Source organism: Salvia splendens, chromosome 6 (genome assembly GCF_004379255.2).
Source record: "Salvia splendens isolate huo1 chromosome 6, SspV2, whole genome shotgun sequence".
Classification (NCBI taxonomy): Eukaryota; Viridiplantae; Streptophyta; class Magnoliopsida; order Lamiales; family Lamiaceae; genus Salvia; species Salvia splendens.
Genome location: NC_056037.1, coordinates 3,944,923 through 4,013,181, shown reverse-complemented (window position 1 = coordinate 4,013,181; position 68,259 = coordinate 3,944,923). Strand labels below are relative to the sequence as shown.

Here is a 68,259-nt window from a genome sequence, read left to right as displayed (position 1 = left end):
TACTGGAAGAATGCCCTATTACGGGGATGATGACTATGCACTGGATTAAGAAGGTATTTTAAGCTGAAGCAGCTGTGCGTGCCACTTCAATACTTTCATATTTGCTTTCTTGATGGATTTTCACCTAACAACACTAATTATTCCTGCCTATACAGTTCCCTTTCTTCTGCAGCGATCGAGAATATATCATTGGTAGGAAAATATGGGAACAAGGAAACACATATTATTGTGTGACAAAGGTATGGTATTTGACTCTACATGACATGTATTTCCGCTACCATTTGCATCTTATGGAGTTGAAAACCCCCTATTAGGAACTTGCATTTTGCGTTTCGATTGTGTTATACAATATGGTTTTACTCCAAAACTTTATGGGCAATGGATATTACTCTGCAAATGCTGTCGGTGCAGGGAGTACCATATGCAGCTTTGCCAAGGCGTGACAAACCTAAGCGTGTCGATCTCTATTTTTCGAGCTGGGTTATCAAGCCTGGTGAGCATTCGTTACCATATGGCATTAAGATCTACTCTCTATCTCTCATTGTAACGAAATGCAAAAACATGCAGTTCAATCGCGTAAAGATGGGCATACATCAGCATGCGAGGTCACACTCATTCACTATGAAGACATGGGGATCCCAAAAGACGTTGCTAAGCTAGGCATTCGTCATGGGATGTGGGGAACTGTGAAGAAGCTACATGCTGGCTTTAGAGCATACCAGAATGCTAGAAAGCAAGAGTCATCATCACTAACCAGGTGTGCTATCATGGCTAGAACAAGCACGAAAATCTCTTGCAAGGAAGGAAATGATCCTAAGGAGCAAGAACCCGACGAACGACAGCAAAGTGAGTTGGCAGGTGTGGACATGCAGAGAGGTGGCCGTGGAATCGATTGGAAGTGGGTAGCGATAGGTGGAACATTGGCCGTTGTTTGTGGACTAAAAACAGGTATGATTGGTAAAGCGTTGGTGATTGGAGGAGCAGGGCACAGGATTGCCACGAGAGGAGGCAGTGGAAGGCGATAGTCGGATGAAAAGAGGCTTTAGAATCAGAGTAATGCAGCTATAAGAGGTGTACCCTTTGTCATTGCATATTTGATTATTACTCTAGTTTTGGATGTTCCACGCCTTGTCCAGATCCTAGTCATGGCTTTTCCTCGATGTACTGGCTACAACATCATAATTATGTGTTCTTTTTCTTTATCCTCGTTTGCAACTTTAAAATCGAAATAAATATGTAATATTTTTTTGTCTTTAATTAAATCAGTGGTAATTAAATAAGTGCATTATGGAACATTTCGGAGAAACTATTCATTTATTATTTAAAATTTACAAAATGCATTAAAATCGAAACCAGGTGGGATGTGAGTAGCGCCCGCAACACTATCGGGTGCTGCTCAATGGTGTTTCACCGCAAGACTGTGTTGTATCGGATGTGTGTGCGTACGCTCCATGGACCATTTTACGCAACATTGCATATGCTCGTATGTCACTCGCATTAAAAGAGGGCAGCCTTCCTCATTAAAGTTATCAAATAAATAAAAAGAGGGAGGGCATCCTTCCTCATTAAGTTATCAAATAAATAAAAAGAGGGCCTACATAACATTTTAGACATATTTCGATGGACTGGTCCAAGATGTGTTATTAGCTACACGTCGGTTAGTTTGTTAGTCACATGCACTACAACAAATTCCAAGTTTCAACAATTCTGTAATAGTAGTAGACACTAGTAGTAACTTTTATCTCTCTTTGTGTTCATGATATGTTTTCTGTAGGCTTAGGCCATCTGCAATGGAGGCCAACGGGGAGGCGCACCAAATAAATAGAAATTTAAAGGTTGTGTTATGTATGGTGGACTCGAATCCGAGATATTTGGCTTCAGACATTATCACTCTATCATTAGGCTAACTCATACGCACATTTTATTTATTGGCGGTGTGAATTGACTGGCCACTGGTTTTGGTGCCATTGCGTATGGTCTTACAAATGCCGTATATGTCTATACATGTATAAATATATTTATTAAACCTGTTACAGTAACGTCGGTCTATACATGTAGTACAAGAAAACAAATCTAAATTTAGAAGTACAGAAATCGAAATAATGTAAGAATATATCTAATCTGTATTTGGAAAGAAGAAAGGCGTAATTTTATTAGATTGCATTTTCCAGAGCCATACATTTGTTTATAGGTTAATAATGTATATTATATATAAAAAATCGCCTCATTAATTAATTAATAAAAAGAAAAATAGATAAGTGCTCCATACTGTTAAAGCCTTTATGATGAAAGCAACTTAAAATTTGGGTTTATTAGGACAATATGAATGGATGGATGATGTCTCGTGGGGTGTCTCTATGCTTGAACACATTTGATAGAGACTTGACTTTCATATATTTTTAATTGGTCATTTGAATTTGAGGTTCTATTTTCCTACAAAAATGTCACCATTCATAATTAGCTTCTTGACATTGTTATTATTATGATTAAAGATACACTATCATCAATACTAACTGCTTTAAACTTATCAACCTCAATAATAATTTTAATCTAAAAGTGTGAATTAAATTCTTAAAAATAAATATGTAACCTATATAGGGTACAATAAACCTTTGATATAGTCTATATATAAAGCATGAATAAATGGGAACCTACATGAAATGTGATAGTATATCACTAAAATGTAAGTTGATAAGTGCCTATAGGCTGGTTAAACTAGAGGTACTTAATCTATCAATATATAAAGGGAGAGTTTTTTGGGTCCATGTGGCACAGCTTTGACGGGAAAATTTTTTATTGGTTGAAATGTATTCATTAAATAAATAATTAATTGAAATAGAAATTTTGATAAATTGAATACTGTTTTTTATCTTGAAAAATATATTACAAAAATTTGCAGTATCTTTGAATTCGGTAAAATCTTTCAAAAAAATAAGTATTTAGTGACAAATTAAAAAAATATTGGAAGAGTAAAAGATTAACATGCTGAGACCATATAAAACTGAAGTATCATTTTTCTTCTCAAAGGTGGATCCCGCGCACGCCTCTATTTTCTTTTTCTTTTTTTATAAACTGTACACAAGTTCGATTAATATCCCTTCTAACTTTCAATTATATGAATAAAACTGAGTGGTCATAATAGACATTTGTTATTACACATTTTTCAAATTAGAATGATTTTCAATTTTGGATATTTGGATTTTATGAAACTAGTATAAATGTACTCCACTTTATAGTATATAATTATAATTGAGCGTTTATTTTTTTGTGTTTTATCAATAGTGATATTACTGATAAAAATATTAAAAATTACTATTATGTATTGTATTTGGACTGTCTCCCATAGTTGATAAATTATTACTACTATTCAATGTACAAACAAATCTTACCTAAAAGACAAGATTTCAATTCTTCCTCAATTGGCATGAATAGTGCGGACCTCATCTCAATTGTAAGGCCCCCAACAATTAATTAGTGGAAGGTAAACACCATAATTCCCCCAATTGAATCAAGAATTGGCCAATTCTTACATAGTAACATGCCCTTATAGATTTGGAACAATACCAAAATATCATTTTAGAATATTGAAATATATCTAATAATAATATAATGCAATCTTTTTGAAGTTTATTTGAATAATTATCTATTGATTAAAAAGACTAATTCAAACCTCTTCTCCAAAAGAATACCTTTTGCTGGAAAACTTTTTCAAAAAAGTGTGCAATTTGATTGATTTATATTACTCTCTCCGTCCATTTTTAGTATCCTATTTGAGTTTGGCACAAGTTTTAAAAAATATAAATAAAATTTGGTGAAAAAAGATTGTAATGTAGAACCTACTTTTGTGTATATTAGTTTAATAATAAAATGAGAGTGAATAAAAGTTAGTAGAAAGTGAGTCCTACATGGGACGGAGGGAGTACAAGATATTAGCATGTGGTTATGGGAAAGCAGTGTTACAACAACTCACAAAAATAAATTTTATTTTTACATATTTGGTTAATAGATTCAAACGCGAATCAATCAATAATTCTTGAGCATTTTGCCATGTATAATTTCATTCTTAAAGTGCTAAAGAAGCTACGAAATATTGCAATGCCGATTTTCAGTCTTTAAGGTGCAGAAGAAGTTAAGAAATATTGTATTGCCGATTTTTCAGTTTTGAGTGTTGTTTTGTTTTAAGTTTTTGTTCCTATTTATGAACATCAATGTTTTATTGATCAAAATTAAACTATTTATTTATTCAAATTATATGATTTTTTCATCTTTGATCCTTAGTAGAACTGTTTCTTTGTTTGTATATATTATTCTTATCTATGCCATAAGCTTTGATCCATAGTCACACATCTCCTCTTTGTGTTTATAGTTTTATGACTACTTATATAATTAACACATATTCTTATGTATGAGCTTCATTATATTCTTTTTATCCTTTGTTTACTTATCTTAGAATTTATTATCATTATTTGAAAATTCTATGTCCCGTGCTATGCACGGGTGATAACACTAGTTATCATTTAATTTAGAGTTATGATCTAAAAAAATCACTTACCATCATCTATAAAAGGAAAGAAAATTTCGAACTCAAAAGTACCAAAGTATACACATACATGGTACATAAAGGTCAAATCAAAGCATTTGGTAGATACTGTTAGAGTGCACAAGTGGGGGGAGAAAATGGAACTCGAATATAAGTGCAAAAGATTTGGACCATTTCTAGAGTTTTGGTGTAGATAATTAGTGGTACCACATGAAGCTTGACTAAAGATAAGATATAAATTCAATTAGATTCTACCTAACCAATCTTAATTCTTGAGAATTAAGATGTAATCTACTATATTCCGACAGCCTAATTGCTAATATGTGCGGTCCCTTTCCTTACATCATGCAAATCGACATGTATAATATTGTAAGTATATGCATTTTCATGGTTATGGATGTAGTGAAAAGTGAGATTATACGTATATGGATAGTATAGGTACGGTGTATTTGTATTTTGAGACCGACGTGGAAGTATCTCAGCCATTATTACATCAAACTCCTCATTTCCTCTCCTATCACGCCTGCTTCAACTTACCACAGCTTTCCCACTTCTCTCTCATCCTCTCTCTCTCTCTCTCTCAATATATATATATATATATATATATATATATATATATATTTATGTGTATGGGTTGCATGTATTTGGATTCCATTTGTGTATTTCCTAAAGCAGAAACGGTTTGAATGCATTATTGTGGCCAACGATAGGTGTGATTTCTGTCTCGATTTCGCTTCAATTCAATGAGTTTTGTTACTTTAATTTCTTAGCTAGTTCGTATTTTTATATTGATTGCTTTTATTCTGACTCTGGAAATTGTTCAGGCATAGCATTTGAATTTTCTAATTTTTGGGTTGTGTTTGAAGCTTCTGTGAATTTATAGACAGTTGATATCTTCTAATCGACAATTTATGGAAGAATTGGTATGATTTTCTCTTCTCGTGTTGCCAATTTTCTGATCCGATCACCGGCAAATTGTTTATGAAAAATTATGAAGTGTGTGTGCATAATCAGGATTAATGATGCTTATAGGTTGAGTTTTTTTTTTTGGAATAGATACAAATAGTTGATGATATTCAATGCAGCAAATTTGAAGGCTTATAGGTTGAGTTTTTTTTGAATGGTGCATATAGTTGGTCATAATTAATGCAGCAAATGTTGAGGCATTCAATTTGAATACCTTATGTCACCAATTGGTTTTAAGATGTAATCGTGCTAGGATCTGATTGGTCTCGCTTCGTGTAACAACTATGAAAACAATCAATTTATTGGCTTCAAAGTGAGCTATATTTACCGACATCTGGTTTTCATGGCAGGAGATATGATTTGAAATGCTATTTCATGTCAAAAGACGAAATCTTTTCAAGAGAGAATCATGAATACAATATCGATTGCTCTTTTGATCTCGTTGTTCTTTGTGTTCCCATTTGTTTTGGAACGTTGATGACTTCAAAACATCGATTTAGGTGTGCAAGAAGGCTTATTAGGCCTACTCTTCATCATACTATGACATGTTTGTTGTGTTTATTTCAGGAATCGCAGCGACTTTTGAGATGGCGAATGTAAATGAGAAGGATGTCGATTCAGGAGGTGAGGAGGATGTTACGAATTTCAGAATCCGCACGAAATTGCTGAGTAGTTGCTCAGGTGCAGGTGTAAATGCAGCATCAAGTGTGAACCTGCTGGCTTTTGCAACAACCGATCATCCCCTGTCTGAATTAGTCTGGTCACCGCACACCGGCCTCAGCCTCAAATGTGCTAATCGCGGGGACGATGCTAGGAAGCCTTTTCTCCTGTGGAATGTTGGACCGAGCACCATGGAGCGAGGAAATGGAGATGATCATGACATGATCATTGATAAGGACTTAGTAGGTCCAAGTCATGGTGAGTCCATTTCTATTGCACCTACGATTTTCGTGTTATTATTATCATATCAACATTTTTTCCCTTTGATGAAGATGTGGTCGAGAGGGAGGCGGATTCATTCCATCCGCGGACTGTCCTGACCGAAGAATCAAGGATAGAACTTGCTGGTATGGTAATATATAATTCTGTTTCTTTCATAAAAATGATGATTATCTGAGTTAATAATGTTTCTGTTTTTATTGTAAAGAAGGCGTGGTTCCTGCTACCCCGGCTAAAGGCTCGTGTATGGGAAGCAGGTGGACAGGGAAGGCGTTGTCGGATGGAGACATCTACAGGAGATCATCGGACGAAGATGATGACAGTGTGGAGAGTTCTATGAGCACTAGGCTGACTCCGAAGGGTGTGAAGAGGAAGATATGCGACGAAGATGCGATTCTCGGGAGCAAGAAGATGAAGCAGATTCATGGAAGCGATGGATCTACACTTGTGATGAAACCGGATAGTTCTTTCATGAAGTGGATATCGAACATGATGACCAACGGTCGTCCTCATCCTAATAACGAGGATTCTGAATCGCCCCTGCCTCTTGCTTGTGCGAACGATGTGTACAGTAAGAATTTCGTGTGCTTCAAACCGCGAGGCTCTGCAGCTGCAAGCATCAGCATGGGGTTTCAAGCCGTGTTCCAGTCTTTGTACTGTCGTGAGACGGATGAGTTGAGCGCAGGAGAGGAGAAGATGGTCGAGCCCATCGAAGTTTCTAGAGAAGGCGCGGTGGATGGTGTAAAATCACCTGAAAATATACATGTTGAGCACCTAGCCAAAGATACGGCTTCGGATGGAGTGGCCCGTGCTGCTGATGCTTTAGGCGAAGAGACGAAGATTCCTGAAAAAGAAGCGTGCCCGAATACGACAGTGGGACCGAGCAAACCTCGTACAAGTTTGTGGATTACTCGTCTTGCCACCAACACTCTTAGGTTGGAGAAAGGCAAGGAGACAGCTGAAGAAACCATCAGATGCTCCTCCTACGGTGTTTCTCCTACTCATCGGACTATCACCACAATGCGGAATACAGCTTCTAGGACGGAGATGTTTGACGCAATCAGGAGCCTACGGCTTAGTCGGGCGGATGTTATGAGGTAACGACCTTTGAGATATTCACATGTGAGATTGTGCCATTTTCTAAAAGTAGACCAACTTAAATACCTAGTGAGAACCTCACTAGGTTTTAATTGGTCTCCCTTTTACGTATAAGGTGCATTTCAATGTATGAGAGCGTATAGAATGACTTGGTGTACGGTTAATGTGAAATGGATGTTAGATGGATGGATTCGGAGGCTCCTTTGCGCGATCTAGACGGTTTCTTTGTGCGATTGCGGCTCGCGGGAGTAGGGGGAGGTAGTTACTATGTGGGTTGCATAACAGGTAGGAGGTGCTTTTGCATATGATGAATGATGGTGGTTGGTTTTTAACTTTGAAGGTGTGATTATTTTGTTGATTGGATAGGTGAAAGTAGTTCAAAGAAAGCCATCTTGGTGGATGTGGGAGGCGTCAAATCGTCCATTGCTACACAATATGTGTCTAACCATGACTTTCTTGAGGTTGTTACTACTCAATACATACATACATAGATATACTACAAGTACGACTTTTGTTGGTTTTGATTAGTGTACGTGGGCTTGGCAGGATGAAATCAAGGCTTGGTGGAACAGGAGCCTAGGTAGTGGCTGTCGGATTCCTTCCTTAGCCGAGCTCAACTCCAAGTTCAACAACCCACACACGATGGATGCTGGACGGAGAACAACGGAACAGTGAAGAAAGCAACTCTCTTTTTTTGTTTGCTTTGAAATGGATTATGGAATGCCTCCCTCCATTTTGTTTGTTTTCTCTCATATAATATGTATCTTTATATTATCAAACATGTTTTTGAACTCACTTACTTGGTGCCACAAATTTAATCAGACCACAATTGTATTGTATTTTTTCAAGGAACAAGCAAGAACTCAAGTAAGATATAGTAATTGTGATGTTCATCTTTATAAAATGGAAACCAATGGAGAAAGCAAAAAAGGAACGGTAATGAAATTTTGAATGAATTAAATTATAATAATAAAATTTATTGAGTTGAAACCAAATAACACAAATTGAACCGTGTGAGAAAATTTTATTTATATTGTAAAAACAGTAGTATTTTTTTTATGTTGCTGGGTGAAAAGAGTATTAGTAGTATTACATTTTATTTGTAGTAAATTATTATTATTATTATTAAACGGGCTGGAATTTATTGTTTGCTGTATTTAGCCCAGTAAAGCAAGGCCCATAAAGGCCAGCCCATTATCCTTCATCGCTCATTAATAAAGCCCTTGAAAGGTTCGAGCCACACTTTCTCTTCTCAGCAGCGAAAAACCCTAGCCGTAAAGCAAGCGTCTCACATTTACCGGAAGCTATGGTAAGCTATCTTTTCTCATCCCTAGTCCGGCGGCGTATGTATGGCCATAACTGACTGTCTCTATCTGTGTTGTCGTAGGCTGACGTTAATCCAGATGTCACCGCGGCGCAGCCTAAGAAGAGGACGTTCAAGAAGTTCAGTTTCAAGGGTGTCGATCTCGATGCGCTCCTTGATATGCCCATTGATGAGCTCGTCAAGCTCTTGAACGCTCGCGCAAGGCGAAGGTATGATATCTGTGTTGGACGTCTTTTTATTTCTGGAATTAGGTTTTATTTTTTTTCTTTGTATTTCTTTTGTTTTTGCGTTTTAAGAAATCAATTTATAACATGTGATGTTGTGGAGAACAGGATTGCACAGATTCAATAATTTAATATGCGTGTTTGATTGCTTGTCATATTTTTCTTAGGTAAATGTTGCTTAGATTTATGAATTTGGATAGAGGATCTAGATCTCGTTTGATTGAACATGTTGAACAGTGTCAACTTTGTCTTGAATTGATTTATACTGCTGCTGTTTTTTGTTATGCATAAGTATAGCGTTTGCATGATATTGTTAACCAGTTGATTTAAACCAATTTGAATGCCAGATTTGATTGTATCCTGTCTATTGAGTGATTGAATATGTGGCGTGTTTATGGTCTCAACTCGTTTCAAAATTTTAATTTGAACTTGTAATCATTCAGGTTCCAGAGGGGTTTGAACAGGAAGCCAATGGCTTTGATCAAGAAGCTGCGAAAGGCTGTAAGTCATCTTTACTTCTGTGGTTGTTTTCTTGACATCAGACTTGGTGTTCTAAAGATTTGTTTCTACCTTTACCGTGTTCCTAGTATTGAACTTTTTCATGAAAGCTCATTTGTATTTCATTCACTCCGGTATTGATGTGGTTTATTATCTCAACTTATGCAGAAACTTGAAGCTCCTGCTGGTGAAAAGCCTGCCCTTGTCAGAACCCACCTCAGGAACATGATCATTGTCCCTGAGATGATCGGGAGCGTCCTTGGGGTATACAATGGCAAGACCTTCAATCCAGTTGAAATCAAGCCTGAGATGATTGGTCATTATCTTGCTGAGTTCTCGATTTCATACAAGCCTGTCAAGCACGGTAGACCTGGTATCGGTGCCACACACTCGTCGAGGTTTATTCCTCTTAAGTGAGCATTCAATCAGTGGAAGGGAGCATTCTTCTGTCAGTGGGTGGAAAGATATGTTTACTATAAAATCCTAGGTTTTGATCTTTCTATGTTTTTCTTGGAGCATTGGATCTTTAAACCATTTTTGCTGTGTTTCTCACAAATTTCCCAACTGCAAGCTCTTATGATTATCAGTGTTATTGTTTTTTGAGGTTATTGTCTATTATATGCATGATTCACTTGAGTTTTCTTATTTGCGGTTTCTTTTGCCTTGTCTATTAATTCGTTTATTTATAATCTAAGTTCCATATAAGTTATCCTTTGAGAAATCCATGTTGCTAATTTGCGTTTAATGAAAAAGTGCGGATTTGCCAAAGTTGGTCGTATTGTGCCAACAAACATACACTGCAATAAAAATGGTTGTTTGGCGAACTTAGTCAAAATTCAAAATGGATTGACATTATCTAAAATGAATACTTGCGATATTGCAAAACTAGTGTTTATGTTTATTATAAAATCATTGAGATTTGAAGCATTATCGAACTTCGGTTTGGTCCACCCAAAGTCTCCGACTTGAGATTAATTTTACCAGTAGAGTGATGTCATTTTAAACAATTGTCAAATTGCAAGAGGAAACGAAATTATGAAAACAAATAACCTAAAACGATGTTATGGTATTATTCAAGACTTCAAATCACCACTGTATTACTGGTACTACATTTGTTTCTTGTTTCTTGTTTCTTGTTTCATCTAATGCAATATTTACAGTTTTATACCTACAATCATTAGTATAGATGTTGAACAGCAGAGAGTTGCACTCTCCAAAACAATTTAACCTTGCAGTGAATAAGAATCTAATACTCGAACAACAAAACTAAATACTATTGCAGCATATAACAATCTAAAATTCAAAAACAGGCAAGTAGTAAGCCCAACAAATTTCCAACTTAAACGAATTGCGTTAGAGGAAAATGTCATCTAAATATATCCATAAAACCTTGGCTTCTCCAAATTTGGATGCATCGTCTGTGGTTGATTTAGTCCACATCAAGATCCGACGAGCCCGCATAAGGATAAAAAGTACTGCGCAAAAAATCCCTGTCAAGATGAACAAGAATTCATCGACCTAACATTAAGCAATTCAATCATCACTACTGACCCATTTAAACATGTATCCATGATCATCGTTCCATGTGTATGGAATGTTCATACCGAAAATTCCAGCTACCAAAGAGTAAAATGGATAAGCATGCTGTTCCAGCGCTCAGAAACAGCTCCAACTGGCATAAGACGTGGAGAATATCAGTATTTTGGCAAGGCAGTAAGTATATGAGTAACTATATTGGATCTGCTAAGAGAGACCTGGATGAGCTGGTTACGATGATTATCAAGCTGCAATGAGGTGCAAAATTGAGGTTTAGATTATTAGCTATTTGTACAAAAAAAAGGCATATCAAGTTGTTTCTTTACCTGGATATTGATATAATCTTCAGTGTTATCGATGTATTCACGCAACTGAATAACATAACAGAGAAAATTATTAGAAAACAATGAATATAATGATATTTGGAAACATGAAATTAACTACAGAAAACCATTATAATGCAACATTTTAAATGATCTATACTCACATTTTAAGAAACATTTTAAACAGATTTATATTCACATTTTAAAAGAAACATCTGTAACAGATTTATATTCACATTTTAAAAGAAACATTTGAAACAAATTTATATTCACATTTAAAAAACTATGTATTCAAAGAGCAAGTAAAATGTTTACATACCGTGGTCAATTTGTTTAACGTGCCATCAATCTGCATGAAGTAGGCCTGTAAAACAAATAGTAAGTCATCCATCATTTTTCTCAAGAGACATGGCCGAGGGGAAGATGGTTCAAAAAATTACCTCATAGGCCTGTAAAATAAATAGTAAGTCGTCTATCATTTTTCTTAAGGGACCCGGTCGAGGGGAAGATTGTTCAACAAATTATCTCAAGAAGCATTTCAAGTTCCTCAACATCATTTTCATCCCCACGCATGGTTGCGATACTTGCCCTACTGGCCTTGGATATCTTGGAACCTATGGTAGGAGATGCAAGGAACCAACTAGCTGCACCCGAGTCACTCACAGGTGATGCACCAGCCAACTTCCTTGATAAGTAGAGGTCGGCCATATCATCGTCGTCATCCAAAAGCTGTTCCAGTTCGTCCCGCACCTTCAGAATGATAAAGGATAAGTCTATGTGTTAACAAATAAAATTTCAGTATGCAAAGAAGTATTTAACACAAATATAAGCAGCAAATAAATACATGTTTGTCCAATACAAATTGATATTTGCAATGAACTTCTCTTGATTTAGCTTTGCAAATATCACTTTCTGACAAAAAAAAACAAAAGCACAAGAGGAGTATATGCCGTTGTTAAAAGCAGTGCAATCAACTGAAGAATATAAAGAAAAACAAATGCCATACTGTAAACAAGTTGAGGTTCTACCTTTTGAACACGAGCAGTCAACCGAGTCATTTGACTCTTTAACTTCCGTACCCGGTCTAGATTACGGTTACTAATCTGTAAACAAGTTGCATATAGAAAATGAAGTTCAAAGTTATCCATAAACAAAAGGAGAAGTCAATTGTGCGAGCAGAAAGCCAGGTAAACTGCACTCTCCAATTCAATTGTGCGAGCAGAAAGGAAACTACAAATAGCTTCCAGTGCAACCTCAAGGGCCAGAAACTCAAATGGCGAATCTGCAGTTTATAGTGAGTCTATCAGCATTTACATTATATTGCATTGTAAAGAAAGCAAGAAGAAGAATGTCAAGAGAGAAAGCTTATCAAAATTTACATAAGATCTCAATGTAACAAAAGAAAAAAAAAAGAATGTCCAGAGAGAATGAGAGTACTGCAAGCAGACTCATTGCCTACATCAAGCAACGAAAACCACACTTCCCACATAAGCAAAACAAGGAATTTAGAGTATACCATCTTCTTCACCAGTCTCATCATGTTGTGCAGGCAACTCCTTGCCATCAGTGATGGCACATCACCATTAACTTCTTGATTATCAGTTAGTGGTTTCAACCTCCGAATTATCGTCCAATGGGTCACGAAGCAAAACCTACAAATAATTATTTTGAAACTGCGTCACATATAAGTGAAAACATCATACTAGTTTCCAATAGTCATTTCACAATTTTAGTTCATTATCATGATACTTAAGCAAAAGCACTTTCTTGTGCTTGCACCAAGATATAAAATTAAGTTAAAACTAATCCAACTGTAATCCTGCTCAAGCAACACACTATGCTGGTTATAGTTGATATATTTGGTCCAAACTAATAAGCAATAATATCATTAATGTCTCACAAACTACAAAGCAGGAATAAACGATTTGAAACAAGAGTAATGCTGCATAAGAAGAAGACATTAAACCGCACCTCTTCAGATGTGATTATTGCCTTGATATGCTGCACCAACAGAAACAAAAGACATTTAATAAAAGAAATTTACATTCAATAACATATCACATAATTAAAGGATATACAATGAACCATAAAAATGATCAAACGTCACATTTTAACAATGATGTTCAGGAGAAAATCGGATCCGTGGGGGAGTATACGACTACAATTACAAAAATGTAGTGTTCCAGAAATGGGAAAAACGTCAACTGAGCTGGCGTTTCATTAAGTAAAAACACCAACCCGGCTGACGTTTTAGCTTTTAATTTGGGAATTTAAAAAATATGTTTTAGCCAATGCGTGTTTTGCTTAATCACACCAATGCGGAGGGCGTGTTTACCAAAGAAGAAATTTGACTGAGCTGGCGTTTCATTAAGTAAAAATAGTCTCATTACCTCGCTTAATCGGATATTGTTAAGAAATTTGACTATTACTAATTAAGTTTAAAAGCATATTCTTTTCGGTAAGTAACTTTTATCGAAAACTTTGCATATTAACGTGAGACGTATAGTTATAGTACCGATGTTAAAATAATAACATAACTTAAATAAGTACAGATCGACCATTAATAAAATAAGCTATTTGTCACATTTCGCGATGAAATATAAACTTTAAAGTTGAAAAAATATACTGTATGTATTATTTTCACAACGGAAACCTTTTAACGGAAGGCTATTAAAGAGGTAGAGGAAATCGCAAAAGATAGCATCATATTCAATCTCTAGCAGAAAAGGATAGCTTTAAATTCAAGCGTGGATTAGAGGAATTTTATTTAATTTCTTTTACTTAATTTAAAATTTAGTATCTAAATTATGACACCTGGCAAGTATTATATATGTATCTCAAAGAACATAGTGAATACAAATATACATAGTATAGAAATGCAATTATTTTGGTTGGAACATAAATATATCAAGATCCGAGGAGGCCTTTGCAGTAGGCGAAAATCATTATAATGCAAAACAGAAGCGAGCTAAACACCCCACTGCTGATGACCACCTACAAAGTACAAACAAACATGAAGCAAATAATTAAACAGTTTAATTCAGTGATATATATATATATATAGTAGTGAACAAGAATCAATTAATCTAGCATAACATACTCACCCATTTAAACATGTATCCATGATTGGTGTTCCATGTGTATGGAATGTTCATACCGAATATTCCAGCTACCAAAGAGCTTATGTCTAAACATAGGTTTCCGGTGTTGAGAATCAGATCCAATTGAATCAGACGATTCCGATCTTTATCTAGCTGCGACCGATCGATATATGAGTTACAAAGCCGAGTTTAATCATATCATATGATGCACAACCACATCATTCTTTGTTTCTTTACCTTGATTCTCACATAAGCATTCGCATTATCAATGTGTTTCCCTAGCTGAATTACACAATACATAAAACTTAGTATTATAAACTAATAGTATAATGTGTAATCAATATTTCAAATTTTAATTATTACAAGGGCAATAAGATGATGATCTACATACCGTAGTCAATTTATTCAATGTGTCATCTATTTGCATGTAATAGGTCTGCAAACAATAGTAATAAAGTCATCTATCAAAGTTCAATTGAACTTGTGGAGAATATTGTGGTTCAAAAATATATATACCTCAAGAAGCATTTCAACTTCATCAACATCATTTTCATCGCCGGGCATGGCTGCACGCGACAAGTAGAGTTCGGCCATGTCCCCATCCTCGTGTAGAAGCTGCCCTAGCTCGTCTCGCAGCTTCAAAACCATAAAGGATAATAAGTCTATGAATAAAATTTCAACAATGCAAGATCATAAGGGGGGTTTGTTCTACCTTTTGAACACGAGCAGTCAGCTGAGCCATTTCACTCTTTGACTTGCGTACACGTTCTAGATTACTACTACAAATCTGGAAATTAACAAGTTGCATAGAGAAAATGAGTTTCAAGAGTTTAATAATGCATTTGATATGAAATGCTAACAAATTACCTTTGAGGAAAGCCTATCCAAAGATGGGTAAACATCAGTCTCGAGTTCAATTGTGCGAGCAGAAAGGAAACTACAGATAGATTCCAATGCCACCTCAAGTACTTGAAACTCGAATGGATAATCTATTGTAAAGAAAACAAAGAATGTTCATGAGTGTTGCATCAAGCAATCAAAACTACATAGGCAAAATAAAATAATGAGTTTAGTACTAGTATATACCATCTTCACCAATATGTGAAGAGCCATCACCATTAGCTTCCCGATGATCAATTTGTGGTTTTAATCGCCTTCGGAGTTCTTCTACGATAGGAACCACATTCTCATCCAACGGATTGCGAAGCAAAACCTACAAATAATTATTTAGAAATTGCATCAAATTTAGTATTAGAAAACTTTAACAAGTTAAACCCCATCACAAATAATTTTAGTGCTTAAATCAAAGATAAGTAATTTTTTTTGCTTGATATGAAAATTTTAGTTGAAACCGTCATTGTGGCTCACGTTAACAAATTTAGTAATTCAAAAGCATAAAACCTCACCTCTTTAGATGTGATTATGGCCTTGATATGCTACACTAATAAACAATAATGTTCAGAGCCCATGTTTGGATAATAATAATAATAATAATAATAACAATAATAATAATAATAGTATAAATAGGAAAGAAAATCTCAAATAAAAATCTCAAATAAATAAATAAAAAAAACAGCTAAGGAGATTCAAGAAAGTATAGTTACTATAATACTCCATAATATATTGATATACATATACATAATTTGATTCAAAACTTCACTGTTCCAAACGACTAATTGATTGGTAAAAGGGAATTCAATTCATAAGTCGGAAACAAAATTAAAAGTAAAAATAAAGATCCAAGCAATAAATGCAAGAAACCCCGAAAATCGATTAATAAATAAACATAAACCAAAAAGAAAAGTGGAAAAAGATTATTTGAAAATAGAAAAATACTATAAACATAAACCTAAAGAAGAGGAGAAAGTTTACTTCCAAATTGAGAATAATGGCTCCGTGCCGGGCGAGGATGGTGGGTGGGTACGACAATAGCGGGTCGAGAATGCGAAGATCACGAGCGTGTATTTGCACGCGATGCATGATTGCGTATTTGTCGACATCAAGAACGATTTCTTGACCCGTTGAATCCAATACGATCCACCTGTGCGACTGCGACCCGCCCCCCTTCTTCTTCATCCCGCCAAAAGCCGGCACAACTAGTAGCGGATCCAACATCTTCGATTTGGTTCAGCTCCGGTTTGAATTGCGTTAAATAATTACAACGACTTTTAATTGGCTTGCATGAGCGTGTTTCTTAGCAACTAATGTTGAGAGTATGTTTTGCAAACTATAAGTGTGATTATAAATCCAAGGATAAATTTGTATTTCGATTTGGATTAATATCCGATCTACTTAGGGAACACCTGATTTAAAAACTAATTCAGTTAAACTATATTAGGAAAAAACTTCAAAAAAACATAGAAATTTATCTTTTTGTTGTTTTTCAGTTTAGGATTTAATTTCAGTTATTTTATTTATGTCTATTTCTATCCCCTGCCTCCCTTAATAGAATAAACTATCTATTTAAGTTTATCTTTTCCTTTCCAATTAGCAATAGGATTTTTGTTGCCTATATATAGGGTCTATTGCTAGTTCGAATATTAGTTTTTGTTATGTTGGATCATTCTTGAGAGCAATTTAAGGCACAAATTAAAAGGGAAGATGTTGGAATCAGTAAGAGCGAAATATCCTGGCCAGTGGCGGATCCAGTGGGGGGCAGGTGGGGGCGGTTGCCCCTACCCGACCGTCTGGAGAGCCTAAATTTTTCATTGAATCAAACCGAAAATAGCATATCCGCCCCCTCCGTAGTGTGTAGAAATATTTTTGTTTTCAATAAATGTCATATAAAATGTAGTAGTCCAATGGTTTGGTTGTTGGATTTTTAACTAAGATATCTAGGGTTCAATCCTCAACAAAAACAAATTTTTTTTCATTTTTCATTTTTTATTTTATCCATTCATATTTCTTTTTATTATCAAAATAATACCTTTAAATACTTTATGTAATCTAAACTTTTACTAAGTTGCATATATTATGTTGTTATATTTATTCTTTAGTTAAAATCATTTTTAATCTTGTGTTAAAGTCTTTTTTATCCTATAGTACTTATAATTTGATCCATGCATCTTAATTATTCTCTATGTAACAAAATAAACATTTTAAATATTTTTGAAATATAAATATTTAGTGCTCTACTTATATCACTTTTGTATATAATATTTACAGTGATTTTAAATGTACATATATTTACAATAATTTTATATTTTAAAATAAATAATACATATTTGCAAGCTAAAGCATGTTTATATTTATATATTTTTTTATTTTAAAATGAATAATACATATTTGCAAGCTGAAGCATGTTTATATTTTATTAATGAAGCTAGTGCTACTTAAATATTAATATAATATTTATTTATTTTATTATTAAAAATAATATTAAATTAAATATTTAATATTTAAATATAAGTTCCGCCCCCGCCATTTTCGGGTCCTGGATCCGCCACTGATCCTGGGGGAAGGAAGAAGGGAGGGTGGGTAGTGGTGAAGTCGACGGGGGCGGTGGAGGAGGTCGGGGAGCAGCCGGTGATGCAGCGAACAGGCCTCCCGAGCCGAGACCTTCGTATGCTGGACACTGCTCTCTCTTACCCCTCCGCCATCATGGGAGATGAGGCCTTGGTTTTCTGTTGTGTTGTGGCAGTTATCTGGTACAAGAGCCAAGGTCTTTTGGATTAAAGAGGCATGCACAACAATCTTGCTACCTTAATCAATATTAGCTTCTTAGTTATGATTGTTGCTTACTCTTTTAATAATTTTAGATGTGACATTATTCAAATATTAGATGAGATGACAAGCTGATATGATCTTAAATATTCTGATAGATGTCATGATTTAAATTATATCATCAATTTAATTGCATTGATCATAATTTTCTTACATGTCTATCATCAATACAACAAATAAGGAAAACAAATTTATGACTGGCCCATCTTAATGTTTATCAAATACTTAAAAGGAAAAACCAGCCCAATTTATGGCCCATCTTAATCTTGCGAACAAATTTAGCGTGTGTTTGGCTATTTACAAATCTTATAAACTCCAACACCTTATACTATTTCAAAAGATTATAAATTGTAAGGTCTCAAGAATGTACAAATCTTTCAAAGTGTTTGCATAATTAACCTTAAATTTTAAAAGTAAGTGAATCAACGTACACTATAAAGTGTATAATATATAATTCTTACGAAAGATAATATTATACAAATTTTAATTAAGCCATTAACAAATAACAATATTGAATATCTAAATAATACTACTACTACTACTTTCCATCGATCCTCACACACAAATATTTTGTAAAATCGACATATGTATTTCGGTACATTATTTTCTCTATGTAGCAAAGAATTACTATACTAACATTTTCGTAAATATATCTAAAGTTAAATGATGAGACAATATATGATATTTTTGGCAAACAAATAAATGAAAAAATGTACTCCACCTATATATGTATGTATATGCAGCATAACACATGCATGTGCTCCCTACCTCCCATCATGCTTAATTAAATTCCAGCTCATATATCAAAGCAAACCCTAATTGACTTACATTTACTACCATGACCATTCAATCATGAATTAAATAGCTTTCAATCATTCCAGATAAATTAAAAAGTAGTAGTAGCAAGATTAATTAATGAATATATATCGAATAAAATATAGATTTGCCAGGAATAGTTCAATAACAATCACATGGTCATGTTCCCTTCTGCACCCTACCTAGTTTAGATACTACAATAATCATGATATAATAATGTTCATAAAATATTGAGTAGCAAGCTACGAAGAATCTTGTAATTGAAAAAACAAATTTCAATTTTTAATTAATAAAAAGACATAAACACAACTGTGACAGCCAAAGCAACAATTTATTAACCGAAATGAGTCATAAACTTTAATCATAACAAACCAGACAACAGATGATGCGTTTGCTTCTTGTCTAATACAAATTTGTCCATAAAACCTTCATATTTATATGTTACAATAGGATACAGACAATACTTCATCAAAAAACTACAAAAGAAAATCACAAAAACCGAAATATAATGATACATAATTTGACCATCATCAAACCAGTGGTTTATCACATAATATTCCATTAGCATCTGCTCTTGCATTTCTCCATTGCTCTTGGTGCTAAATATTGATTAAAAAAAACAAAGAAAAGGAGTACTAATTATTGATCAATTTACTATATGAAATAGGACTATTATTGAAATATTGATGCAAGTGTAACATACCTAAGCCAATCGCCTCGGATCCTTTCATAATTCGGAGACGCTTGCATGAATCAACAAACATCCTGAATGAAATATTTATAGTAATTCATTGTTAAAAATGATCCAAACTATAGATCTATAATAGTACTATCATATTATTGTTAGTATTAAAATAAATAAAGCTTAAAATATATGGAGTACTTACTCCCATGGAACATCACCAACAAGCATCCAATCACCATCCTTATCTTCATAACTAGGCACATATTCTGAGCTGTTCAACAGATCCATCAATTTCCTCTCATTCATGAAGTCTATCATTCCCTCTGTTCCATAATTCCCTATATATACACCAAAATCAAATAATTAAATCAAGCAATCACACAAGAATATATTTTTGTTAATTGATTTGAAGGTGTAGGTGTTACCCATGGTGAAGGAGCTGAACATTTTGGCTAAGGCATCAGAGAGCTCTTGGTAGCTCTTGTACATCTTCAGGTCCACCTTACGCAGGTAGGGCGCGCCGTCCATCGACACCTTCACGAAGGCGGCGCCACCGCTGCATGCCGCCTTCTCCGACTCCTCGCCCTTGCTCTTCTGGTGGCTCATGACGTTCTTCCGAAACGCCCTCACAGGCGGCCATCCCACCACTTGTGCCCTAGAATTAAAATAAAATCAAATTAAATACTCAATTGAGAGGGAAATACGAGGCGATCTCGAGAAACTCACTTGGCAGGAGGCTTGATGTGATCCTTCGGAGGCAGCATAGCTTTCTCTGCAGAAGAATTCTGCATGTTTTCCTTCAGATCCAGATCATCAGATTCGTTTGACTGGAGGTTGAGTTTGAGATCGATCGTCTCGGAAAAGCCTCTCTTCCCCGTGATCTTCGAGGCGGCGCCGGGCAGGCCGAGGCAGAGCTCGGTCGCCTTCAGATTCAGGCCGACTTCCATTCGCCGGTTTATTCTTCTCCTCCGATTTCCCTTTCAATTGGAGTGGCTGTAGAAAAATGTGCGTGTTTGCAGTAATAATGATTATGAGAAGGGAGCAAGAGCAAATGCGTGTGAGCGTGGTTTGTGTGTATATATAGCTGCATTGGGCTCATCATGTCGCTAGGAATCGCGTGCTGACACGTGGCGTTATGATCATCTTGGATCAAGAGCATTTTGCTGAGATAATGATTTAATTAGCCAATAAATAAATGATAATGAATTCCCCTAAATCTCAGCTTTTTGTGATATGGTGAAATGACAAATAAGGTGCTTCAATTATTTAGTATGGTGTTTTTTGTTTTACCAGTGGTGTGACAGTTTATTGCTCTGACAACTTTAATCCCTAAATACATAAACATTAGTCTTATCTGAGATATTGTCAATTATTTAAATACTATAGTGAGAATAATGAGTTCAGTAAAAGTCTTATTATAAATGTAATATTAGTAATGATTAAAAAAATTGTAAATGAAGAAGGAACCCAATCATAAAGCAATTACTAGTTTTTGACATGGGTATCATCATAAATTAGAGACATGCTTTAGCATTTAAAAAGAATTATCATCATATCATATCCATATAGTTCAAATATATATGTGCATGTTGCAATGCTTATGTTGTGCTTACAGCTTAATTAACTAGAGGATATAATTGGAGTTGCAAAACTCAATTTCATGAAACTGGAATGAATGGTTCAATGAATTATCTACACATATATGAATTGACTAATCATAGTGTTGCTTGTGGAAATATTCGTGACTCATCCCAAATGAACTCTTTTTGATAGTGATTACTTTGTGTACAAAACTCAGGCAATAGTCCTTTTCTCTTTTCTGTAAAACTGGCCTCAATCTTAATCGTTATAATTATTGCTTACTTTGACTAAATTACTCCTCTGTCTCTGTGATACTAAACATTTTATTATAGCATAAAACCAACTATTTTATTTTATATTCTTAGTTATGTGAAAGTCTTTTCAGAGAAACATTTGTGTATGATGCAATGCAGGGATGCAGCAACAGAGATTTGCAATAGATGACATACGAAGAGCGAAGAGCGGAAGAAAATATCTTCTCAAAATATGGGGCGGAGCTGTCCTGGCATAGGATTGACAGCAACTTTAAAGACTGGATTTAATTGATTTTGCTAATACTCATAGGCCGGCGGTGGAAGTGATCGACCTTCTGAATCCACCTCGATCCGACTTTAATTACAAAGAGGGAACATCTCCAAACCCTAGTTGTGCCCTAGCACCATAATCATAATCTTTTTATAGAAACATTGCATGTGTTGGACCAAATTTCTCTACCAAATTTGATGGTTCCTATATATCAACATTTTCTTTAATTATAATTTACAATATCTAAAACAATGATGTATCTATTTTCATCTTTTTGGAACTTGGTGCGTCAGTCGAAATCATGCAAGAAAACAAGTGACTGTTTTTCGAATTTTGGAAAAAATACAACTATTTTTAATACCTTTTTGGCAAAACAAAGATAAAATCAAAAGAAAGTGACTACCATTTGAGTTTACTTTTGGAGCTTTATTTTTTTAATGATAACCCTAGGTGATGTACATATATTCAATATGTGGATATGTTTCAAGTGGTCCAAACAACCCCAAACAAAGATACATGAATATAGAAAAGAATAATCAGTTTCACATTTTGGACCACACTGGTCATGTAGTTAATAACTTAAAGTGTTAGGTAATAAAAATTCAAAGCCACACACATTTATTTTATTGGGTATATATGTCATGAGAAACAAATTTGATCAATATCTTGATCTTTTTTGAAATTTGATTCTGAGAATGTGCAAATGGATGGTAGACATACGACTGAAAATAGATATTCATGTTACATGCATGGATATCTTCAATTTTAGGTTTCAAATTGGATTAGTTAAATTAAGTTGAAGGTTTGTATCATGATTAAAAGGTTGTGGTTATAGGACTACCACACATTTAATTCAATAACTAAGAAAAATTATTTATTTTCTTAATATAATGTATCAAATCAACTCTAGTCGAAATAAATATTCCATTATATAATTAATCCTCAAATAATATGGAGGAAACTTTAATTAATTGTGTGACAGGACTACTGAATTTGATGACAGAGAATAAGTTGGGAAATTCATGACACATATCAACATCTACTAAATCTTTTTTAAACAAACACAATCGAAATTAATTTGTCGGTAATTGCTAAATAGTCCAAATTAATTATATGATTGTCAGTGTAAGCATTAAAGTACCCACTGATTAATTATTGATTTACTTCTACATAGTTAACTTCTACCATTTCAGTGATCACTAAGTATAAATTAAATTAAGTTATTAATTCTCATGCCTATCAAAGGCATGAATATGTTCTTTTTATCATACTGCTCGTAGGTCATCACTCTGAGTCATTAATATTTTCAGTAATAATATCAATGTTATATACCTAAAGAAGAGTTAATCCCAAAAATTAAAAATAAAGTTCATTTTATCTATAAATCACATATAAAATTCTTTAGAAATCAATATGGGCACTTGAATCCGTAAGTTATGATTTTCTCTTATTCAACCAATAAATCCTTTTGGTAATAACTTAAACTAAATGTCCATTATGAAGTAGTAGTATTATTTTAATACAACTATGATTAACTGTTGTGGGTCACCCACACTGCAAATTAAATAGAGAAATATTTAAATGAATCTTGGAACAATAATAAATATTCCATATGTTGGTTGAAAATGGGACAATGGATCCCCATGGCAATTGGTGGGCCCCTCTTTGAAATGTCTTAAAAGCGCACCATCTCTTCTTTATTTTGCCATCTAACACACGCTTCAAGTGGTACCATTTTATTAATTGCTCAAATTCTTGTTAATAATGTTGTCTCTTGCAGTCAACAATTATTTCCCCCTTTTTCAATAATAAAAAAAACTATGTTAATTTATCTTGTTACTTATTTCATGGTCAATATTAATCATCTTTTAACCTTTTCGAGTTGGACATGCATGATTATTGAAATCAGTATCTCATAAATAGGGGATACATCCATCTGGACAGATTATGTAAAAGATATCAAATTCAATCAAATCGAATAAACACCTTGTACACCAATTATTTTACTACTAGTTTGGTGACAATATTGTAAAAGGTATACTGTGTATCAAATTTATTACTACTACTAGTTTTAAACTTTTAATTGTACACCTATTATTTTATTTGTTTTAAAAGTCGACAAGATATATGTCCAATTTGATTTAATGGAAAAGGGGGCTGAATCTAGCAATTGGTTGCTTGGGTATTTATATTTATTTGGACACAACTAAGATCTCGTTTCTATTGTATTTCAGTTTTGTCGTTATATTTTCGTTACATGCATACTTTATTAAATTCAATTGTAGCATATTTTTATTTATATACATAGAATATATCACACCCTGTTTTTAATTACTAAATTCCTTATTTATTAGTATTACCTTTGAAGTTAGAGGACAAAAAAACTCATTAATTTATTTTATTTTTATAGTCCTATAATGTAAAATTTAACTATCATATTCGTAGTATATCAATTAAAAATCAGTATAGTTTAGAAAGTCTCCATGAATCTAAGCATTTGTGTTCAACAATATGCTAATTTATGCACAATAATATGCAGAATATTTATGTTCAGCAATATGTATGCATGTAAAAAATGATGTGTTTTGCTTTTTACCCTTCTTAAACTTAAAATCAGTTTAGAGATTTAGAAAAAGCAAAAGATCTCAATCATTGGATAAGCAAGATCATTAGATGAGATTGAGAAATAATAAAATTAAATTAAATCAAACATCAAATTTTGCATCATAAGTATAATATAAGTTAGGGGCTCAAAAAAGATGATGAAAATCCCCTACAATCAGATAGAATCACCTTTACAAGTGTGGACACGGCTTAGTTTGATCTTCTAAAGATTTTGTAGCAATCAAAATTCTCCCCTTCATTTTGTATTATATAAATGTGACAGGATTAACCTTTTGGTTGTTCCCCTATTTTATTGTTAAATGTAGTGTTTTTAATTATTTTATTATTATATTAGTGTGGATCTCGTTAGTGGTGCTAATCATGCCCAAACTTACTAATTATGTCGCACATTTAGGGAATGATATAAGAATTGTCAAATAATTTAACACCAACCACTTTACTTTTCCTTGTGCAGTTTAAAGTTTTCGTATTTTAATCTTTTGATAGTTGAAGTAGCGTGGAAAAAAGATAGTGCTTTGTGCTATTGATATATCACAAACCCCTAGGTCCAGATGATTCGCTAGATCACAGGGTTTAGGAGATTGTGGAACCTTCATAATCCGGTCGTTGGACACACACTTTCCCGCTTTAAAAACCTCAACTCACTACACTATTGGCTAGTATATAGAAGTAAATGATCGATCCCACGAGTACGGATGAGTTAGCATGCATTTGGAGGGTTTTGGGAGGGTTCGGCTGCTGCCACGCAACAAGTGGGTCGAGAATTTTAAACTACTGGACTTAGGAAATGAAAACTAACTACTCTATCTACTGGGTTCAGGAAACGGGTACGTACGGCGCATGCATGACTCAAAATGTAAATCAGCTTAATAGACAAAATCAACGAACTGAAACTATATATATATATATATTTTTTTTTTTAAATTAACTTCATATATTTATATCATATATATGAAGGAGGAAATTACAAATCAACTCCTATAACAAGGAGGAAAGACAAATTACGCCACCCAGGGTTCGAACTCGAGACCTCCAGGATGGACGCGGTATCCAGCACCCTTTACCGCTAGGCCAAGGGGCTTGGATACGAACTGAAACTATATTGACTTTCCTAAAATGACCGAACAAACTAGCACAGAAATTGGAGACCAAATTTCCCTAAATGTCCAGGTTCTGGAAAAGCTGCAGAAAAGTAAAAAGACAAAGCAGAGAGAACATACAGCTTGCAGATTTGATCCTAACTACTAACAAACTTCATCTTCTTCAGGTATCCAACGGGAAAACAGAATAGAACAGAGTAATAAACATCATGAAAACAGAGCAAGTTCCAGATCTGAGATTAAAGAAGGAATTAAAGACTAAACTCGACATATCTAAACTACTGGACCTAGTAAACATCATGAAAACAGAGCAAGTTCCAGATCTGAGATTAAAGAAGGAATTAAAGACTAAACTCGACATATCTAAACTACTGGACCTAGAGATGCGAGAACAAACAGTAAACAACCATAATCATGCAGAATGTAAGAAGCAACTTCAGATCCACTACGATTCACAAAATCCCAACGTCTCCACAATCAAATCCAACAATTCCAACAACAAACCAACAGATCCCAACTCCAAACATTCAACAAACAGCCTTAGATTCAACCAACATCAACACCGATTCAACAATCAATTGCAAAAAGCATCCAAAATCAGTAAAACCACATCAAGCGTTAAAAATCAAAGTAAATCAGAAAGTAGAAACTGCCATAGCTACGAGAATAATATCCAAAACACAAAACAGTCGCCGAGCTTCCGGCAAGGAAGTTCACGGCGAGAATAAACAACGGAAAATAAAAGCAAATTGTATCTTCGCCCTCGTAAGAACGGTGTTACACCACAGAAACTAGCTAAGAACCACCACAGTAGCCGGAAGTCACCCCATAAGTGCCAAGTGCGTGTGAAGTGAAGTGAGCTATGATTGGAGAGTAAAGCTAAGGAGACTAAATGTAAAAGATCGAAAAAATGCTAAAAAGGAAGGCTCCTCTTCTAAAAGGGGTTGTCCCTTTATATAGACAGCAATCAGTGGCGTATCCAGAGTTTTTGATTCGGGGGTACGAATTATATGACAAATAATTATTATAAATAAAATATATTGATTATAAAAATAATTTAAATAGTAAGAATTTTTTTACATGAAGTATGAGTTGTACTAAAAATAATACTCCATCAATCCCACTTTAGGAGTCCCGATTTACCATTTTAGTCCGTCTCACATTAGGAGTTTCGGTTAAAATATTCCATAAATAACAATAGGCCGCATGTTCCACTAACCTTATTTCACTCATACTTTATTATAAGATTAATATATAAAAATGTGACTCACATTCCACTATCTTTTTTTACCAACTTTTGTTTACATTTTTTAAAACGCGTACCAAATTCAAATGAGACTCCTAAAGTGGGACGGGGGAGTATTACCTAAAATGTTAAAAATAAGAATTTCATAGTAAAAAATAAAAGCAATAAAAAAACTAAGAATTTTTTTATTTGAAGTACGAGTTACATTACTTAAAATGATATAAAAATAGAGTATCAATATAATAAATAAAGCAATTAAAATAAATGAAATAACAAACATAATAGGGAAAATCAAAATAATTAAAGTATAGTAAACAATCCTAATATCTATAAAATAAAATAGGAGTGCAAATTTTTACCTAACTAAAAATTAATTACTGGAGTACTACATTACAATAACGAAAATGTTAGTAGGAGTGCAAATAATTAACTAACTAAAAAAACTAATTACTACATATATACTGTAACAAAAATGAAAATGTTAGTACAGACATAAAAAAGTATTCAAACATAAACATAATTAAAATAATGAAAAGGAGAATGCATAACAAAAGTGAAAATGATGAGTATAGAAATAGTAAGGTAGTTTTCATAAATCAAAAAGAAAAAGAAAAAGAAAAGGAGTAGGAGAATATAAGTTAAAACTTGCTCCAGCCAAGAATCGAACTCAGAGCAGCGGAGAAACATTATGAGCGACAGACCACTGGAGCACCAAGCTTTGTTGTAAATTACCAATAAATGTAGTATTAATATCATGAACTTTGGGGGTACAGTTGTACCCCATTGTTTCCACTTGCATACGCCACTGACAGCAATCCCTAGGGCACTCTCTCTTCATAATTTGTCTTTTTTGCTCTTCATCTTTATATTTGCTCCTTGCTCCATTTTTATTCTGCCAGCATTCCTTTTCATCTCCTAGGTCTGGTAAATTGTTGGCGTTTTCACTTCTTTTTCCTCCTTTTCCTCTGCCATTGGTAATTTATATGCGCTTCCTAGGTCCGGCAGATTTTACAAGCACCTGAACTTAGAAACATACATTAGTGCACCGAAAACACATAGTTTTAATCTAAAACCAATGCATGGAACGAGTCTTATCAATAGTAATATAGTAGTTTTATAAAAGATCTCATGTTTAATTTGTAATATTAATGTTTTTATTGAAAATCAGACTGACTCAAAATATTGGCTTAGGAAGGAGCTAGTTGTGGCCAATGTCATCCAATTACACACGTAGGGTTTGTATAAAATGTAGGATTTTGTAATTTGTAGGCTAAATAAGCTCTTGTGGAAATTGAAAGCCGATAATAAATATAACGAGCAAGAAGTGATTTTTCCTCATAGAGAAAAACAACTGTTGGGCTCTTTTTCTAAAAATAAATTAGATTATATAGCCTGAAAATATAATCCAATTATTATTTGGACCAAAACAGAGAACAACTGTTGCTGTGACATTCCTTCCCGTCACAATCAGACACCGTTAAGAATTTAATCAAGCCATTATAATTACCCAAAAATTAATTCTTTTTCTGAAATTAATAATAACAACGACTGTGAGAGTGATAATATGGTATCCATGTTAAACTCTCGGTGTTTTTCATTTAGATTTTTTATTAAGTAATATCTCTTTCACTTATTTAAACCATTGATTTCTATGAATGGACCATCTCACGAGCCATTAATCCCATGTTAGAGGCCCAAAACAATGTGTAGATCTATTTTTATCTTGTTGGTGAAGTTGAAAAATCATTGTCCAATCTCTAATATCATGAAAAATTGAAAAGTGGCGTGGTAAGATTAATTAATCAGTAAAAACTAAAAAAACGACGTTGATTAAATCATAAAATTTATATTTTTCATAAAATTAAAAAGTTGATTAAAAAAGATCATAAATTTATTTTAATCTTGTAAATTGATAGTGGCGAATCAATTGTGATAAAATTAAAATTAAGTGACAAGTCAACCCATCAAAATAGCAAGCCCCATCGTCTTTATACTTCATGCTTTCCTCTAAAGAAAACCACATTTCTTTGCCGTATTCTAACATCATTCTCCTCAACTAACAATTTCTCATTTATGCTAAAATCACATTTTTTGTCTCTCACTATTTCCCAATCACCGCCATAAATTTTTTATCAAACAATCTCAAAGCTAATAAATCGCTTATTTAATTGTTCAATATAAAAATATTAGGTAAATAAAATGATTGGTAAAATGATTATTGACGTGGCATGACTTTCAACTTGCAAAAAGTGTGGCTATGGTCTGCCCTGTTTGGGAGATGCACTGACAGGGAGCAGATTTCAAACTCAATCAAAACGAATCCAAATCAAAAGTTGAAATATCATAATAATCAATTGAATATCCTGATAAAATTACCATAGCACCTCATATATTACCATAGCACCTCCCAAAAAAATAAACTAATTTTATATTTGGACCTTTCCCATCCAAAATTATAATAAGTCTAAATATGTAAAATTTTAACCAAATAATAATAGTATACATCATTTATATTTTATACCATGAATTCAACAATCCACTAACACACTTTTTCATTACATTTTTCACATCTCTCTCTTATTTTTTCACTTTTTCAATTGTACATTAAAATATGTATTCCAAATTTTTCTATTTTTTGAGGATGGGGGAATAGTAGTATGATCTACCGAATCATCTTGGGAGAAAAAAAATATTTTAGATTTATAGTGACCATATTACAAATATAAATTCATTTATCTCAGTGACAAATTATTGTAAGACCATAAAACTAGCATACAAACAAAGAAATAAGGGCAGCAATAATAACATTATTAGACATGTCTAATTTTAAGCTGATAAACCATTACTTGAGACAAACATCAACCAAATCAAATAGCGGACTTTATGATTAATCGTGGCTTAGAGATGATCGAACTCTTTGTGAATGACCATCCAATAAGCATATTTAATTTGTCACTACGATAAATATTGTTCGTTATAAACATTTTTTATACTACTAGAAACATGTCTCTCTTACTAAAAAAAAAGGTCATCAAATGATAGTAATAATTTCTAAGTAAGGAGTTCATTAATTGTTAAGTTAAAATAATTTTTTATTGTCTAATTTATAATATTAACATTTTTTTAATATTTTATATAATTAACGCATGTTTGGTAGGGTGGATAACTCATCTATAAATAAAATTTTATGAACAAAAATGTCATTTTTGTTTATAAAATTACATCTCTAGATGAGTTAGTGATCTACAATTTTTTTGTTTTTTTGATTTTATAATTTAAATAAATAATTTCATAATATCAACGTCTTTTAATGTTTTGTTTAATTAGTGTACTACTACCTCTTTTGTTTTGTTGATTTGAGGAATGAAAACAATGATTGATTACTAATCCTAGCAATCACCTTTAAGCAACATTCTCCTACATATTAGAGGAAAAACTAGAATGAAATAGACCTTACCTTACAAGTAACAGCCAATCGTGTGAAGTTGGAGGGCTCCACACGCTTTAGTGACAGAACACGTGCGCTTTGGGTTGGTGGGTGGAAGTTTTTGGGCCACAATATATTTTTAAAACAATTTTTATTTTATTTCACTATGCTCTAATTAAGTTTTGGTAGATTGGTAATCTTGATTCTGCTAAATATTATAGTAGAAAGTACTGAAATATTTAAAATTTTCACCTATAGCCACATAATTCATACAATGGCTATATATTCCCCCATTACAAAATAATGGTGTATTTTGTAGTACAAGCAATCGTGTAGTTTCAACAAATATACACACATATATATACAGAAATTCCACAATAATAACTACGTATTACAAAAATCATTTGTGTGTTTGATTGACTTGATTGTTATGTTTATGAGTGTTTATCTATAATTAGTGCTGTCAAACAATTCCAGTTGAGCCTAAAAAGAATTAACAATCCCCACCAAGTTTTATTTGTTGATTTTACGTTTTTTTGTATTTAATACTATGTGTTTGCATATGTCCGTGGGTATGTGCTCATTGCTGCTTGGCTCAGGTATGCCAATGTCTCGATTTTAGGCACTATTATGGTGAATTGGCTAAATATTTTTTGTTTTTAAATTCTCTAGTATTTGTCGAATAATGAAATACACGGCACACTTAAATCCTCTAGAACTACGATGACCGTAGTTAAAGTTTTGTTTAATTGATGTCTCCATTCTTAAGGTTTGCATTTCTTGGTATGTATTGTTATCATATCCATCTAGTGGATGAGCATAACAGATAACGTTAGGATACATACTACCCATTGTTTTTGTTTTCTTGTGTTAATTCGTTGCTGTACTTTTATAATAATTACGATAGAGTATTTGATTTGTTATAGAATTGCACAACTCAAGTTGAGGGTATATTTTTGCAAGCAATAATGTTTGTGTGATGAATAGAGGTAGGGTTGGTGAGTGGTGAGTGGACAGAAACAAGGATGTGTGACTAAATTTAGAGCACACAAAATAGCTTAGAACTTTAGAGCATATCCATAACATGTGAAGTGCAGTGCAATGCAATGGACCCATAACTAGTGATATTTCTGCTCTGGATCCAGAGATGCAATTTAACACCCACGGATTTATTGCATGAAACTCCAATATTTTATCTTATTCAGGAAATATAGCTTGCGGGGCCGGAATTCGCCGGCTAAAGCTAGAGAAGGTCGTCGCTGACTCTCCAACGTCATATATATGCCGTTGTTCCGGCTGAGGACGAGTTTATTTTTTCTTTTCATAGCTATCTGAATTACGAAACTGTTATTTTTCTTATGTAGATATGTTCTTATATATCACACCTTATTAACAAGGATAGAAACAACGGAAAGAGAATGATTAAGTTCATGGGCGAAGCAAAATTGTGATTTTGTGTATTGAATGTCCAAATAGTAATATACACTAGAAATCTTATTTAAAATTTTTAGGGAAAGAGAAATTGTAGAAATCAAACTGATATTATCTTTTCCTAGTCTTCAACTAACCTAGCCTAACGACATTTAATTTGTTGTCTTTACATCTTGCGAAAGAGCATAACATTTAGTAGACATAAAATAATTAGTGTTTGTGTTTGTGAATTGAATAATGAAATACACATATAATTGCACAACATATGTGCCATCATGTCTAGGCTTTAAGGATACTCTCTTATCAAAGCAAGGTGGCCATGATCATCTACCAAACTTTGTTCTAATATATTCTCTCCATCCCAGATGACATAATTAGAGAATGACACGAGATTTTAGAAAATATTACTTTGTGTGTTAGGTGGAGAGAGGAAATAATATATTTATATTAATACGAAGGAAAACTTTTTTCAAAAAATGAAATGTGATCATGCTCATGTGGAACAAACTAAGGATACATTTGTATGTTAGTTTGCACTAAGTTTGATTATTGTCTAATCAATTTTTGCTAATTAAAAGACATTTGTCTTTGCAAAAGTGATCCTTAACTAATCTAGTGCTTTGCTAACCTTTTGTGGGGATCTTTTAAATATTTTTCCCCTTTTTTTGGATTATGAATTTTCAATTAATTCGTTCTACCAAACTTTAGGCATATCCACACATCATAATTCATCAAATGTTTAGTGTATTTTTCCCTCTCTCTTTTTTGTGTGGATTTGAAACAAAGTATGAGTTGCTCGACTTTATGATATTTGGTGTTTGTTAGTTGTGCATCCCTTTCTTTGTCAGGCAAATATTAAGATTTTAGCTTCGTTCATGTCACCCCTAATTTAGTTGGCTCCACACATCAAATAAATTTAATTAAAATGTGTAGAACACATCTAACATTAAATAAAATTAGTTAAAAGGATGTAAACGATGAGACATCTAACATTTTAATCAGTTGTGTGTAAAGGTTGTGATTATTATAAAACTTGATCCCATCATCTTCTTTAAACGAATAAATAATGAATAAAATTATTAAGTCACTAAAAATAATTTTGATCAGGGCAAGGAGAAAAAGTAGAAATGTTAAATAATAATTTGTCATACAGAAACCAGACAGAAAATGGTATCTTTTCTAAATAAACAGATTTTTTATTTTTTAAAAATGGATTCATTATTATTCTCAAATTTTCAACTGATTAAAATCGTTTCTGCAGGAATCGCAACCAAATATTTAAATGAACACAATAATTTTATTGGGGTCGTCATTAATATTCCCTGCGGCACTGAGTATTTAAAAGAAAAAATGCTTTATTTTAAGTTGACATAATTCATATAATTAGATTAAAAAATATTGCATTAAATAATACTCCATTGAGAACCCAAAGTAATGATTGATAATTAATCATTATAGCGAATTATTAATTTTATTTATTTATAGTTGTAAAAAGTTCATCAACAATTATTTTTCTTATTCTTTGGCAAAATAAACCTTCATGAATCGATAGTCAGAAAATAAGAAGTGAACATAATACTCCCTCCGTCCCACATAATTTGGGACACTTTGACCGGGCACGGGTTTTAAGAAATATAATGAAAAGTGAGTTGAAAAAGTTAGTGGAATGTGGGTCCCACTTTTATATATTAGTTTTATAATTAAATGGGAGTAGGAATGAGTTAGTGGAATGTGGGGTCCACTACAAAAAATGGTAAAAGTGAAATGAGTCAAATTATGTGGGACGGCCCAAAATGGAAAACTGAGTCAAATTATGTGGGACGGAGGGAGTAACATTTAGTTAGTCAAATCTTTTGGCCCACGTCTTTAATAATATAAAAATGAATGTGCGTGGTTTTATTTATGTGGGCGTGGTTAAAATTAAAATCGTATTATATTAATGTAGTAGAAAAAGAAAGAAATAAACTACCTCTAGTTAAAACGATGGATTTTAACAAATGTAATCTAAGTATGTGGTATAGATTAACTATGAAAATCAAACTATCAACTGGAGATTTAAAAATGAAAATCAAACTATCATCTGGAGATTAAAAAATGGAAATCAAAGTATCAACTGAAGATTGTCATTAAATTTTAAAGTTATCCGATACCGACTTCACGTTCCACACTTCCACATATATTTAATTTATTCAATTAAACAAAATCCGGTCAGAGCCAATTCCAACGAACCAACTAATTTCCAAATAATCATATCTAACAAATCAAATATTATATCTATTTCCACATTACTATTAATCCATTTTTATATAAAAAATGATTAAGCTTTCCATTTATATTTATTTCCACAAATTTTAATTATTTGAACTTTCATATAATAATCAAAATTAGAAGAGTAAATTTAAAATTAGTTGAGCATTATATTTTTCCCGTGCAATCTCATGATAGTTAAATCGTTTCTTATTTTGGCAAGAAAAATTATCCTCTTTCATTCTTAACTCTCTCTCGATTGAACTCCCTCTCTTTTTCTCTCATATATAGTGGCAGTATTTTATTTACTCTTCACTTTAAATTTTATATACTACTAACTAATTTGTTAAATATTTTGCTTAAAAAACGCATCAACTAACTTTTGAGAGAAAAAAAAAATACCATTGTTACTAACAACACGAGTACATTTGATTGCAAAAGGGTATAGCATCCACTAATTTTTTGTTTTTGTTTTAGAAATTAGACAAATTATATTAATTTTTATAGTATTATTTTAATCAATGATATGTCATCCTTTCATTCTTCTCTAATTTTCATCTCAGTTTCTAGTATTCTATGAATCCCAATAATCACGACTCTTCTAAAAATTTGAAATTTCAATTAGTATAATTTGGTTTTTATTTTTCGTTTCTTTTAATTTTTATAAATATAAAATTTTAAATAAATACACTCAATAGAAGAACAATAAAATTGCTGAATTGAAATAAGTTAAAAAATAAAAATCTGGTATTGAATCGTCCAAGTGTTGATATATCTTCCCATCTCTCTTCCCAAAACCCAATTATACAAAAACCCCAAAAACGCATCTTGACCATCTGGGCGGCTGAGCTTGTCCCTCCCTTGTCCCCCTCCTTCCCCTCCCCCTTCCGACAACTCTACCCTCTCTTTCTCCCATATTCACGCACCTTTCCTTTATAACCCTCCTCTCCATCCTTATCCTCTTCACCTATCACCACCATTTCAGTTTTCCCCTTCCAAGACTCGATTTTTATTCCCCAACAAATGGATTCCGATCTCAATTTGAAGGCCACCGAGCTCCGATTGGGACTTCCCGGCACCATCGATGCAATTTCTCCCCCAAAAAACAGCAAGCGCTCTTCCCCTGACTCCGATTCCGCCACCCCACCTCCCAAGTAAGCAGAATTGGACTTGAATTTGTTGTGTTAGGGTTTCAATTTTTGTAGCTGTGGCTGACCTTATGTGAATGTTTTTTGACAATAGGGCACAGATTGTGGGGTGGCCGCCGGTTAGATCTTACCGGAAGAACAATTTGGCGGAGGCGGAAAGTGGGAGTTTTGTGAAAGTGAGCATGGATGGAGCTCCTTACCTCAGGAAGATTGATTTGAAGGTTTACAATGGCTATGTGGAGCTTCTTGAGGGTTTGGAGAAGATGTTTAAGCTCACCATAGGTGAATACAGTGAGAGAGAGGGATACAAAGGGTCTGAATATGCACCTGCCTATGAAGATAAAGATGGTGACTTGATGCTTGTTGGAGATGTTCCATGGGAGATGTTTAAGTCTTCTTGCAAGAGGCTTAGAATCATGAAAGCCTCAGATGCCAGAGGCTTAGGCTGTGCTGTATGAATTATCAAGAGGGAGGGAGGGAGGGAGGGAGGGAGAGAGAGAGAGAGGATGTGCAGACATCATCATCATCATCATCATCATCATCATCATCATCATCATCATCATCCTGCTGCTTGGGTTTTCGAAGATGAAACAAGATTGTGAAACTTCCCCTTGGAACAGAGGTGTTCTTGATAATATTGCAGCATCCAACCTTGGATGTATTTGTTGTTGCAATTAGGGGGGGAAGAGTAAACCGAAAGTACACACATTTTTTATGCTGTTGTGTATATACAGTGTATTTCTTTTCGAGTTTTGGGATGAGGTTCATGTGTTGTGTAATTCAATGGTTGTATTTTGTGTCATTGGTTGACACATTGAAATGAAATGAATCATTGACTATTTGGAGTTCATATGATTTTAATTCTGATGTTGTTCGTACGATCTGTAGATTTTAGTGTCTGGACACCAAGAATCTTTCAGTGATGAGGTAGATGCAAGACGAAAATGAGAGAGAGAGAGTTTATGTGATGGAGATTTAATTTTTGTAGTTCAAATTTAAACTAATTTATTTAGTTATATGGAGTAGTATATAAATAGATTTATGATTCCGTCCATCACAATTCGATGATATTTTAAAGGTGGAGCAAAAGAGGAAGTTTCTTTAAGCATTGTTTTGCACCATTTTTAATTTTTTAGAGCCCTGTGCTAGAAAAGCTACTTCTTTTTTTCCAGGAAAATACAGCTTATAATGTTAGCACTAACCATTGCCCCTCTTTACCTATGCCAAACATTCTTTGTGCCGCTCTTGCATGAAAAAAGGCATGATGACCTGATCATTCTCAAATGAAAGTGTAATTTAGTCCCTTATTTAGTGATTCGTATTATTTTTAAAACATTTTCATTGATTCGTATTCATTTTTAGGACATTTTAATGTGATTCGAATTTATTTTTGAGACATTTCAATGTAGGCGAGTCATTTTTGGGATGTCTCAAATTCCTTTTGGGACAGGTGAGTACATAAAAATATTGAACTACTATAAAAATTTGCATTGAAAATAAGGGTCAAGTTGGAAAATTTCTCATATATTTTCCATTTTTCTGATCAGAACAACGAAGCTCCAATTGCTAGAATAACTAGAATTAATATATACCCCATATCACAAAAAATAACTAAATTTGATAAATTGATAGCAAAACTGGTTTAGATATTACAGATGAGAAGTTTGAAGATTAAATTACATATCTTAACAGTAGGACAATTAACCTACAACTAGAAAGGACAACATTTTTCAAGACAACATTCTTCAGCCAGTGTTGAGTCGATCCTTAATCAAGAATCAAATTCAAAATCACCTCAGATTGTAGTAAGAAGATTAACACAAACATGCTTCATGACTATTTTGTCTATTGCTTTTTCTTCTTAGGCCTCCTCTTTCTTTGTGGTTTTCTAGCATCAGAGTTGGAGCTCAAGGTACCAGTGGTAGAGTCCACGGGGCCTCTCTTCTGTGGGGGAGGTCTCCCGAAGCTGCTGCTAGAGGTGTTGCTAGATGTGGATATTTCAGCTCTTCTGTATGGCTTCTTACCATCAGCTTTGCTGTACGGCTTCTTATCATAGGTAGGTCTACCGTTGATACTAGAAGTGTTGCTAGATGTGGATATCACAGCTCTGTTGTATGGCTTCTTATTGTATCCTGCAAATTTTGGTTCGTTCTTAGTTGAACTTGCAACTGGCTTCCTGGATGGACCAGGAGGTGGCATTAGAGCACGAGCAGAGATCAGCTTCTGCAAGTATACAAAAAAGAAATATCAGCTTTCAGTTTGTAGTACTATAAAAGAAGTGAAACCATTATACCACTTGCTAACCTGATTTCTTTCGTCACTGGATATTCCGGAGGCTGCCTTGCCAGAGGCTTGATCCCTGCATGCCAAATGAAAAGTTTCTCTTGATAGTGTACTAAATGAAGAAATGGAAAGTGAGAAGCTGATAGTACATTATACACTTTATGGAGTAAAGTTTCCTACGAAAAGAAGATTAATTAATATTGCCATCACTGAGCCAATGCAATGGCTTGTACATTAATTCATCGCCATGTCAGCATGAGAACAGCATCTTTAATTGAATATTTTTCGGCTCACTTTCTAATAGGGCTTTGGAAAATCAAAGGACGAAAGCAGAATTTCAAGAGATCTTGGCATATTGAAATGAAATGAAATGAAAAGCAAAACTGAGACGGCCCTTAGTTGGGATGAGTACCTTGCACTCCATTCATCATCTGCTTCACCCTCTTCACTAGAGCTCCCATTTAGAAAGAAATCATCATCACTGGGATCCAAGGCACCATCATCCTCACTCCCTGTTTCTGTGGCATAAATTGATACTGATATAATTCTATTGAAGTAATGTTAAAAATATACAGTAATAAAAAAACATGACATATTGTGCTCTCACATCACACACTAGCTCTCTTCAATACTAGCACCATTAGGGGAAGTAAGCTATATCTAAAATAGAAGCTATTGCTTTATTTATAATAAGAAATGCAGCTCCAGCTAAATCATTAACTTACTAATTGACAAAACAATCAATGAACAATCCAATTGTTTTGTAGAATATGATTTTCCACTTTACTTCTATATCAATGGCCTCTAAATTTCACAATTACTAGAGAAGTATGATACCTGTCCTAGGAGAATACAAATAAGACAATCCGTTCACTCTGTCTGCTAGAAAAACCCAACCACTATCTAGCTTAAGCAAAACTAACACTTAGCAAAAAAAAAGTACCTTCCAACTCCTTTCCACTTGCAGCAGCTGCAATCAGATTATCTTTAATTTGCTTGCGCAAAGTATTTCTTTTTTCCATGATTTCTGCCTCGTGACCTCCAACATATAATGAGACGTATTTCTCGGTTTTTGGAAAGAACTGTATTGATGTTACAAAATAATGAATAAATGTAAGAGTCTTTCTGAAACTAATGCACGGACTTAATTCCGATGAGAAAAGAATATAGGCAGTCTTATAGCAGCAATCAACAACACTATATGTGGTGGAATAGACCCAAAACCACTTTAATGTTCCACTTGTGGCTTGTGACTAAAAGATAGTACGACCATATACAGCTCGAGGATGAGCGATTAGTATCTGATCAGCTGCATAACATGCCTTAACTTACCTTGACATATTCAAGATCTTCCTTCAGTTTAGATAGTTGTTCAGTTATATCTGCTTCCTGAGCCTGCCCAGTTGAAGCACGCTGCTGTTTCTCCAGCCGCCTTATCCTTCTTTCGATCTTTCTTCTCTCTGGCCACAAACAATTGGAATTAGTAAACACTTCCAGCAATTCTTCAGAGTTGTACTACGAACAAGGACATTTGCAGTAAAGAACCTAACGAAATTTCTATACTCACCAAAAAATTTGATCCTTCTATATCGCAAAAATATTTTACGCTCCAGAGCCAGACGATTTTGAATATCCTGTTGTCTCTTGAGCTCCTCCAACTTATTCTCTTGAGCTTCCTTTATCTCAAGAGGCAGATCCTGTGCATCACGATAAAATTGATCATCTGCACCTTTCGTTAAAATAAGCAAATTCATAAGAGTTTATTAGCTCATCAACACTCTGACATCCAATTCAGGGGAAAAAAAGATTCTTGAGTTTCACAAGTTCTAGCATCCGAAAAGACTAATGCTTAACCTAAAAAACCCTAATTTCCACACATTGCAATAGCCAATAACTTACTTTCAGAGTAATACCAAAACAGAAATTGATTTCAATAAGCCGATATCTAGCCCCTAATAAATAAGGAGTGTTGCCAAATCAAACGCAAAATTTCACCACACAGCCAGCAAAAGTTAACATACAGCAGCGAAAATCGTTAAAAAGGGGAAAGTGCAAGGAAATACTTTGCGAAGCATGCGTTCAATGGAGCGGATTTGGTTCTTGAAAGTGACGGATTTTGGCTTGCCGGCCTTGGACTTCTTGTCGATTGCTAGGGCCTTGGGGCGGCGCTGGCCGGCGGGCTTCTTCCTCTTGATGGTGGCGGCGCCTTTGCGCTTCCCGTAGCCTCCGTGCCCCATATTCGACAACTGAGGAAGGCGCGGCGGTTGAGGGCTTCGCCGGTAAGGGAGAGAGAGGGAAATGGAGGCGCCACTTAATTAAATTCCTTTGTAATTATGTATTTTAGTTTGGGCTTTAATTTGTTGGGCTAAAATATGTGTTAGCTAGGTTTTAATTGGGGCTTCTAATTTGTTGGATTTTCTAATAGTGAGCATACTGCATACCTGATTTTTAAATTTTAATTCTTTTTTATTTAAGTAAATAATTGAACGTATATGTATTAATTTATTATTTAGTATATTCAAATTATTTAAGATTTAACTTTAAATAAATTTTATTATTTATATTTAATATTCAAGTTACATATTACTCCATAAATTAGTACTACTACTAATGTATTCATGTTTAAATTCTTAAAGATAGTATACATAGAATTGAGTTGATTTAGATTTCTTCTAGATAATATATATTGTTGATTCCTATTTCATTTTTGATGCTTCTCAAAATATTAAACTATGTATTCATATTATTATATGTTGAATTTAAATTTGGCAAAAGCTAATATATTGATTGTGAAATCTTTTACTTTTATGTAATTTCATTTGATTTGATGATAATCTCAAATAAGTAAGAATAAAGATGACACTAGTCAAGTAATTATGATTACAGTGTAATGCAAATAGACGAGATTTGAAATTCAAATTAAATCATTATTCTTAAATTATTTGCATTTTTTGTCACTTTTAATGCGAATTTAGGACCAGATTTGTAATAAATTAGTTGCACTTTGTCTTTTTTCACTTTTCTAAGTCTTTCTTCTTTACATTTTCCTAACATCATCAACCCCAAAGTCTAAAGTTATCTCACGTTTTGAAGTTGGGTTGAAAATACTTGCATACTAAAAAAAAGTTTAGGAAATTGTGACTTTATTACTGGCTAACAATCATCTTATTTCACACAATATGGCTTCTTGGATTATGTCGGTGTAATAAATACACTACAGAACTGTTTTGGTTAGAGCATCTCCAATGGCGGACGTCCGATCGGACGTCGCGACGGGCGACCGGGACGTCCGCCATTGTGGCGTTTAGGTCGGATACGGACGTCCCGTGAGGACGTCGGGTGTCCTCGGACGTCCCGGCGACGGGCGGGCGGACGTCCGCCACTGTGGCAAGGGTCGGACGTCCCGGTCGGACGTCCGGAAATTATTGTTTTTTTTTTAAAAAAAAACTCTATATATACGGCTCGTTGAACTTCATTTCAACGCGGAGTGAGCCGGGGATGTTGGATTATGTAGAGGTTTAGGATGAAACGTTGCATCCCTTCATTTCACAACCGAAAATAACTGATTGTTGGCGGGTTATAAAATTGCAATTTGGTCATTCAATTATCGAAAATTCCATTTCCGGATGAAGATTTCTGCACAGTAACTTTAATGTAAATAAAAAAATTCCAGGTCAGTTTGGAATTTTCCCAGCCAGGGGCTCTGCCCCTTGGACCCCGCTCTCGGGGGCAGCGCCCCCGAACCCCCGTCTAATCATAACGAATTCAAATAAGTGTGCACCCCGCACTTCCAACTTATTTGATGTCTCGTTATAATTATATTGATCAATCAAGTTAATCCAATTACACTAAAATATCCAACAGATTATGTATTTTTCTTTTTTCGAATGACTATGTATTTTGCTTTTTTCTAACTATGTTTTTTTATGTTTTATGAATATGTATTTTTGCCCGTATTTTGCTTTCCCGTATTCCGTGTCAAAATTATATTTCCGTTTTTACGTAATTAAATTATTGTGATTTTTTTTATTGCCGGATGTTCTAGTGGGAAGGGCGATGGGAAGGGCGGATTGTGCAGGGGATGTCCTAGTGACGTGGCAGTGGGATGGGAAGTCCTAGTGACGTGGCAGGAGGTGTTTTTGGGATGTCCTAGTGGATATCCTAGTGGGATGTCCGCCCACTGGAGATGCTCTTATGTTCCTCACTAAATATGCTTTGTGGTGTTTGTTGATATAAAATAAGTGCAACTTTTTTGCTTTTATTTATTTGTTTCTTGCTTCCATCAATGTTGTAATTATAATCAAAGCGCTTCCATCATACACATACAAAAGTGCAATACATTGTTGGCCACATTCTTAGGTAAACATGCTGTGGATTGGGTGTGATTAATCGGCCAGTTCGATCAATAATTGATGCAAAAGTCCATTTTCACCAATATAAATCGCCAACAAAATAAGGGACAGAACATGAGGCAAAATTATGACCATAAATTTACATACAACATACAATGCCATCCTAATATTAGATTTACATACAACATACAATATCATGATTTTGGGAGCATCTATCCAAAGTTTAGCCTTCCAGCTGGGTCATAGGGAGAGATGACGAAAAAAGTAGGATTAGGGTCGACTTCTACAAGACATGATAAGCCGAGAAAGGCAGAGGTGTGGGATTGCATATGGCAAGTATGCAAAACAACTGAGTAGAAAGTGATTTTAACATCTATTTATAGGCAAATAGAGGGGATACCGGGAGTTGTCAAAGGCACGTGCAAAAAGTTTTTCTAGATGGTTCATGAGGGCTCAGCTTTGACAAGTGTAGAGTCGTCCGGTAGAGTAGTGGGGTAGATTAGTGATGCAAGTGAGATAGGCATGATGCAGAGTGATTTGGATTGGAGGAACTGCATAGCAGCTCCCACATCATCTTCCATGAGTTTAGCTACCTCGCATTCTGTTTCCTCGCTCGCCCACTTCTCCCACACGGGATTATTAGGTTCAGCATTGATCTGTGCTGCAGCTCCAGCCACACCCACTCTACTCATGCTCATAACCTTTCACAATATGAAAATGAATGCTCATCACCAAATGTATGAATGCACATTTCACACAGGGTGATTAAATCCACTATATTATAAGCGACTCTTATACCTTGACCTGAAGCCTAAGGAACTTGACGTAATCCAGTATCTCATCGAGCATGGCAGCTCTATCCGTCTGCCAAAAGAGTATAACCATAATCACAAAATGTGCAACGAGCATAAACATTGTTGCAGAATGTATAGCGACGCACCTTGGTGCAGCTGGGAACGATTTCTTGCAATGCCTTGATCCTCTCCGATATCCTTTCCCTGCGCAGCTGTATCAAAACATAAATCATATTCAGAAAACAAAAAATTCTCTAGCAACTTGCTTTGATAATGATATACCCTCTCAGCAATACTGTGTGGATCAGTTGCTTGCCCCCTTCGTGCCCGTACCCTTGGCCTAATGGAAGGCGGCGCAGAGACTGCTGGACCGGTTGTAGGATGACCTTGAAATGCCTGCATAATGTATCAAAGACTTCGTTTATCTCTAGTGCACGGCGAATAAACGAGAAAACTGTTGAAAGGAACCCACAGATGCTAGCAATTTAAAATGGTTTTTCAGCCTAAGATAGATGACAACTGATAAGGATGCACGCATGCAAGCAAGTAAGATGACAAATGAATGCTAGAGAATTATCTGTTGAACCTGAGAGATAGAATGAGTCTGTGATTGATCAAAACAAGGATACAAATTGCTCATGCTATTCACAGCTACTGCATCCTGCTGAAACAGAGAGGAAATCTAATCAGGGAGCATTCACCACAAACCACTTCACCACAGAAAACTGCAAATTTTCAAAATCGACAACCAATTTCTTCGACGCAAAGGCACCAAATTAACCAATTCAACCGATAAAAAAAATCGAGCTTACAAGTCCAGCGTTGCCAACAGCAGCAAGGGAGCTACGCATGCTGAGGCCGGGCGGAAACATGGACGGCGGTTGGTAGAGCTGCGAGGCACTAGGGTTCAACGGCGGTGTCACCGACGAACTACTGACGGTGGTAGCGGTGAGTCCGGCGTAGGGAGGCATCAAGAGGATTTGGTCGAAGAAGTCGGCGGCGTAGCCCTCCGACGGGTTCGTCGCCATGCCGGAGATTGTGTCGATTGCGTTCAGAATTTGGGGATTAGGTTTTCGAGGTGTGAAGAATTGGAAAGTGGGAGCTGGAAATGGCAACAGTGGTGATTATATGAATATAATCATTTTTATATTTATTTATTTATTTATTGTGGCCCTATTAATCTCATCCATAAAAAATTTGATTAATTTAAACAAAGGTAACTTAATTAAAATATTATGGAAGATTTAACTATTCTTTTTATAGAAAAAGTTGGTATTGCTTAATGATTGCGTTTAGTTTGTCTTACCAAACAATTATTAAGTATTTTAGGATAATTTACAATTCAACAAAAAGGGCACTTTGTAAATATGAATATAGAGATATAATTTGGTTTTGGCATATGAGAACATATCAAAATTTTGAATCGAGCACACTTTGTGGTATAAATTACTAGGTAGCAGAAATGTAACTCCAAATAAAACGCCGTCTGTGGGAATCGAACCCACGACCACATGGTTAAAAGCCATGCGCTCTACCAGCTGAGCTAAGACGGCTTGCTTGTTCAAGGACAAATTAATTCGTAATGACTTTTATGTAAACATTAATCAGCAGATGGTTGTTGAGGCAGAAGAGCTGGCGGCGAAGATGGATGAGAGAGGATTGGGGATTGATGAGTTTACACGGTCTCCCTTGACAAGAACGTATTGGAGTCGTGGTCGTGGTCGTGGTCTCAGAGGTTTTACCGTGGAGAGGGGATGACTTCCTAGTGCTATTATGCAAACATTGATGCTTATGGTGAGAGAGGGTGTGTTTTGCTAGCTGAGAATAGTTTGATTGTTGTGTGCGGCTTCAAAAACTAAGAGAGAGATTGATATTGGTGAAAGATATTTGAATTGCAAGACAGATGAGAGAATTAGAGCTGATGGGAGGTACAATGGGGGCAGTAGCTACCTTCCATGAGATGCTCGAAGCTCAAGTAATGTGGAGTTCCAAAGGGCACTGTGGAGAAGCTCGAGCAGACGAGGAAGAAGGACAGGGCCACGTCTTTTTCCCCATCGTTAGGATGGATGATGATGAACTTAGCCATGACGAAGTTTAGCTCGTTCTTGCTAGTAAACAAGAGTAGCATATATCCAGGTACATATCCATTTTTTTGTTTTGCCCCGCAATGGAAATTATGGTGAAAATATAGATAATGTTTATTCGGAGTCTTGAATTATTGTTTGGATTGGAGCAAAGCTCAAGATATGCTCTTCTTTGTCTTACATGTTCAGATTGGATGTGAATTTGGGACACTAAATTACATAAAAAAACTATTCTCCAACTTTGAAATGGAATAATTATGGCATAAGTTCGGCCGTCTGCAGTTTAAAGACACGGTTTGGAATCATCTCAACAACCCAAAATCACATATAAATACCCATCCTTTCTTCATCTTCTTCCTCACAGACTCACTCACTCATCTCAAATCAAGTCATAACAGAAATCTACTTAATCCTTCATCAGTTAAGAGAAGAATCATGGGTGTCACCACTTTCTGTGATGAATACACATCCCCAATTGCGCCATTGAGGATCTTCAAGGCCTCGATCGTTGATTCTCACAACTTGATCCCGAAGCTCCTGCCGCAGGCCATCAAAAGCATTGAGATCACACAAGGCGATGGAGGTGCCGGGAGCATCAAGCAAATCAACTTTGCTGAAGGTTCAGTTTTCAAAGTTATTATCTCCCCTATATATTGCTATGGTAATTGGAAAATCATAAATTTAAGCATCGCGTTCAGGTAGCTCTCTCAAGTGTGTGAAATACCGCGTGGACGAACTGGATGAGAAGACACTAACTTATTGCTACACATTGGTGGAAGGCGATGCTTTGGCAGAGAAGCTGGAGAAGATAACCTACGAGGTTAAGTTTGAGGAGTCGGGCGATGGAGGCTCGATTTCCAAGGTTACGAGCAAGTACTACACTGCAGGGGACTTCACTCTGAAGGAGGAGGAAGTCAAGGCAGGCAAAGAGAGGGTGTTGGGAATGTACAAAGCTGTTGAAGCTTTCCTCATTCAGAACCCAGATGCCTATGTTTGATTCAATGTCATATGCTCTCTCTCTCCCCCTCTCTGTGCCTTCTTTTTCTTCATTGCAGATTTGGTGTTCCTGTTCAACTTTTTGAGGGGTAATAAAATGTGTTCCACTTTCAATACATTTTTCTGAGTATTAATCAACTAAAAAGTTAAATAGAGATCAACAAACAATTGACATAATAATGAAATAATATTACTAGAAATGAAGGCAAATAAGGAAACATGGTGCAAATGAGCAACATATCATAACTCCAAAGTTTCCAAAAACAAAACCATTTTGTGCAACATTGCTCAAACTGATAAAGGAGATACAACAAGAACATATATATATGTCATGAAGAGTGAGAAGCAGATAACTTGAGGCATTCATTCTGACATCTACGAAGGCAAACGTCATTCCAATTGGGTACCTGGTGTTGGTTAACGCACACAGTCCGAGCACAGGCATCTGCGCAAGCATCAAGCTCAGAAACTCCACAGACCGTGACACATGTGTCTGGGATGGGATCCTTGGAGAATCCCCCCACTTTCTTCAGCATCCTCTTCGACGTGCAAACCCTCTCACAGACAAAGATGTCGTCTGCGCTCTTCTCCCTTCCCCGAGCACTTTTGATCCGTTGCTCCTCAGCATGTCTCGCCTTGATTCTCAGAGCTTGACCAGCAGCGAAAACGGGAACAGCTGCACCGAGCAGTGTCCACCATACCTCCACCATTACTACTGCAGAGAGAATCTCAACTTTCTCGAATCATTTGAACCAAATAGCGTTCCATCTCACTTTGCTTTTGAAGTAAGAATTGAAGTTCTTAAAATGCATGCTTTAATCCCAAGATTCACAAGTTCAAATTGAGGCATCATTCTCATTTCTCAAGCTGTTCTCCAATTTAGGGAGAAAATTAGGCCAAACTAAGAGATAGTCCAACAAATCTCACACTAAAATAGCTTCCATTCAATTTTTCATTTTCTTCAGTTTGATTTCACTATATCCCAATTCTACATTTATAACTGCAATAAACTCATAATTCAGTTAAGGAGTGAGAACCAAAGTAATGCAAATCCCTAAGCTCGCTATTGACCTAAAACTGCAGAAAATGGGAAGCAGAAAAAAAACATTGGATAAAACGAGAAAAATAATCTGGAAAGAAAAGTAGTCTTTCAGGTCGCGTCACCTGGAAAGTGCGCTCAATCTCTTGACCGGAACCCTAGCTCGCAGAGATGGCCGGCGGAGGACGGTGGGTGGAATTCAAACACCTGAAAAATGTCGCGCTTCGATAATAAAAAAAAAGAAGAAGATGACAAATTCGATTTGTTGGGCTGCTTTGGCCCAATTATATTTAGCCCATATGACAATTCATGCAATAATATCCCACGGTATCGGTTTTTAAAATTCACCATGCCGAAATACCCCGGAAATTTTGATAAGGAAAATATTTGCTCGTACTATTTTTGTAAGGTATTGACTGAGTTTCATAGTTTTTCTTGGTTTCTTCTTTCATTCTCTTTAATATGAACAAAGAGTATGAGCTCTGTTTATGGGATCTTTTGTCTTGGGAGTTCGTAGATTTCATTCTCATGTACAAGTGCAGTAGAAATTGAGCTCTATAATTCAACAACATTATGATTCCTTGGCCGCCACTCCACTGCCAATGCCGGGGTTTTGAGACGCCCCACCTCCGTCTCCAGATTGTTGACAAGCTGAACCATGGCAATTCCGATCAGGAATTTCATTAGTAGTCTGCCAACACGGACTGTGGGCATGCCAGTTGAGCATTTGTGATTATCTATTATACAGTACTTGCATAATTCATATATAAGGGAAAATAAGAGGTGAATGTGTACTAACATTACAGAGCAGAGCTATCCAGATCAAGAAACTTACTACACGTCCAAAAGATCAAGCAAGAAGCCACACTTTACAATTTGAGTCTATTACATGCCCCAAATACCACGAGCAGATGTGATTTTGTTGCTGGGTCGAGATGTCAATTCATGTAATATCCGAGCAAACGTGTCGGCGTACCTTGTCTCAGAGAAGAGCATCTCTGCAAACGCATTCTCGTATGCTAGCAGCACCGGCTTGTTCTGAGGCTCCAGTACGAGATTCTCCAGAATCAACGCTGCTTTTCTACAGACTTCTGGCACTGGGTGTGGCATCTTAATCACCTTGAGAAGCCGATCCACTGCCCTGAAAGAAATTTAGCGCTGGAATTATTTAGACACGAACTTTTAACTTGAGGGACGAGAAGAATTTTAGCAGATTTTCGTGAATTGCATCTAACCATCTCTCACTAGCTAGTTTCAGCCGACAGTCCATGTTAACTTCTGCAAGGTTGTATAGCGCACCAACAGCTGCTGCTTGAGCGTCGCCAGCTGGGAAACTAATAATATCAACCAATCGCTTGTATATCTGCAATTTGTAGGAGTTACTAGGCACGAGTCTAGGAGAAGAACGGTAACTAATCTACGTGTTATATAATTGACAAAGTGACCTGTGGAGCAAACGGCATGAGAAAAGATTCGTTCTCAGGGTTGAGTATCATGCGACCAAGCAGTTCAGCAGCTGCACAATGCCAGCCTCTAACAGCAGATCCGAGCATCCCCATGATGGCCTGGAGGGCACGTTTTTCTCTGGATAGACATAATAAGAATTAGAGTAACAGGTCACACGCAGCACATCAATGACAAGAGAAAAATATTGAGTCAAAAGAGTTACGTCATTTTGATGAACGAAGGCTTTGATGAGCTAAATATCCTAAGGTCTAGTAATGGGCCCAGATTCATGATTGTCTCAAGGGAATTTGTGACGAGTTCTTCATCTTCTGTTCATATTCAAGCATTTTGGAAAATTTAGGAAAAGAATGGTGAAAGTAAACGAAAAAATGGAGAATTCAGGGGCGCTATAATATTAACAACGTGACACAAGATTCGTAACCTGTAACATAATCTTCCAAACACTGGAACATTGTTTCAAGACAATGACGATTCTGACCCATCGCGAGTTCATTCTCAGCCATAAAAGAAAAGTTCCTAATTATATTTGAAACAGCTATAGCACACTGCTGCTTTTCTGCACGCCCTTCATCATTGAGATTAAAGAGGCCATCTTCCTCAAACCACCAACCTGAAGGGCGAGACTTTGAAGTACTCTTTTGGGCAGATGGATCTTTATTTGAAGAACCAGAGCCAGCACTACCATACACACAAATACACATCAGGATTTAAGCCAGTACCACAAACTGAAACATATGAAGTTGAATCATCAGGAGAGACGGTGTTAATTATTTCTTACGTAGGATGTGGAACAGAATCACCGGAATTGACAGTCTCATAATCATTCCCAAATCCAGTAACAGCAGAATTAGCACCCAGCAGTCTCGACCTTGGTGTCTTTGTGAGAACCCTTGGTAGAGCTATGTCACGCCAGTCATCTATCTGCTCAAGTTGGAAACTAATCTGTAAGCTCAATACATAGAACATAGATGAGTAAATATGCAGAAATCGCTACATACAACTTGAAGTAGAGCATCCAGCAATCCAGGAATCCGGGCTAGAGGAGTGGCATCTTTTCGGACATCATCTTTCTCTTTGAATGAAAGCAATGTGAGAGCATTCAATGCCCATGTCAGCTCACTCTTTAATCCACTTTGAAGAGCCATAACTATCCTTTTGTTATTCTGCTCTGGTAAAGTAGTTGCAGAGGACAAACAAAAACTCGTAAACCATAAGCAAATTAGAAAGTAAATAAAATTAAACCACTTTCAAGGACATCATGGCCTATACAGTATATCTTTAGCTTGGACACTTCATGTCTAAATATACACCCTATGTTTTGACTTTTCCTATGGACAGAAACCAGGAAATTTGTATCTTGCTAAAGCACTGTCTTTAACATATGAATTATCTCAGTTTCTGTAAAGAATTGCCAAGTAAGATAGCTAAAGCACACATTAATCATACGCAAGAAGAATCCCCTATTCTAACTACTAAACAAATCCACCACGCGGAATAGGTCACAAAGCTCAAAATTACAAATTCACGGTTTTAACAGCATTTCCGAGTAGAATCATGCGCATAGCTACAATTGTAAACATAGTTCTGGACTATCAGAGGAATTAGGGTTTGGTACCGGCGAATGCGGAGTGGACCTGCAGCGAGGGCCCGAGGAGGATGGAGGGTGCGATAGAATCACCAGAAGCCGCGGCCGCAGCTGTCGCTACGGCAGATAACGCGGCGTGGTTGGTTCCACTGCCAATAGGACGGCCTCTCTTGGCGGCGGGAGGGGCGGAGCCGCCCGCAGCTCCGCCCAGCTTGATTTGCTCTCTCTTTTGCATCTCTCTCTCTCTAAACGGGCCGAATTGCTTGTTCCCGTGTGTTGTAAAGCTGATTCAATATGGAATTTTTTTCATTGGGCTTAAAATTGATAGAATTGCGGGCCTTTTCGAGCCCATTAGGATTCAAATAAAATTGGAAATTGCGCTACACATTATATGGTCTAAAGCAACTCAGCTTATTTATCTTCCATCTAATACGTTAGAGGTTCGAATAACCACGACAACAAGATAAATAAGCAATCTATTATCGATCAAGTATATGTTTGGTTGATCAAAATTAATTTGTCATGAGATTCTTCGAGATTGAATTGGCCCGATGTTATTTAAGATTATTATCAAATTTGTCATATGTAAAAAAGAACAAGACTAATCGTATGTGGCATAATCTCGAGATTAAAGACGCTATCTAATCAATCAAATAATATTCATAAAACTGAATCTTATACTATAATTTATCAAAACAAACACTATGACAATACATGTAATCGCCTAATAATAAGCCGGCCTTTAATGAATTTATACAACATGAAGCCTTCTAATTATAGTTACCCACTGTTTTTAGTGCCAAATGATCAGTTTTCTCCCTCTATTTCTTAATTAAAAAGTAGGTCACTCCAAATTAGCCACTGGTTCCGATTATTTTAATACTACACGTATGCATTATTACTATTAGGATAGTAAAAGAGTTGTTGGAAACTGTTAACCAAAATTCCCTTTTCTTGAACAATATTTATCCCAACCACCCCCTCAATAACTTAATTTGATTGGTTAGTTTAGCATCACCTACTATTTTATTTAATTTCCTTATAGGTTATACTCCATGTACTTATATAGTTTTCGTACCATTATAAGTTCTTTACCGATATAACCAATGGATTAGGGCTTAATTCATATAAGCACTTCAAAATATTTTTGAGGGAACCACCTTTAATTTATTCATTAGTGTGCTTCAACCTAACAACATTTAGTCAGAACAATATGTACTATTCCAATAAAAATATATATCAAGGAAAATATACTTAATAGAGTTATGGTGGTAACCTAAACAATCTCCATACATTTGACTTCAAGATTATGACTATATATAATTTTATAGACTTCCAATGATTGTTTGCCCATTTAGGTGAAATTATTCTTGTTCTTAGTTTAAAGTTTTATACTAGTATAATGTTATTTTGTTATAATTAAACTATCAACAGTTTAATATGGAGTACTCTGATTATTCAACCAAAACAAAGATACTTTGATTTTTTCAACATTATGATTTTTTCTACTCCAAAAATGAAAATCCTTTTAACATATTAGCACATATAATATTTTAATAAGTAGTATACTAGTTTATAAATCACTCTTCAAAAATCCAGAATCTTCTCCAAATCCCTATAATTGAGACTCTAAAGAGTAAAAGCAATAAAATATGTTAAAGAATAGTCTTTCTGGATCAGATTCTCCCTTTCTACTGACATCTATTGAAGTGTGAAAATAAATAGTGCAAAATAGAAAACCAAATAAATAAAAAAGAAATAAAGGTGAAGTGGGATTACAAAACAAGGGGACATGAAAATGAAGTAGCACACCATATTACATCAACGGTCTGAATTTCATCACACACAGCAACGGATAGATACAGAAGTTTTATTAGTACATGTCTATGGTTGGTTATATTTGCAAAACAAGCCCCACTACTTTATTGGATAAGAAGTGGGATTTCATTTTCAACATTCGCTTTATTTTTTGTGGATAATAATTTGAAATTTTTGAACCAAAATTGAATCAATAACGTTGAAATATTGCAAGATTGTCCGTAGCAAACAAAATTTTTCAAAACACAAATTTTTAATATTGAACATTAATCACTCTATAACTTATAGCCCATATTATACATAAGAATTTACACTTCACAAGAAATCTCAAAATCACAAACCAAGAGAGAAGTGGGTGGAGAGTAGCTTTCAGAGATGTGGTATTATTGTCTAAACTTTGGGCAATTGATTTTATTATTTTGATGTGGGCAAGTAATAAGGGTCCCATTCCACTAAATTAAGAAAAAAAATATAGTAGGAAATATGACCCCACAACTTCTTGTTTTGGTCCCACCCACCTTATGTATAAGATAATAATCCCCAACCCCACCACCACAATGATTGATTGTGATATAAAAATGGTAGTGACATTTGATCATACTAGAACTAGCTATATGGAGTAGTATTATTAGAAAGTGTGGAAGATTAATAGTTATTTAAATTAGCAAATTAATTTGAATTTATTAGTGTAACACTATTAAATTATGATTGATTATATTGTGGTCAAGATAACACTTTTCCCCATATCAAGAAACACGAATACAAGATTATTGAATTATTATCAAATTTTAATCTTAAATCATATCTATAATATTAGTTGCATATTATTATTGTTAATTCTTGATTTGATTTGGTCTCAACTTTTTATCCAGTTTATATAGTATTGAATTTGTAAAACGGTCTCAGAAACTCTGATTCACACTATAGACTAAGAGCATCTCCAATGGCGGACGTCCGGTCGAACATCCGCGACGGGCGACCGGGACGTCCACCATTGTGGCGTGGCAAGTCGGATACGGACGTCCCGTAAGGATGTCAGATGTCCTCGGACGTGCGGGCGGACGTCCGCCATTGTGGCGTGGGTCGGACGTCCGGTATTTAATTTTTTTTTTAAACTATATATATACGGCTCGTTGAACTTCATTTCATTCGCACCACTTGTGTTAACAAGTTTCTCTCTTCTTTTACTACAAATTTCATTTCTACTTAATGGAGAACGACATGAACTCCCCCGCCACGAGCGAGTCGCAGACTCCGACATTTCCCACCGAACTGGAGGGAAACTCTAGCGGAAATGCGACAACGATTCCGGCAATGTCGGGGATGGGTGGAATGGGTAGGATGGGTGGTATGGGTGGGATGGGTGGGATGAGTGGTATGATGTCTCCTTACTGCAATATGTACAATTGGATGGGTGGGATGAGTGGTATGATGCCCAGGGCAGCGGGGATGGGGGGCATGACCCCAAATATGATGGGGATGGGGATGGGGATGGGGGCATGACCCCAAATATGATGATGATGCCGGGGATGATGCAGACCATGCCTGGGGGAGGGGGTGGCAGGGGCCCTGAATCACTAGCGGGCGATGTCTATCGGCCGGTTATCGATATGTTGTCTACTGATACCCCCTCCAGTTTTGTTCAGCAGACTCAGTTCACCGACGTGGAAACTTTCTCTTTTGAGGAGTTGGGGCTATCTCCAGTCAGGGAGACTCCCGATGATGTGGGGACAGCGACAAGGGGCAGGGGCAAGGGCAAGGGGAAAGCCACGGGCTCTTCCTCGCGAACGATGGCTGAGGAGGAGGATGAGGAGGAGACGGGAAAGAGGACGGTCTGGAGCGTGTGGGAAAACGTCGCGCTTTCGAAGGCTTGGGTTTCAATAGTCGAGGATTCCTATGTCGGTGCTAACCAGCATATTGACAGACTGTGGCATCGCGTCGCTGAAGCCTACCTCACACACAAACCGGCTGGGGCGAAGTGTCGCGTTCCCAAACAATGCCGGATACAATGGGAGCGGTTGAGGCCTAAGCTTAGTCGATTTGCCGGCCTCTACCAAAACAATCTCCGCCAGGCAACCAACGGTATGTCCGAGGAGGATGTGAAGAACCGTGCCTTGGCGCAGTACCCCGACAGATCCTTGAAGTTCAAAGATTTCGACCAGTGGGAGGCCTATCTCGTGGTGAAGGATTCCCAAAAGTTTTGTGGGGGTGTCGAATCGAGCTGGCAGAAGCGAACGAAGATCAACTCTTCCGGTGAATACAGCAGCAGTGCTGGTTCGCACGAGCTCCCAGAAGCAGAGGAAGTGTCCCTGCTACCTCAATCAGACTCCCACCGGCGACGTCGCCCGATTGGGCAAAAGGCTGCGCAGCGGAAGGCTAGGGGAAGCAGCAGCGATAGCGTGTCGTTCGAGGTCCAATCGGAGGCCCCTGCTCCCCCAGAGGAGTACGATCGTCTCGCCCGCGTGCAGATAACGACTAGTTTGGTCCGGACCATGCATAGGTGGCATAGCACGACAGATCCTGTGTACAAAATGATGTTGAAGGATGTCATCGATGGATGTCAGCGCGATTTAGGGATGCCACCCATTGGAGATGATTGCGTCGAGATTAGCGGCGGGGACGACGGAGCCGCAACGGGCGACGGCGAGGGCGGCACGGGCGACGAGGACAACGCGGAGTGAGCCGAGTCTAAATTTTCCCGTATTATGTTTTTGGGAAGTTCTAGTGGATGTCCGAATGGGACATCCGTGCATTGGAGATGCTCTAAGAACATAGTTAATCTTATAAAGCACTTAATTCGTACATCTCCTTAAATTTATCAAATGTAATATTTTACTCGAAAACGTTCTGCTATAATATGGATATAAAGTAATGCGACGATGTTTATGTTAAGGATAAAGTTCCTCAACGATAGGAAATCGAGTCGAACGTCGCGGGAGCTTTGCCCGTCGATCAATCCGGCGTCGAATTCTAGGGTTCGTGCTTTGTGCACGAGAGAAAAAACGTTAAATTGCGTAAAAGAAGTATTTTATTTCTTGAATGAATGAACTGAAGAACAATGTCCACTATTTATAATAGTGGATACTAACTTAATGAGTAAGACAAAAGATATGAAAAAGATATGCAAATCCATAATTAACTAACTAACTAACTAACTAACTAACTAATAATAATAATAATAATAATAATAATAATAATAATAATAATAATAATAATAATAATAGTAATCGTATCAACTCCCCCACGGTTGAAATCCACCTTGTCCTCAAGGTGGGAACCACGAAGCAACGAAGAGAGTCGAAGACAACAAAAGCTTTGATGTATCCCCTCCTGGATCAAACGTTCCCGGTCGCTGCGTTGGAGCAATTTCAGCATCATTCGACAGTTGCTCCATATGTGCAACTAAACAAGTAGCCACAACATGAACTAAGGCTTCCTTTGCTTCTATCTCAAATATAGAGTCCGTGGAACGTACTCTTTCCTGTTCATCACGACGCTTTTCTTCTGCCAAAATCAATGACTCTTTCTCATCAACTCGGTCTAGATCCTTGTTTTCACCATTAACTTCAATCCTATCATTCCCCTCGCCAAGATGCTCAAACTCCACTGAATTGACCAATTCAATTGGAACCGAAGTGTGATTACTGTAATCCTGACTTGGGCTGCACGGCGGTGGGATCCCGGCTAGTAGGGGCGGTTCATCTTCAAACAATTCTTCCTCCTGTCCATTGACATTGGGGCTGCACGGCATAGAGATCGCGGGTGGAGAGGGCGGGACAACCATTAGCATCTCAGCTCCGTCATAGGGCTTGCGGCTGAAGAGCATGACTTCGCTGCAGATCTTATCTTGGACTTCCTCTACTACAACGGCCTCATCAGGTACGACGACGGCCTCCAATGGGCCTCCTCTGTACAGCGGTACAACAGCAGCCGGCAGTTGCGCTGCTGAGTGGTGGTGACTCGTCAGTGGACACCAGCCGATAGCGGGCTGGTAGTTTTGGTGGGGTAGGTTTGCGGCAGCGGCTGCTGTCAGCGGTGGCTGTTGATAGGCGATGGGCTGGTGGCCGTGGTGCAATTGGTGTCTATCCAGCTTGTATGGAGGTAGCGGTAGATTCTGGGGTCCGGCATAAGGACTTCGCAGCAGCGCGTATGAATTCGTGTAGGTGTAGGGCGCGTGAGGTGGTTGTGCGACGGTGTACAGCCAGGGTTGGTCGGGTGGATCAGGTTCAGGCTGGAGCGGAGAGTGCGTTGCTGCTACCCTGCGCTTATGCTCAACCAATTGGGTTTCGAGCCGGGCGAGCCTAGCGAGAATATTCTCCCATGTTGCTACTGTTGAATTCAATTGCAAGCCTTCAGATGCTTGCGATATCTCCCACCATGAACGAAAATTGACTTCGACCATGAGTTCGAGAATGAAAGCACCACTTGTTAAGGATAAAGTTCCTCAACGATAGGAAATCGAGTCGAACGTCGCGGGAGCTTTGCCCGTCGATCAATCCGGCGTCGAATTCTAGGGTTCGTGCTTTGTGCACGAGAGAAAAAACGTTAAATTGCGTAAAAGAAGTATTTTATTTCTTGAATGAATGAACTGAAGAACAATGTCCACTATTTATAATAGTGGATACTAACTTAATGAGTAAGACAAAAGATATGAAAAAGATATGCAAATCCATAATTAACTAACTAACTAACTAACTAACTAACTAATAATAATAATAATAATAATAATAATAATAATAATAATAATAATAATAATAATAATAATAGTAATCGTATCAGTTTACCAATAATATTTTGCATACGGCTACGGCTGTTGAATTATTTCAATACTCCTACTATATTTTAAAACTGTTTGGATTATTCATCTGCAGTTTATTGAACTTTTAGCATCTTTAGATTTCCATTAATTAATTTCAAATTTTGTGTGGTATTCAACTTTTAATATTATTCCCACAAAAATACATCATATTTTTCATTCCCTCCCATATAAATATCCATATTCATTTATATATAGTCGTTCATTTTTCCTTCTCTTTTACTTTACTCCTTTCAGTCTCAATAAATATGACATATTTGGTTTTTGGTATAAAGTGTTATATAATGTTGTTTTGTGAGTTAAAGAAGAAATAGTAAAGTAAAAGAGATGGTGATGTTTTCATTTTAAGAAACGTTTCATTTTTAATAAGACAACTCAAAATGGAAAACATTTCATTTTTAATGAAAGTATCTACTGCACATTTTAATTATTTTTTCTTTTTTTTCTCTTATGTTAGCAATTATAGTAGGTGTCAATTCTAAATGACTTATTTTTATGGGACGAATGGAAAATATGATATTGCTAACGGGCACTTGAGGAACTACATGTATAGGGGGAGGGGCTTTAGCCCCTAATGAATTTATTTATTTTTTACTTTTTTCTATTATAAATTTTAAAATATATTCATATTTTATTAATATAATTATATAAAAGCCACTATTAAAAATCTAAATTACCTAAAAATTATTTTTAAGTAAAATATAAAAAATTTGGGCTCCACTTATGTTCATATCTCTGTGTCCGCCACTGCTAACGGGATCGTATCAACATGGCAGGTTGCTAATGTGACATAATTGTGGCCGCAAGGCATACACGTGGCATTAAATGTATTATTAATAATAGCTTGTACTACTCAATTTTGAAAAAGAAAAAAGAAAAAGAGTTTTCACATTTAATCAAACTTTCATCCGATTTTTGCACGTTAATTAAAAATCTGTCCGGTGGAGCCTTCATAAAATTGCTCCTGATCCAACTTGATAACAATATCAAATGAGATATCAATAATTATAAAAAAATTGCCCGCAGGGGCATAGGTCAGTTGGCAACGGAGGGATAGATCTTGTTGCAATAATTAATATATATATATATAGGTGTGTTAAAATGATAACACCTCTTAAAGTAACGTCATACCACTATTCCTAGCTAATCATTTGTACACGTGGACGAATAATCAGCTGCCATGTGGCAATCATAAAAAATGTCCAAGGGTAAATTTTTTCGGCCAGCAATATCCAATACACTAGACATCAACCTATAGATTGTTGTCTAACGTTTATACTATTACTGTCTATAGTTTATAATATTGATGGATACATGATGTCGCAGTGTCACTTTAAGAGGTGTTGTCATTTTAACACAAACATACATATATATGCTAACAAAATATAAGTTAGTAATAATTTTTATTTATGTGAATTTTTTTTATATATATAAATACTAAAATAATTAAAAAAGATCTTATCCATAGTAATATGATTTGCAATATGATTACTTTTATGTGTATAATATTATTGTATTATGAGATGAATATGCATATATAAATTGTACTAGTATAGTAACGTCAACTTATTTTCATATAAGTATACTTTCTATATTTAATTTATTACACTTTCCATAAAATGATTAAATGGATGTCTTCAACTTTAGATATAAGGTTGCCAAATTTATATTCAAGTGATGTGGCATAAGGACCCTTTTTTATTTCCAATTGTTAAAAAGTTATTGATGAGGCACACCAAATTATTATGTCACCATAGCGTGGAAAGACCACGAAATTTTTACTCCTAATAGTTCGTACTATCTTAATATCACACACATCAAACCATTTATACATATAAAAATCAATTTCTATTCTCTGCTATAATCATTCATAATAATATAAATTTCGCAAACTCAATGTAAATGCAACTTGTCCTTTAGCACCATTTTTACAGTACCTCTCTCTCCCTACACCATATTTCACTTCTCCCTCCCAACCATTGTTATTGGGGCATCAGCAGTGGGGCGCCCTAAGGCGCGCCACGTCATCAGTTTTATCCTCCTATCTCCCCACCTGCAGTGGGGCGCCCTAAGGCGCGCCACATCATAATTTTTTTAATATTTACAAAATCCATACGAATTTAAAAAAACTAATAAATTAAAATACGAATTTCAAAAACTTCATTTCATTTAATAAAAATTAATACATTACAATGCGAATTATAAAAAACGCAAACTCAGCGACGGCGGTTACGAGCCCACACTTCTTCAATCATGTCGCTCATGAGCTGCGCATGATCCTGTTGGTTGCGCATTGAGGCCTGTCTAGATAGAACCTCATTGCGCATAGCATGCCGCCATGGCCTCTTCAACGGCTGCATCTAATGCTTCTGACGTCGAACTACCGGACTCAGACGAACTAGAACTATTGGTGTCGTCGCCGAGATTCATTTTGGTTGGATGTTGATAGAGAACATGTAAAGAGATAGTCGATATGTTCGTATGTACAAATGAATGAGAAACGAGATTTAAATAGAAAATAAAAAACGCGTGCCATCGTCCGCGTAGGCCGCAATGGGGCGGACGATGGACATCGTCCGCGCTATACTCCGCGCCCTTAGTATAGGGCGCGACGATCGTCCGCGGCCTATGTCACGCACCCGCAATGGGGCGGACGATGGCGGGCGCGGACGATGCGTGCCATCGTCCGCCCCATTGCGGATGGCCTCAGAATCATCATCTCTTCCCAAACACAGAAAGAAAGACAATCATGTATCCCATCTGTTTCCCACCTACAAAACAATTGGATATGCATGCATCTCTATCTAACAAACTCTGTTTCAAATCTGGGAAACGATGTCGTTATCTATTTACCTAGAGATTATAAATCAATAATTGATTTCAAAATAATAAATAAAAACTTTAGATAGAAGTGTAGAACTTAGAAGTAAATTACAAAACCACAAAACCAAAATCCCTCATATTAACCCTCGGAGTTGGAGTTCCCGTTTTTACACACACAAGCGATTTACGAGGGGATATATATTCGTTGTTCTAATTTTTTTAATTAAAAAATACAATAGTGAAGTAACAAATAAAAAAACAAAATTTATTTTTTATTTAGGAGCGCGGCCAATCCCGTGACGACCATCTTATTCCCCCTCTCCAAACTCTTGGGCCTAAGCTCCGGCAACTGCCACGTCACAGACCGCGCAATTTCGCCGGAGAAAACCACCGGCGAACTCGGTTTCTCCCCACCAGACTCCGGCAATGACGTTTCCTCCCCGAAAATCAGGTCCAGCTCCCCCATCTCGCTCTCTAGAACTTCAATGACTTCGTGCCCTGGCCGGGCCACGTCGTCGGGCTTCTGAACGACGCCGTCTGGGGCTGCGGTGCGTGTGTGAGGGCCGAGCCATTTAGACTTGATGTACTCGGCTTTGCGCCACGGCGCGATGTGCATTCCCTTCTTCTTCAGGCTCTGCCTGGCTGCTTCCGACGCGATCGAGATGATCTGCAGTAGCCGGTCGGATTTCCCGACGAAGATCGACGGTAGGCACTGCAATATCGACTTGTAACCGCCTGTTGATCGCGCGATCTCGAATTCCGATCGGAAATCCACTTCGATTATTAGCCTCTCTCCGCCTTCCGTTATCACATCGATGTATTCGTGCTCCCCTGAGCAAATTGACACCAATAGAGATGAGAATCGATCAAATTTGATGATGAATTTGGCCTCAATTGACTGGATTTTACGAATTTCCTCTCGATTATTCGAAATTAGGATGGAAGAGAGAGTTTACCAGCTGGAACAGAAGAAGTTTTTTCCCATTTGGATTTGCAAACAGAGGCGTTGTATCCAAGAGCAACAAGCCCATCGCTGACCACTTTTCTCAATTCGTCTTTCCGTTTACAAGTTTTGCTGTTTTTTTCGACGATTCTCGAAGTTTCTGCCAGTAAATTTCTCTCCTCCACGCTCGCGCAGGGAATCAAGCTCTACAGTGGCAACAGCAGAGAGTTTAAGCATAACTCGACAGAGCAAACAAATTAGGTTTTCAACAGCAAAGGAAAATTGGAAATTCACGGTACCTTGAGACTATCGGAGGGATCAGCGACAGATGAATTCGCTGCTAACGAGTCCGAGAAGAAATCGATCTCGTCGTCGGAGCTGTCGTTGCTCTTGCCGTTGAAGCAGTTGCATCGGTGACGGCCGCATTTCACGGCGGAGGCGATCGATTGCTTATCGTTGTTGTCTTCCATGAAATTCTGAACCATTTTATCCAAACAAACGGAGCTCGGCTCGAATTCCGGTGCCGTGCCGCCGTCCTTCTCTCCTCCGGGCGCCTGCTTCTCAGCTGATGAATTCCTCATAACACTGTTGAACGGACGGTCGAAAAGCCGCTTCAGCCGCGATTTCAACACCGGCGGCTTGACGACGTCGTGCCGGATCGCATCGATCGGTTGGATTCTCATCGGAAAAGGCATTTAACTGGAGAACAAATCACTACAAAACTCGAACAAAATTCCTTCTACAAAAATTGCAATGCAACTACACCCAAACAAGCAATCTAAACTCAACTGCTTCGATTCAACAGCAAATCACCCTATTATAATCATCCAACACAATAACAAGAGGATCAAAACAGAATTCCGCAGCAATATTTACTTTAAAAGGGAAAAGAAGAGGGGAGACGGCTTCGGCTAGGGGCTTTCGCGAAAAACCTGACTGTAATGGAAGGAAACAAGAACATTGTGCTTGTATGGGGGAGAAAGAAAAACCGTGAGCCGGAATTTGCATTTTCCGGCGATGCTGAAGTCGCCGACGAATAGAAGTTTCTGATTTTTCAATTTGGGATTGATTTTCTCTCTTGTTTTTATGTGTGCTAAGAAATGAGTGGGCGACGATTTTATATATAGTAAAGACGAGACGTAGAGGTGGGGCCGAGTGAGACACGTGGTATCTTTCCACTCGTGGATTATCCATAGCTCCGGGGCTGTAATCACATGCGACGAGCGTTACATTTTTTGCAATATGAATTTTAATTTCTTTTTTATTCAGTATATATCTTGTAAATCATATAAAAAGATACAATTGTTATTAAATCTGTGCCTAGTTTTCCGAGTTAGAGTTTGTTGGACCCAATCAAATTATCATCTTTGATCACAGAATTTCCAACATTTACATCATTTATTGTGAAGAACTCCACATTAGTTAAATAAACAAAATTGATATGTTAGTATAGTATATTACACATATTAAAGTTTTATTTTATTTATTGTGAGTTTTAAAAAATGTAAGAAAATATTTTTAAAAAATTAATGAAATATGAGTTAGTATGAGTTACTTTTTTATGTTAATGTTATAATTAAATACGAATGTAATTATTTAATAGATTGTGAGACCCATTTATTAAAAATAAAAAAATAAATGAGATTTTAAATCGTGAATATCCTAATAAAATGGTATTAGTATTATAGGTAAATATAACAGTATTAATTTTTGTTAACATAGCACTCCCCGTCTCTGAACGATAGTTTTCTTTTCCATTTTGATCTGCTCACAAAATTAGTTCACTTTTATTTTTTTGCAAAAAGGTTTATCTTATAAGATGAGCACATTTTTTATTTTCATCACTTCAATCTTTTTTGGACTCTCTCCTATTTTATTAATTTCATATTATATTAAAATTTATGTTATTTTTAAAATTCTTATTTTTATGGGATATAGAAGCAAGCGTAGCTTCCATATCATATAATTGTTATAAAACAGCACTACCTTTTTTTCCTCATCATATAGTTTGTTTACTTAATTTCGCGTTAGTAAATTGAATTTAAAATCTTGTATAATCACAAATAGTAAGACTTATACCTCAAATAAATATTAACAAAAGTATTGATGCACATCAATGAATATAGGTAGGTGTTCTCATATTATCAACCTAGGATTAGGACAACCGAGGATGTGCCATTTGTTTACACAGTGATCAAGAGCACTAGAAACAAGATTTATCTAAATTTTGTCCAATCAAATTTATTCAGCTTGGAAACAAATAAATACTTCTTCATTTATTTTATTTTCTTTTCTTTTCTTATTTGGCCATGGAAAATGGTACATGTGTTACCTTATTTGTGGTGTAGGAGGATACTCGTGCTTCTACAATAAAACCAACTAGAATGAGGAACTCTGTCTTAAATGAAAAAACATTGTTGGATAGTAATATTCACACTTGGCATGCGAAAGGTGGAGCTTGCCACGAATTAAAATATACGGAGTATATCTAAAATCGAATTGAATTAAATCAAATTTTATTTACATATTTTGGTTGGATTATCGGTTTAAAAATTTAGAAAATACTAATCCAGTACCCAAAATAGTATTTAGTTCACGTTTATTTATTTGCATACTACTGAATTCGCCATAATCGTTTACTCTATTTTCATTACATTTTGTTGAAGTTCCATCACTACTGCATATATATATCTACTTCATTTTTTTAATCTTTAGTTATGCAATATCTGAACTACTTGAACCAATTTGTTATTTTTTTTATCACATATGTTCTGAATTTACATTTGGCGAAATTGGATTAATCCTGCTCGACTGAGTATGTGGATTAAGGTTGAAAGTCTCTCATCGCGTGGCGGGTTTTGAATCCGTGACCCCAAGATCACCACAGCTCCGTGTTGTCAATTACGTTGTAACCCGTTGGTAATCTGTTATTCTTTTAACGACTTACTCCTATAATGTTAGTTTATGGAATGCTCTAGGTTCTGATTTATTACTACTATTTTTTTTAAAATTCACAACTTGCTGGAAAAGTTTTATCGTGAATTAAAAGGTCTCTTGTAATTTAAAAAAGTGACTTATTTGCTTAATACGAGATAATTTGAATGTCTAAATATTAAGTTGTATAACTATAGAATTCATTCTGCTTTATAGTATTCCGACCATGAAATCCAATTAAATTCTACATACATTTTGTCTATCTAAATTAAATTGAGAAGAGAACAATTTCTATATTAGCATTACGTACCATGCGTACATGTCGACAAAAAGTACGAATTTTTAATATTAAAAATAAAGCTCTTAATAGACAACTAAAACGTCAGAATTATTGGTTGTTAGAGCATCTCCAATGGCGGGCGTCCGGTCGGACATCCGGTCGGACGTCGCGACGGGCGACCCGGACGTCCGCCATTGTGGCGTTTAGGGTCGGATACGGACGTCCCGTGAGGACGTCGGGTGTCCTCGGACGTCCCTGCGACGGGCGGGCGGACGTCCGCCACTGTGGCAAGGGTCGGACGTCCCGCTCGGACGTCCGAAATTTTTTTATTTTTTTTAAACCCTATATATACGGCTCGTTGAACTTCATTTTATTTGCACCACTTGTTGTTAACAAGTTTCTCTCTTCTTTTACTACAAATTTCATTTCTACTTTTAATGGAGAACGATAGGAACTCCCCGGCCACGAGCGAGTCGCAGACTCCGGCGTTTCCCATCGACCTGGAGGGAAACGTCAGCGGAAATGCGACAACGGTACCGGGAATGGGACAGATGGGGGGCATGGGTGGGATGATGTCCCCTTATATGTACAATTGGATGGGACAGATGGGTGGTATGGGTGGTATGATGCCCAGGGCAGCCGGGATGGGGGGCGACGAGGACAGCGCGGAGTGAGCCGGGGATGTTGGATTATGTATTTTTCTTTTTTTGAATGACTATGTATTTTGCTTTTTTCTAACTATGTTTTTTTTATGTTTTATGAATATGTATTTTTGCCCGTATTTTGCTTTCCCGTATTCCGTGTCAAAATTATATTTCTGTTTTTACGTAATTAAATTATTGTGATTTTTTTTTATTGCGGGATGTCCTAGTGGGAAGGGCGGACATAGGAGGGGATGTCCTAGTGACGTGGCAGTGGGATGAGAAGTCCTAGTGACGTGGCAGGAGGTGTTTTTGGGATGTCCTAGTGGATGTCCTAGTGGGATGTCCGCCCACTGGAGATGCTCTTACTATTGTGTATGATTCTTGAAAATGATTAATATAGTCATAAATTCAAATATTATTGAATGTAACTCAAGCTAATATCTAAAAATGGTCAATTTAAGTGGCAAGAACACTATCCAAATATTTTTATCACTACTATTTAGATAATTGTAAAATTTGGTCAAAACTGAATAAATTCTCATTAATTATGGTTCGTTGTATTTGTTTGACACTGAAAATCCAAAAACAAGTATGAGGAGTATATAACATAAAGCATTTGTTACATGTAAACTTTTCCATAGTTTAATTATAAAAATTAGAAAGGGAACATAATCGCAAATTCGCAAGTCGGCAAACTAAAACTAAGAATGAGAAAAATAGTTACAAAATTCACGAGAAGATGAAGGTGAAAAAAACCCGTGAATAAGAAATAAAGCAAATTGAAAGGAGAAAGTTGAATTTCCACTTGAATAGATCGGTCACGCCACGCAAGTTGGCAACTATTTCCGGCCGGTACGTTGAATATAAATATTAATTAAAGTAAAAATAAAATGAGAATTAAATCATACTCCCTCCGTCCCTCACTACTCGCACGTTTCATTTTCGGCACGGAGATTAAGGAATGAGTGTATAGCAAAGTCAAATATTACGGCTGTAGGTGAAAATTTTTACTAAAAATGGAAATAGTGCAAATAACTTGGGACGCCCAGAAAGGAAATAAGTACAAGTAGTCCGGGACGGAGGGAGTATTATATTATTATAATTTTGTTTCGTATGCCATCATTTCCATTTCTGAAATTTTGAAATGACATAATTAAAATGGAGGATACAGCGGCGGTCAACTCCATCGCTGACCTATAAGAGCATCCAAGCATCCACAACGGAGCGCCAATAATCTGCCTTATAGGGCGCCATATGCTCCGCTACATCAGCATTTTATCCTCCTACTCATTCACCTATAGTGGTATGCCCTATAGGCCGCTATAGTCCGCTCTAAGCATTTTATTTATTTGAATATTTAAAACACTACAAAAATTGGAAAAAACTTCATTTGATTGAAAGTTCAAAGGTTACAGTAAGAAATAAAAAAAAACTACAAATTCTCAATGGCGGTTACGGTTCCAAACTTCTTCAATCACGTCGTTCATGAGCTGAGCATGGTCTTGTTGGTTGCGCATTGAGGCATGTCTAGATAGAACCTCATTGAAGCCCATCGGTAATCCTCGAACGTGGGGCGGGGTCGCCGTGCTGGAGCTAGATCCACCTTCATCATCACCCCAATCGGTGACTCTTCCACCTTCGTGTTCGACTATCATGTTATGCATGATGATGCACGCATACATGACATCGGCGAAAACTTCCTTGAACCAGAAACGCGCCGGACCTTTCACTATTGCCCACCGCGCTTGAAGCACACCAAATGCCCGCTCCACATCTTTCGCGCAGCCTCCTGCTTTTGCGCAAATAAAACTCTCTTGTCACCCATTGGGCAGCTGATCGTCTTTACAAAAACAGGTCACCTTGGGTATATGCCATCGGCCAAGTAGTACCCTATATGATATTGGCGTCCGTTGTCAGTGAACTCGATGGCCGGGCCGTTGGCATTGCATTGCTCGGTGAAGGGGTTGGATGAGTTGATGACGTTGATATCGTTGTTTGACCCCGCTACACCGAAGTAAGCATGTCAGACCCAGAGCCGATGGTCAGCGACGGCTTCGAGGATCATCATCGGGTCGCTGCCTTTGTATCCACAAGTAAATTGGCCTCTCCACGCCGTCGGACAATTCTTCCACTCCCAGTGCATACAATTGATGCTCCCTAGCATTCCAGGAAAGCCGTGCGTCGTCTCGTGCATCTTCATAAGGGCCTGGCAATCAGTCGGCTTTCGCAAATATGTGTTGCTATAAGCCTCCATAACTCCCTACAAAAATTATTCAGGCACTCGCGGCCAGTTGTATCCCCGATGTGAAGGTACTCATCGAACATGTCCGCTGTGGTGCCGTAGGCCAACTGCCGGAGCGCAACCGTTCACTTCTGCAAAGGCGTAAGTCCAAGTCTGCTGATGCCATCTTCCCGATACTGGAAGTATTCATCACGTGCCTCCAACGTTTGGACAATGCTGAGAAAAAGATCTCACCGCATTCTAAAATGGCGGTGAAAAACCGTCGGGCCCCACTGTGGTTGCTCGGCAAAATAGTCTGCGAACAGACGTTGGTGAGCTACGTTCTGCTCGCGGCGGACAAAAGCCATACGTCGAATCGGCCTCGGGATCTGCGCCGCCTGGCCTGCTCCGCCGCTTCGCGCTCCATTTCGGCCAAGCATTCCGCCGCAACCTCATGAACGCAATCGAATAAGGCCTGAGTAATGCCCTCCGATGTACTCCAGTCATCGTTGGGTCTCATTTTTTAGTGAGAAAGATAGGGAGTGAAATATTGGTGTGTGGGGAAAGTGAGAGATGAGAGAGAATTATTGGTGTGAGAAATGAAAGAGAAATGGAGGTTTAAATAGATAAAAAATTTGAAAAAAAGGAAACCCCGTTGCATCTTCTGCGTCGCCCGCAGTGGGGGGACGATATCGCGGACGATGCCTGGTCGAAGGCCTATCGTCCGCGGACGATGGATGTGCCATCGTCCGCATGGCTACAGTGGCGGACGATAATCCGCCCCACTGTGGATGCTCTAAGAATTGAAAAATAATTAATTTCAGTGTTTAGTGTTTGGAGTCATATCAATCATGACGCGATATAGATTTATATTAACCATTTGAGATGAGGTTCAATTCTATTCTTCGATCGTTCATAGCAGTCGCATTTTTACTGCCTTCCGACTTGACTACGATCTTCTGTTTACTATGTTTCACTCCACAAAATTCATTTTATGAATTGATCAAAATAAACATCATATTCAAATAAGTTCTTACAAAAATAAATTATGTAGCTTTTCTTTGATTTATTTTCTTTCTCTTTTGGAAATCATCAACAATTTTCATTTTAAGTTTAATTTCTCTTTGAGCTAAGAGCATCCGCAACGGTGGCGGTTGGCGCCACCGCCGTCCGTGCCAGCGGCAAGGCGAAGAACCGCCACCGCTGCAACCGCGCCGCTGGCACGGCGCTGCTCGATGTATCGAGCACGTCCGTGCCAGCGGACGCACACGTGTCACTCTCCCATTCGCCAACGGCATAGCCGTTGGTTTCAAACAATTTTTATTTTTTTTAAAAAATCGGTTTTTTATTAAAAAAACCGATAAAAAATAAAAAAAAAAAAATTTCACTTCCCCAAAAAATTATATCCGTTTATAACCGTTTTCCCCACTTTTTAATTTTTTTATTATTTTTTTTACCTCAAAAATACACACTTTCATCTATAAATACCCCCAATTTCACTCCCAAAAATTCACACTTTCACTACACAATTATCATCATCATTCTCTCATCTCCATTCTCATCTTCAATCTCTCATATCCATTTTCATCTTCCTCTCACACCCTACAACACCACTATGTCCGGTAACGACGACAACCCAAGCGGCTCTCACGGTTGGAACCCCGAATGGTTCGGTTCGCAACCGTTTCCTAGTCCGGAAACGGAATATTCGGCCCCTCCTCTCACCCAAGATTCGGGCGTTCCGAGTGGCTACCGGCCATACCCAATCGACGATCAAGGTGCCTCCGATGGGCGCTACGGGTGGACACCGGAGCCTAGGCCTCGCGCCCCTTCCCAAATGCCGAATCCTCCATCTCGCGCCGGTGTCCGCACACCGTACTCACCGGCGGAGATGGAAAGATTGTTCAAGGCGTACTTGGAAATCTCCGAAGATGCGGTGGTTGGAACGAACCAATCCGGCGATCACTTTTGGTGGCGCGTCTCTAGCCGGTACAATGCACACCGGCCGTCGGGAACGATCGAGCGCAACGAGAGTATGGTGCGCAACTGCATCGGCCGAGCCAACGAAGAAATTGGC

General features: G+C 36.5%; 12 protein-coding genes, 1 non-coding gene and 1 pseudogene across 25 annotated transcripts in view; 5 read left to right on the top strand and 9 right to left on the bottom strand.

Moving 5' to 3' along the window:
- The window catches only part of LOC121806189 (stAR-related lipid transfer protein 7, mitochondrial-like), a 3,427-nt gene extending 2,225 nt beyond the window's left edge, over positions 1-1,202 (top strand). For both annotated transcript variants that reach the window (XM_042206137.1, XM_042206136.1), the window contains exons 3-6: positions 1-53; positions 156-239; positions 412-493; positions 568-1,202. The exon at positions 1-53 is cut by the window's left edge and continues 124 nt beyond it. In XM_042206137.1, the coding sequence (XP_042062071.1) occupies positions 1-53; positions 156-239; positions 412-493; positions 568-1,025 (677 nt within the window). In that variant the 3' untranslated portion in view covers positions 1,026-1,202. The remainder of the gene's footprint in view (positions 54-155; positions 240-411; positions 494-567) is intronic.
- Positions 1,203-5,109: 3,907 nt separating this feature from the next.
- LOC121808373 lies at positions 5,110-8,391 on the top strand. 9 transcript variants are annotated; one of them, XM_042208826.1, is made up of 8 exons: positions 5,110-5,250; positions 6,074-6,130; positions 6,188-6,424; positions 6,499-6,573; positions 6,654-7,542; positions 7,725-7,828; positions 7,910-8,004; positions 8,090-8,391. In XM_042208826.1, the coding sequence occupies exons 2-8, from the start codon at positions 6,094-6,096 to the stop codon at positions 8,216-8,218; spliced, it is 1,566 nt and encodes a 521-aa protein (XP_042064760.1). In that variant the 5' UTR covers positions 5,110-5,250; positions 6,074-6,093; the 3' UTR covers positions 8,219-8,391. The 9 variants fall into 9 exon arrangements, with proteins under 9 accessions (XP_042064760.1, XP_042064761.1, XP_042064755.1 ...); XM_042208827.1 differs by having other exon boundaries at positions 5,111-5,250; positions 6,194-6,424; XM_042208821.1 differs by having other exon boundaries at positions 5,111-5,250; positions 6,074-6,424.
- A 332-nt stretch (positions 8,392-8,723) lies between these two features.
- On the top strand, positions 8,724-10,234 carry LOC121808374 (40S ribosomal protein S15-like). Its single transcript, XM_042208828.1, has 4 exons — positions 8,724-8,852; positions 8,931-9,076; positions 9,535-9,592; positions 9,758-10,234. Exons 1-4 carry the CDS (start codon positions 8,850-8,852, stop codon positions 10,004-10,006), a joined length of 456 nt encoding a protein of 151 aa, XP_042064762.1. The 5' UTR covers positions 8,724-8,849; the 3' UTR covers positions 10,007-10,234.
- Positions 10,235-11,122: 888 nt separating this feature from the next.
- On the bottom strand, positions 11,123-13,504 carry LOC121807969 (annotated as a pseudogene).
- Positions 13,505-14,355: 851 nt separating this feature from the next.
- On the bottom strand, positions 14,356-16,625 carry LOC121808414 (magnesium transporter MRS2-I-like). Its single transcript, XM_042208894.1, has 10 exons — positions 16,422-16,625; positions 15,956-15,985; positions 15,636-15,762; positions 15,417-15,538; positions 15,262-15,336; positions 15,066-15,185; positions 14,941-14,985; positions 14,787-14,831; positions 14,553-14,702; positions 14,356-14,442 (listed from the first exon to the last, which is right to left on the bottom strand). The coding sequence occupies exons 1-10, from the start codon at positions 16,623-16,625 to the stop codon at positions 14,356-14,358; spliced, it is 1,005 nt and encodes a 334-aa protein (XP_042064828.1).
- Positions 16,626-19,400: 2,775 nt separating this feature from the next.
- Positions 19,401-20,833, bottom strand: LOC121806668 (auxin-responsive protein IAA7-like). The gene is made up of 5 exons (XM_042206786.1): positions 20,500-20,833; positions 20,199-20,428; positions 19,976-20,111; positions 19,792-19,853; positions 19,401-19,687 (listed from the first exon to the last, which is right to left on the bottom strand). Exons 1-5 carry the CDS (start codon positions 20,718-20,720, stop codon positions 19,650-19,652), a joined length of 687 nt encoding a protein of 228 aa, XP_042062720.1. The 5' UTR covers positions 20,721-20,833; the 3' UTR covers positions 19,401-19,649.
- Positions 20,834-34,759: 13,926 nt separating this feature from the next.
- LOC121808201 (auxin-induced protein 22B-like) lies at positions 34,760-35,953 on the top strand. Its single transcript, XM_042208591.1, has 2 exons — positions 34,760-35,109; positions 35,198-35,953. The coding sequence occupies exons 1-2, from the start codon at positions 34,979-34,981 to the stop codon at positions 35,559-35,561; spliced, it is 495 nt and encodes a 164-aa protein (XP_042064525.1). The 5' UTR covers positions 34,760-34,978; the 3' UTR covers positions 35,562-35,953.
- Positions 35,954-36,701: 748 nt separating this feature from the next.
- LOC121808198 (rRNA-processing protein EFG1-like) lies at positions 36,702-39,698 on the bottom strand. Its single transcript, XM_042208588.1, has 7 exons — positions 39,450-39,698; positions 38,954-39,083; positions 38,719-38,846; positions 38,330-38,468; positions 37,799-37,904; positions 37,408-37,462; positions 36,702-37,326 (listed from the first exon to the last, which is right to left on the bottom strand). Exons 1-7 carry the CDS (start codon positions 39,621-39,623, stop codon positions 36,949-36,951), a joined length of 1,110 nt encoding a protein of 369 aa, XP_042064522.1. The 5' UTR covers positions 39,624-39,698; the 3' UTR covers positions 36,702-36,948.
- Positions 39,699-41,839: 2,141 nt separating this feature from the next.
- LOC121808199 (transcription factor UNE12-like) lies at positions 41,840-43,639 on the bottom strand. 2 transcript variants are annotated; one of them, XM_042208589.1, is made up of 6 exons: positions 43,345-43,639; positions 43,119-43,196; positions 42,815-42,928; positions 42,679-42,744; positions 42,537-42,602; positions 41,840-42,439 (listed from the first exon to the last, which is right to left on the bottom strand). In XM_042208589.1, exons 1-6 carry the CDS (start codon positions 43,558-43,560, stop codon positions 42,182-42,184), a joined length of 798 nt encoding a protein of 265 aa, XP_042064523.1. In that variant the 5' UTR covers positions 43,561-43,639; the 3' UTR covers positions 41,840-42,181. The 2 variants fall into 2 exon arrangements, with proteins under 2 accessions (XP_042064523.1, XP_042064524.1); XM_042208590.1 differs by having other exon boundaries at positions 43,119-43,193.
- Positions 43,640-44,012: 373 nt separating this feature from the next.
- On the bottom strand, positions 44,013-44,085 carry TRNAK-UUU. Its single transcript has one exon. It is a non-coding gene; the product is annotated as a tRNA-Lys (tRNA).
- An 804-nt stretch (positions 44,086-44,889) lies between these two features.
- Positions 44,890-45,705, top strand: LOC121809867 (major allergen Pru ar 1-like). The gene is made up of 2 exons (XM_042210697.1): positions 44,890-45,249; positions 45,329-45,705. Exons 1-2 carry the CDS (start codon positions 45,052-45,054, stop codon positions 45,611-45,613), a joined length of 483 nt encoding a protein of 160 aa, XP_042066631.1. The 5' UTR covers positions 44,890-45,051; the 3' UTR covers positions 45,614-45,705.
- A 117-nt stretch (positions 45,706-45,822) lies between these two features.
- Positions 45,823-47,020, bottom strand: LOC121809866 (uncharacterized protein At5g64816). Of its 3 annotated transcripts, none has more exons than XM_042210696.1 (2): positions 46,777-47,020; positions 45,823-46,324 (listed from the first exon to the last, which is right to left on the bottom strand). In XM_042210696.1, the coding sequence occupies exon 2, from the start codon at positions 46,320-46,322 to the stop codon at positions 45,942-45,944; it is 381 nt and encodes a 126-aa protein (XP_042066630.1). In that variant the 5' UTR covers positions 46,323-46,324; positions 46,777-47,020; the 3' UTR covers positions 45,823-45,941. The 3 variants fall into 3 exon arrangements, with proteins under 3 accessions (XP_042066630.1, XP_042066628.1, XP_042066627.1); XM_042210694.1 differs by having other exon boundaries at positions 45,823-46,479; positions 46,777-47,019; XM_042210693.1 differs by having other exon boundaries at positions 45,823-46,327; positions 46,777-47,016.
- Positions 47,021-47,428: 408 nt separating this feature from the next.
- LOC121809865 (armadillo repeat-containing protein LFR-like) lies at positions 47,429-49,969 on the bottom strand. Its single transcript, XM_042210692.1, has 8 exons — positions 49,734-49,969; positions 49,117-49,286; positions 48,897-49,039; positions 48,540-48,796; positions 48,321-48,426; positions 48,097-48,235; positions 47,887-48,014; positions 47,429-47,792 (listed from the first exon to the last, which is right to left on the bottom strand). The coding sequence occupies exons 1-8, from the start codon at positions 49,936-49,938 to the stop codon at positions 47,537-47,539; spliced, it is 1,404 nt and encodes a 467-aa protein (XP_042066626.1). The 5' UTR covers positions 49,939-49,969; the 3' UTR covers positions 47,429-47,536.
- A 9,254-nt stretch (positions 49,970-59,223) lies between these two features.
- LOC121808496 lies at positions 59,224-61,192 on the bottom strand. Its single transcript, XM_042209025.1, has 3 exons — positions 60,403-61,192; positions 60,117-60,309; positions 59,224-59,991 (listed from the first exon to the last, which is right to left on the bottom strand). Exons 1-3 carry the CDS (start codon positions 60,796-60,798, stop codon positions 59,426-59,428), a joined length of 1,155 nt encoding a protein of 384 aa, XP_042064959.1. The 5' UTR covers positions 60,799-61,192; the 3' UTR covers positions 59,224-59,425.
- Positions 61,193-68,259: the final 7,067 nt, after the last annotated feature.

Coding starts and splice junctions, on each gene's coding strand:
- LOC121808199 (XM_042208589.1), bottom strand. CDS start 43,560: ATGGCGACGAACCCGTCGGAGGGCTACGCCGCCGACTTCTTCGACCAA. Junction 43,197..43,344: donor CTGTTGGCAACGCTGGACTT/GTAAGCTCGATT, acceptor TCTCTGTTTCAG/CAGGATGCAGTAGCTGTGAA. Junction 42,440..42,536: donor TCCTTAGGCTTCAGGTCAAG/GTATAAGAGTCG, acceptor ATATTGTGAAAG/GTTATGAGCATGAGTAGAGT.
- LOC121806668 (XM_042206786.1), bottom strand. CDS start 20,720: ATGGAAGTCGGCCTGAATCTGAAGGCGACCGAGCTCTGCCTCGGCCTG. Junction 20,112..20,198: donor GTTCAGCTCCTTCACCATGG/GTAACACCTACA, acceptor GTGTATATATAG/GGAATTATGGAACAGAGGGA. Junction 19,854..19,975: donor GTTGGTGATGTTCCATGGGA/GTAAGTACTCCA, acceptor TATTTCATTCAG/GATGTTTGTTGATTCATGCA.
- LOC121808373 (XM_042208819.1), top strand. CDS start 6,052: ATGTTTGTTGTGTTTATTTCAGGAATCGCAGCGACTTTTGAGATGGCG. Junction 7,543..7,724: donor AGTCGGGCGGATGTTATGAG/GTAACGACCTTT, acceptor AATGGATGTTAG/ATGGATGGATTCGGAGGCTC. Junction 8,005..8,089: donor CTAACCATGACTTTCTTGAG/GTTGTTACTACT, acceptor TGGGCTTGGCAG/GATGAAATCAAGGCTTGGTG.
- LOC121808198 (XM_042208588.1), bottom strand. CDS start 39,623: ATGGGGCACGGAGGCTACGGGAAGCGCAAAGGCGCCGCCACCATCAAG. Junction 39,084..39,449: donor TTGAACGCATGCTTCGCAAA/GTATTTCCTTGC, acceptor CGTGATGCACAG/GATCTGCCTCTTGAGATAAA. Junction 37,327..37,407: donor CCAGTGACGAAAGAAATCAG/GTTAGCAAGTGG, acceptor GTATACTTGCAG/AAGCTGATCTCTGCTCGTGC.
- LOC121808374 (XM_042208828.1), top strand. Junction 9,077..9,534: donor AACGCTCGCGCAAGGCGAAG/GTATGATATCTG, acceptor GTAATCATTCAG/GTTCCAGAGGGGTTTGAACA. Junction 9,593..9,757: donor TCAAGAAGCTGCGAAAGGCT/GTAAGTCATCTT, acceptor CAACTTATGCAG/AAACTTGAAGCTCCTGCTGG.
- LOC121809865 (XM_042210692.1), bottom strand. CDS start 49,938: ATGCAAAAGAGAGAGCAAATCAAGCTGGGCGGAGCTGCGGGCGGCTCC. Junction 49,287..49,733: donor GGTCCACTCCGCATTCGCCG/GTACCAAACCCT, acceptor CTACTTTACCAG/AGCAGAATAACAAAAGGATA. Junction 48,427..48,539: donor TTTGGAAGATTATGTTACAG/GTTACGAATCTT, acceptor GAATATGAACAG/AAGATGAAGAACTCGTCACA.
- LOC121808414 (XM_042208894.1), bottom strand. CDS start 16,625: ATGAAGAAGAAGGGGGGCGGGTCGCAGTCGCACAGGTGGATCGTATTG. Junction 15,337..15,416: donor TGGATAGGCTTTCCTCAAAG/GTAATTTGTTAG, acceptor GTTAATTTCCAG/ATTTGTAGTAGTAATCTAGA. Junction 14,703..14,786: donor ATGCTTATGTGAGAATCAAG/GTAAAGAAACAA, acceptor GATCGGTCGCAG/CTAGATAAAGATCGGAATCG.
- LOC121809866 (XM_042210696.1), bottom strand. CDS start 46,322: ATGGTGGAGGTATGGTGGACACTGCTCGGTGCAGCTGTTCCCGTTTTC.
- LOC121809867 (XM_042210697.1), top strand. CDS start 45,052: ATGGGTGTCACCACTTTCTGTGATGAATACACATCCCCAATTGCGCCA. Junction 45,250..45,328: donor CTGAAGGTTCAGTTTTCAAA/GTTATTATCTCC, acceptor AGCTCTCTCAAG/TGTGTGAAATACCGCGTGGA.
- LOC121808201 (XM_042208591.1), top strand. CDS start 34,979: ATGGATTCCGATCTCAATTTGAAGGCCACCGAGCTCCGATTGGGACTT. Junction 35,110..35,197: donor TCCGCCACCCCACCTCCCAA/GTAAGCAGAATT, acceptor TTTTGACAATAG/GGCACAGATTGTGGGGTGGC.
- LOC121808496 (XM_042209025.1), bottom strand. CDS start 60,798: ATGCCTTTTCCGATGAGAATCCAACCGATCGATGCGATCCGGCACGAC. Junction 60,310..60,402: donor ATCCCTCCGATAGTCTCAAG/GTACCGTGAATT, acceptor TTGCCACTGTAG/AGCTTGATTCCCTGCGCGAG. Junction 59,992..60,116: donor AACTTCTTCTGTTCCAGCTG/GTAAACTCTCTC, acceptor CAATTTGCTCAG/GGGAGCACGAATACATCGAT.